The sequence below is a fragment of the Nicotiana tomentosiformis genome, chromosome 8, assembly GCF_000390325.3.
Source record: "Nicotiana tomentosiformis chromosome 8, ASM39032v3, whole genome shotgun sequence".
Lineage (NCBI taxonomy): Eukaryota > Viridiplantae > Streptophyta > Magnoliopsida > Solanales > Solanaceae > Nicotiana > Nicotiana tomentosiformis.
Window position 1 is genome coordinate 59,362,793 of NC_090819.1, and position 72,089 is coordinate 59,434,881.

The 72,089-nt window shown below is 39.7% G+C and overlaps 3 protein-coding genes across 3 annotated transcripts; 1 reads left to right on the forward strand and 2 right to left on the reverse strand.

The window, feature by feature from the left end:
* Positions 1-16,953: 16,953 nt before the first annotated feature.
* LOC138897538 (uncharacterized) lies at positions 16,954-17,685 on the reverse strand. Its single transcript, XM_070183517.1, has 3 exons — positions 17,605-17,685; positions 17,412-17,499; positions 16,954-17,300 (listed from the first exon to the last, which is right to left on the reverse strand). The coding sequence occupies exons 1-3, from the start codon at positions 17,683-17,685 to the stop codon at positions 16,954-16,956; spliced, it is 516 nt and encodes a 171-aa protein (XP_070039618.1).
* Positions 17,686-25,664: 7,979 nt separating this feature from the next.
* Positions 25,665-26,465, reverse strand: LOC138897539 (uncharacterized). The gene is made up of 2 exons (XM_070183518.1): positions 26,336-26,465; positions 25,665-26,221 (listed from the first exon to the last, which is right to left on the reverse strand). The coding sequence occupies exons 1-2, from the start codon at positions 26,463-26,465 to the stop codon at positions 25,665-25,667; spliced, it is 687 nt and encodes a 228-aa protein (XP_070039619.1).
* Positions 26,466-48,193: 21,728 nt separating this feature from the next.
* LOC138897540 (uncharacterized) lies at positions 48,194-49,323 on the forward strand. The gene is made up of 4 exons (XM_070183519.1): positions 48,194-48,256; positions 48,547-48,627; positions 48,772-48,906; positions 49,054-49,323. The coding sequence occupies exons 1-4, from the start codon at positions 48,194-48,196 to the stop codon at positions 49,321-49,323; spliced, it is 549 nt and encodes a 182-aa protein (XP_070039620.1).
* The last annotated feature ends 22,766 nt before the right edge of the window (positions 49,324-72,089 follow it).

Here is a 72,089-nt window from a genome sequence, read left to right on the forward strand (position 1 = left end):
ACATGGCATACAATATAATTCTAGGTAGGCCAAGCACATTAAATGGATGCGGTACCATCGACATTACACAAGGTTATCAAGTTTCCTTCAAAGTAAGGAATAAGGAAAATCAGGGGCACTCAGCGTACAACTCGGGATATAAATTCGGTAGCTATCGCTAATGTCTTGTCTAAAATTGAAGATTATAAATAGAAATTAAGCCTTAAGCTATGAAAGTAAGGGATTCCTCGGCAGTAACGGGATCAGTTACAGAATTGTAACGACCCGATCGGTTGTTTTAGACTTTAGTATCCCGTTTGATGGTTTGAGACTTTAAGAAAATTCAGTTGATGCACTATAACTTGGGTGTTTGGTTGGGTTCAATTTTTGAGAGATTCAGAGTTAATTTGGAAGAATAATTCTTAATTTTTCGAAAGCTTTAAGTTGGAAGAGATTACCAATATTTGACTTTTGAGTAAACGACCTCAGAATTAGGATTTGATAATTTTATTAGGTTCGTATGACAATTTTGGACTTGGATGTGTAATCGGATTTGGATTCAGAGGTTTCTAGAAGGTTTTGGCTCTATTTATCGAAGTTGACAAATTGAAGAATTGGAGAGTTCATAAGTTTGATTGGGAGTTGACTTTGATGCTATTTGACTTTCATTGGTATTTTGGGACTTTAAATAGGTTAATTTGATTGATTGGGACTTGTTTACAAAGTTTGGTTGAGATTCGATATGTCTAAGTGTGATTCGGACTGGTTCGACAAAGTTTGAAAGTTAAGAGAATGACTTGGTCTTAGATTCTTGGTTTTGATATTAGTTATGGTATTTTTGATCATTTGGATAAGTTTGATTTATGTAAATGAACTTTCTAGAATGTTTGGACGGGGGCCTTAGGGGCTCGGGTGAGTTTCGGGGTGGTTTCAGATCATTTTGAACCATTTTGAGGTTGTTGGTTTTCTAATGTTCATGCATGCATCACTATCGCGGGAATGCAGACGCGATCGCAAAGAGTTGTTATTGATCCAGGGATGTTTGTTCATCGCGATCACAATGTGTTGCATGCAATCGCGGAGTAAGATCTTAAGGCGTTAGTTTTTTAGTCTTTGCGTTCGCGGATTTGATGTCGTGATCGCGTTTGGTGGAGGAGTTGGTCTACGCGTTAGCATTAAAGAAGAGGCCAACTGGGGGTTATTGTACACGTCCACGATGGGTATATTGCATTCGCATTTAAGCCAGGTTTGGAGAGCTTCGCTTTCGCGCATTGGAGGACGCAGTCGCGGAGGCTTATTTCTGGGTAGCAGCATCGTGTGCTTTGCGATCGCGTAGCCTTGGACCGCGATTGCGTAGGGTTTCTCTCGGGCAGACTTTTAAGTAATATATTTCGATATTTTACCTTTCTTTTATATTTTGAGCTCTAGCCTTCAAGAGGAAGAGAATTTGAAAAGAAATTTCACTACTACATTGGAGGTAAGCAATTTTCACTTGGATTTGGCTTTATATCTTATTTCCCTTGAAGCGGGTATTGACCGTAGGCCTGGTTTGACTTTTGTTATTTGATTAAAGATTGAAGCTTTATTATTTAAAATTATTTTCTACGTCTTTGTTTGGCATTGTTGAGATGTATTTGACTAGATTCGAGTCGTTTGGTGTTGGATTTGAAGGAAAAATGCTATTGTTGTTGACTAAAGCTTGTCGAGTGGAGGTAAGTCTCTTCTATATCCTTGTAAAAGGGAATCCTTCCCACAAGTTATCTATTTGTTACTTGATTCATGATTTAGGAGCAACGTATATGCGAGGTGACGAGTGTATATGCGTAGCTAGGTCTTGACCATATCCGGTATTATTGACTTAAATTTGTGCTTTATTGGATTATGTGAAGTTATTATTTATGTCCAAATTAATTCTATGACTATGTAATAATTTATATTCATGACTTAGGAGCATGCCTATGTTATGACTTATTGATTTAACATAAATGATTGTTTTTCCATGTTGAGCTTTATTATAAAGCTAGAGTCATACACTTGTCTTATCGCTCCATGTTTTTGGTAGTTTCTATGGCCTAATTGACTTATGATAAATAATATGATTAAGCTAGAAAATGCTAAATAGCTTATTTAGCCGTTGTGATAAATTGAGTTACATAATTTGTCATAGCCATCTTTTAGCTAAATGGGCCTTTTTATCTGCATTCTGATTATCATGTCCGGTATTATTTTTCTATTATATTATTTTATAAACATACACATGAGTTGGAGAGTTGGATATTGTGAAAATATTGAGAAATTTTGCATTAAGGACAATGTGAGCAAATATTGATTATCTATTATTGATGATATTATGATTGGAACGGGTTGTGCGCCGTAATGATTGATTAATGATCATTAAAATATAAAATGATCAAGCTTGGATATGGATCCATCCCTCCAGAGTCAAGTAACTACCCATGTTACCTTGGGCCCCGTGAGCGTATGCACCCGTGATTCTTTTGGTGCTTGTTGGACACGTGACCTGTGTCAGGCACATGTATTTGTGCTGTGAGTTGTTGATATTGGATCAAGAGCATGCATTGGTAGCCTAGACTCATGAATTGGCTCTTATATACATTGCTATTGGATCAAGATGTATCGGTAACTTAGACTCATGCATTGGCTCTTATATACATTGACATTGGATCCCGAGCATGCATATGTACATATTCTTGACTCGTGCAGTGATTTGATATAAATGTTGTTGATATGAATCATGTCTTGGTATGAGGATCAAGGTGTTGATAACTTAATTTCTCTCTTTATCTGTTAAGCATGCCTAAATTCTGTATGAAATGTGCTTCTTTGAGATGTCTTATTCATTTGATGATAGCATGCTTATTTTTGTATATTATTTATGTTTACCTGTTTATTGGATGGTTAGTGAGTGTCGATGTCGATTTACTCGCCACTGCTTCTTCGACACTAGACTTGATACTTACTGAGTACCGTAGTTTTGTACTCAAACTATACTTTTGTATATTCTTGTGCAGGTTCTGTATTGGGCACTATAGTGGGCACCTCGTGAAGAGTTGTTATATTTGATCTGATCCACAACACATGGAGTCCCCTTCCCTACTTATTTATTTTATATTCATGTATTCTTTCTAGGAAGATGTATTTATTCAGTTGACTCTAGTTACTTTTAATAGATGCTCGTGATGTAGTAACATCAGATTTTGGGCATTTGTTAGACAATTATGGTCATATATAGACCTTGTTGCTGAATTACACTTGTGATATTGAATTGACATTTATTTCCATATTTTTATTTATATCACAAACATTTAAATAACTTAATAATTGGATATTGTAATGTTGTTTGGGTGTTGGCTTGTCTAGCGAGTAGGTTAGGCGCTATCACGACTTTTGGTGGGATTTTGTCTACTATTATTGCCATGTGGAGGGATTTTCCATTTACAATAGTCCTGATATTGGTGTTGCCTACAAGTTCAGGGCCTTGTATAGTATATTGTGACGATTCACGCGTGGGTCTTGGTGCGATGTTGGTGCGAAATAGTAGAATGGTTGCCTACCTATTTCGGTAGTTGAAGCCCAGTGACGAGAACTATCTGGTTCATGATTTGGAGTTGGCATTTGTTCCAACAGAGGGGAGGCATTTAAGGCTATAAAAGTTCTGGCCTTAGTTTAAAGATTTTTGATATTGGACATCTTTAAGCATAATAAAGTTCTTACTTGTAGGGTTGCGCAATTGTCCTTGTTTAAGCATATTAAGGATCTTCAGTATAATGGTTTCCATTTGCTTATCCTCAGGGACATAATATAGTGAGGTGGTACTTAGGAGGCGGTCATCGGAGATGATGGTGTATTGCACTTCAGGGATGGATTATGTTCATAGGGTTGATGGTTTGAAGGAGTTGATCCTTGAGGAGGCTCATAGTTTGCAATATTCTATTCATTCGAGTGCATTAGAGATGTATCATGATTTGAGGCGGCATTATGGGTGGCGGAGGATGAAGAAAGATATTATTGGGCATGTCTCGTGGTGTTTGATTGTCAGCAGTTCAAGAATAAACATTAGAGAACGAGTGGTTTACTACAGGAGATGGCTATACATGAGTGGGGGCGGGGGCGGGGGCGTATTATTAGAGATTTTGTGGTGAGGTCACCACAGATCTTGAGGAAGTTTGATGCTATTTGGGTCATTGTGGACCATTGAGGGAATTTTATATTGGTGATGACTTTTTACATTGTGAGAGTTCGAAGTTGACAAGAAGGGTTTGTGTCACGACCCAAACAGCAGGGCCACGACTGGCACCCGGTGCCTTACACAACCGAGTACTAACGTAACATATCTTTCTTATCATACCGTCATAGGTAAGTGGGCCAGAAGGGCCGTCATAAAATAACCAGAATAAAACATAAGGGAATAATAGACGTAGGATGACCCAACATGATATAGAAACTTATACATGTGACATACGGGCCTACAAGGCCGACACGATCATTTATACACTCAAAACATAGGCCGACAAGGCCATACAAGTATCCATATACATGGCATCTATCTACAAGCCTCTAAGAGTACATAAATGTCATAAAGGTCGGGACAGTGCGTCGCCATACCAATCAATACATGTCCAAATCATACTGACCAAATAGGCAACTCCGAAGCAAGTGGAGTGCACCAACACCTTTCACTGAGCTGATAGCCTACTAGGAGGACTGTAGACCTATCTATCGGGACCTGCGGGCATGAGACGTAACATCCCCAGGCAAAAGAAATGTCAGTACAAATAAAGTATCGAGTATGTAAGGCATGAAAGCAGTATATAAAAGACATGAAAGAAACATGGAGTAAAGGACTCAACCTATAAGTCTGAATAGCTCTGTGAATCATGAAATATTTATAATGTCATGCATATGTGTATAAATGTCATATCATGCATAGGTATATGCGTACATAATATCATCATGCATCTGAAGACATCCCATCATATCATCTTGGCCTCTATGGGCGAAATCATCAACGTATACCAGCTGATCAGGTGGTGGTACGTATATAACGCCATAACCTTTCCCCATACCCCATATACATACACTATATGCGTATATAACACCATCTGGTCATGGGTCAGTATACATGTACAAATGGATGCAATGCATAATGAAGTAAGTCAATAAGATCTCTCAGATAAACTTTATCAACTTACGTATTTTTTTAAGACCCATGAACAAAAGATATAATAGTAGGACATATGGGGAATCAAGAACATAGGCAACCTTAGTTCTTCTAAGAATAGAGTCATTTGTGAAAGTTTCGCGTTTGCTCGTTTCGTTTGTATCATATGGATCATGCCAAAAGGAAAGAAGGGATAGCCTTAACATACCTCAAGTTGTCAATGCAACTCAACAACAAGCTTACGACAACTAGCGCGCCAACCCTATAACAAAGAAATACATGTACAACTTAGATGGCGCTAGTATATCACGTATCTCAAACGATAACTCAATCCTAAAATAAAACGGGCAGCATTTCCCCTGATTTTACTGCTCCCTCAAGCCTACTATAGGCGAGATAAAAACACAATACAATCAGAAACTCAAAAACAACCCAACTATAATTCAGGACCTTCAATACAACAAAAACCCCAAATATACCACAACACACCCAATCAACAAGTTATCAATTAACCTGAAATTGCAACGACGAGCGACCAGCCTACTACCCTACCACATGTGGCATTTCTCCACGCCCTTCATCCTTCAAAATTCCATAAATAAGTAACACAATAGGCCAACACGAGTGGACTACAAAACAGTCCACTAAAAGTGAAATAAATCAAACTCACGGCTTCCGATCACCGTCCGGTGAGTTCAAACTATTAGGAAATGAATTTATCAACATTACTTGATATATAAAAGCTTAAATACAGAAAGTATACATTTTTTAACTATGAAGTACCTTCCAAAACTCAAACTACAAAGAAAAAGAGAGGCGATATAGCGATACTTATGTCGTAGGGATCGTTCTAATATTATCGCTACTTGATTCGTACCCAAGATGTTAATCTTCTTTGAAACCCTAGAAGAGATCTTAAGGATATGTTTATGGGTGTTATATGGTCGTGTGCTATGGAAAAAGGAAGATAAAGATGACCTAAGACCTTAATATATCAACTTTTGAAAAGTCAAAGGGGTGCTAGCTTGGCACCCTATCACTGGCCCTTCGTCCGACGCTTATATCTTTTTATCTGGATGTCGTACAAATAAACGGTTAAGAGCATTGGAAACTAAATTACAATACCTTCAATTTGGTATATAATATGTCCCAAAAAGACCTCATAGCATACACGAAAGGTATTGCTCAAAAAGCTTCAGTGACATACCTACTTGTCACCTATGTAGTCTGCGCAGTCTCACGAACGGTTTCCTGAGTTAGAAACTAGACTCGTAGATATTAAATTTGATATGTGGATCATCCCGTAATTCCAAGTATATTGGTAGAAAAGCTCCGCTACATTTGACCTAATATTTAGCACATTTATGGATGTGACTTGTGATGACCTTTTCCAACTTTTATTCCACAACTCGCTTGACTTCAAAATGTAACAAACGACTATCATAAGCCTAAAATAACTCATAACATAACCTTCTTATCACGTTAAGTACCCTATTCTCACCCCAAAGTGCATGTTATAACATTCCAAACTTATCGACTTTCGACGAAACTTATTTTTCGTTTAGCTTCTAAGCTTTCCAACCCTCTTAGTACTTGTTATCCATGATCTTAAAGATTTGTAACCTCCACGGTAATATTATTAACTTACTTTATAGAATTTTCAAAGATGATTTCATTTCTGAGTTTACATCAATTGACTTACGACGTACTCTTACGTACGAAAACATGGGGTGTAACATCATTCCCCCCTTTGGAACATTCGTCCTCAAATGTTGAGTGATGCTCTTATCAGTCTTATAACTCATAGCTCTTACGAATACTTTAATAGTGTCCATTCCATATAGGCAACTACTTCATGAATATATCCAAAGGCCAGGGCATTCCCCCTTCAGGCCTCTTTTTCACACCATGACTTGTTGTCTGAATTCTTCCAACCTCGTAACTGTTGCTGCCTCCTGTCATGCAGCCTGTACTACTTTGTCCTTGTATGTACGCCTATGCGACTCTTCTCTCCTCTAGCTTTTAGCTAATATCTAGGCCTCACTTTGGGAACATATACAGAACTTGACAAGCTGTCCCTCTAGGCATCTATAGGTGTACTGAAGTTCTTCGCTCGGTACTTTGTCGAACTTATGACTATTGCTATATCTTGTTTCATAGCCTCGGTTATCTATGGTTATGGTTTTACTACAACTAGGCATGTCATACTATATAATAACTCTTACTTAAGTTTATTTTTATTGGGGTCTGCTACCCAACTCCAGGTTACTCTCTCACTGCTTATCCTATATGTATAAATCTAAGTCCTTTAGTTCTTCTTCATTACTGTTCATCTTAAGAATGATAGCCTAATCTCATCTCATACTTTGTAACTTTTATCCATCCATTGTTGATTCACCTTAATGTTGATCCATAATCTACCACTGATAACTTGAAACCTCTTACGTAATACATTATCACTAAGGCTCACGTCTCATCGGGGAACATCTGAAGTGATTTGCCTGATCCACCTAGGGAAAATACTATACTTCAATAACCGTATTTTATGGCATCCCAATGTGATTCATCTTATAGGGATATTCTAATCCCATGCAATTTATGAAATCCCTTTTCTTTAAATCATTACTCAATCAAAGGCCTAACCGTCATCCTCTTATCAATCATAATTACACCCTTATTCTACTACCAAGGCAACATTTCATCTCTTCTAAATGCTCATAGTCTTAGACTCCTCTGAGTTCATTCATGCTATACTGAGCTTTCTATAACTTACAAAAACTATCAAATATCTTGTTGGGCTTAATCCCGAGGCGTTACCTATCCTCGTCACCTTCTCACTCACCTTTTCTTATCTGTACTCCTATCTACCTAAACCCTCATCACTCTACCATACTTTAGCTTGCGACCTACACATATCTATTCATACTACTCGCAATCTTCCTTTAAATTGCTAGCATCATAGATTTCCTTTCGTTCCTTTTCAGTTGTCTTTAAACATAAGCAATTATTTTTCATGGTCATTCTGCCACTTGTTGCATGAATACATGGCTTATCTCATTGCCCACAAATACTGGAATTTCCTATAACTCGTATGATCTGAAATATCATCTTTTGATTTTTTTTCTTCTTCTTCCCGTTCATTAGCCACGATAGGTGCCACTTTCTTATGGAGTGCAAACAATATTGTAGTGAAAGTGTTGTTACAAGACCATTTCTTCTTCAATTTACTATGCTTAGGTTGAAACCTTTTTCCTTATTTCCTCAGCTAGTCTTTCGTGGTAATACATAGGGGAGATACTCTGACTCCTGTAAAGCTGCAAGCTTATTACACCGTATACCCGAGGATATTTTTGATGTTCTAACTCGCCTATAATTATGCTTAGTTACATATCTCTACGCTCTTGTGCTGGTAGGGTTGCTTCTGAACTGAAATTTTTGACTGTTTTCTCAGTGGCACCGTCTTTTATTTTTGTAACACTTATACGGTACCTTTAACAACACCAACTACTATCTGAATATTTCTCAAGGATCATGATGCCATCATATTTGCGAGACTGATTCCCTATGTTGGGTTTCACTATGTTTATCTTGCACAATCTGATGATTTGTCTGTATCTTCTTCTCTAGCCATAACTAGACTCTTCGTGAATCAACTACTAACTACTCGTTGGTCTATTCTCATATCTATATTCCGCGTAATCTCCCTTGGGATATGTCCTTTGTTTGAACTTACCTCTCGTATTGGCTCCTTATGTATCAAGTGTTTATTCACACTTATTTATCAATAACATCCCGGGCGGGAACCCTTATTTCCTCTCCCCAGTGTTGTTCTTGCATAATGTTCTAGAGTTGTAACATATATGTGGGATCTGAATAAATGCAATCTCATTCCTTTCGCCTCATCATCTTTGGTGTCTTTTTACATCTTCACTGATATCTTACTCATCTTGCGGTAACCCTTCTGTACCAAGGATAACTGAATTTCTTACGCACGAAGGTGACACCTAGTGTAACTGGCACACTTAGTTCCTTAAGCTTAACTCTGCTCATAGTGCTTTCTTTAGGGAAAAGTCTTCCTAAATGACCTTTAAAGGTTATTCTTCTGTTGTCCATTCTATTATCGCCGGAACGCGATCTCTGAAATTCTTACGATGTCGACTATTATGAAATCCTTCAGTACCGAATTCATGTTCAGTTTATCTTATTCACTAGCCCATACTGATTTCTATTACTCAGGGGGTCTAACTTTTCCTTATGGTAATCACGTTGGAGTCACCGACTCATTTCTCGAAATGGGGATATGACTTTATGGCTTATACTCTTTTATTGTCTCAAGGCATGTAACCTATTATATTTTACTTCACTTGACTATAGACTCTGTAATCCTGTCATAGTTTTATTTACCGTTATCAACCATTTATCATATTTTACTTATAATGCTTCATTTACTCTCTTCTTATTCTCCTGCTAATATTTTTGTCTATCACTTTATTCTGAAAACTTCAAAACATTCTTTCTCTTTTAGCTCCCTTGCTCTATCCATTGGCTCTTCGGGTTGCCTAACATTCTCTCTCCCTTTTGTTTTCTAGGGAAGGGAGTCATACTAAGGTAAATATTTATCCCTTCTAGGATTCCACTTCCTATCTTCTGAAATTTTTGAACATTCTAGTATTCATAACTGACTGTACTATTCTAGAGTGCACCATCTGGGTGTCTCACAAGGAGAACTATTATCATGTTTGTAATATCCTTCAGAAATGTGAGTTAATTATAACAATCCATCCATAATTTTGGGTTACTCTAACCCCAGCTGGATCCTGATATCCCATCCTTCTCTTAAACTATATTTGTTAGCTCCCATAGGGCATAACTGAGATGGGTGTGATCAATTGTATATATCTCTGTTACTGTTGAAAGTAACTCAAAATACTTATATTTCTCTGCTTGAATTGTAAAAACTGATAATCTTCACTAACTGGATACCTCGTACCCTTCTTCACCTTGCTTCTTTTACTTGTTGAAACTTGTATCTACCTTCTGATTCTCTCGTTGCTTTTTACCATAGGGGTGGATAGATATTCATGCCTTAGGACTCCTTATCAAGAAGCTTACACGTCTTAGTACACACATGATTTTCTGAAGCCTTACATTTACTCATCATAAGCATGATGCAAAATCGAGTTCCTCTTACTCAACTCTTCCACTGTCACGCCCCATAACCGAGGAGCGCGACCGATGCTCAACCGAGTGAACCCGTCCGAGCAAGACTATTAGATTTTCTTCTACCCAAACTCATTCATGAATAAATAGAATATATATCTTTTCGTTAATCAACCAATAAAGTGATCATGTCTGCAATACCAATTTCTTACCATCAGTTACTTTATTTTAAAGTCTCAATTCCAAACATATTTTTCATAATCTGAAGTGGAAATAGTAATTCAAGCACAACACACGAGTTTGACTTCCCTAACACCATTATACAAACCACACTATGTCTACGGAGCCTCTATAGATAAAGACGAGTACAATGATAATGCCGGCAACAAGGCCCCGACTATACCTCAAACAAAATACATAAAGAACAAAACATACATGACCCCGGGATGAAGTGAGGCTCACCAAGTCAGCTGGGAAGAAGGTGTACTGCTATCACTGATCAATATCTCCTACTATGGAACCACTTGTATCCATTTACAGATGCAGTGCCCCCGACAAAAGGGACGTTAATACCGTCGAATAGTACTAGTATGAAAACTAAACACCAATTTAAGAATTCAGAAATACAAGATGAATATGATGAACCAGTGCGGCAGTAGAATAATATAGATAACCGATTAAACCAGAGCAAGCTTATTAAGAGCTATCAATAAAATTTATAGGATTTAAGATGAGATCCTATGTAACCATCTTCACACAAAGTGGCCCCACCGCCTCACCCGATGTATGCAGGTGGAGGTGTAAGTACAATACCACAACTCTACTCAAGCGGCCCTGCCGCCTCACCCCAATGTATGCGGGTGGATGTATAACCACAGTACCAAGAACCTACACAAGCGGCTATGCCGCCTCACCCCAATGTTTGTGGGTGAAAATACATCAACGATATCAATACCAACGCAAAGCGGCTAGGCTGCCTCTCCCTAATGTATGCGGGTGAAAATACATCAACAATACCAATTCCAATATAAAGCGACTATCACGACCCAAACCAATGGTCCACGACGGAAGCCCGAGACCTACCGGTCGAACACCCTTAAGCATGCGTCTAAGATATAAACATGATTAGTATACATGAGGGAAACCTGTCCAAAATATATATATACATAAACATGCAGAATATAGTAGGGCGAGCCGGCAAGGCTGCTATAGACAACTATATATCCAAATTTGGAAGCCGGCGAGGCCACATACTATCCAACTATACATACTATCTACAAACTTCTAATAGAATATACAACTGTACAAGGATGATATTTGGCCATGTCATACCCATACATGTATACAAGAATATCATACCAAAATCAAAAGCAGCTCCGGATCAAATGGAGCATGCCAACTCTCATTGACCAAGGATCCTAAGAAGCGGGACCGTCATCTTGCCTACCTGCACCTGCGGGCATGAAACGCAGGCCTCGGGAAATAGGGCATCAATACGAATAATGTACTGAGTATGTAAGGCATAAAAATTGGTACATAAAAGACATAGATGAAATATGGAATAAAGAATTCCACCTGTAAGTCTAAATAACTTTGTAAATCCTGAAACATTTATAATGTCATGCACGTTCGTATAAATGTCATGTCATGCATAGGTATAGGTGTACATAACAACGTCAAGCCTCTGAGGGCATCCCATCATATCATCTCAGCCACTGTGGGCAAAATCATCAACATATACCAACTGATTAGGTGCTGGTGCATATATAACGCCGTAACCTTTTTCCATATCCCATATACATATATTATACATATATACGTGTATATACGCCATCTGGTCATGGGTCAATGTAAATGAATGCAATGCATGATAAGTACGTCAATAAAATCTTTCGAAATGTCATAAGACCATTATGCCTCTGATTAATATAATGAAATAGACTTTATCAACTTACGTATTTTCTGAGATCCATGAATAGATGATAGAATAATAAGACTTATGGAAAAACAAGAATATACGCATCTCTAGCATTTCTACGAATATAGTAATTTATGGAAGTTGTGCATTTGCTCGTTTCATTTGTGTCGTATAGATCATGCCAAAACGAAAGAAGGGATAGCCTTAACATACCTGGAGTAGAGAAAAATCCGTGTGATATTCTTGAGAAGGGTTACACCGTACTTCCTTAAAATTGCAAAATCTCACGTTGCTTAAGATACTATGAAATCTCTATTTAAATATTTGAAGGCCCGTACCCTTCTGCGTTGCTTCAGATTGCCTTCTACGTTGGTATTCTTTTAAATGGTGAAAGATGTGTATCTTTTAATTGCTAAAAGATATGTAGTTGTTTTGAATTACATTGCTTATCTTTGAATTGCCCAAAGATATGTAGCCTTCTTTGATTTAAAAATTCCTTATGCTTGAATTGGTTGCCACCTACCACTAATGACTAAGAGTCATGAATTGGTTGCCACCTACCACTAATGACTAAGAGTCATGAATTGGTTGCCACCTAACCCTAATGACTAAGAGTCATTTATTTTGATAGTGTCTTGCTGCCACGTGGGGGTGGGGGTTTAATCTTATCCCATAACTCATTAGTTAATTAGGTAATATCCCGTTACCCGATAATTAATCAATTACCCACATAATTAAGAATTATCTCAAATTACTTAAAATACCACTTATTTTTAATACACCTTATACATCATACTATCATGGTCATATGGTACCTTGTATGGTACTAGTCCATAAATACCGGGTATTATGGCTCGGATCGTATTATATCCCAAATTGACCACCTTCGACGAAAATCATTTTCTTTAGTTCGTTTATCCTTTATCCTTCACGGTACATACTTATCGCTTGTTATAAATAGAATAAATACGTTAACCTCAAGATAATCTCATCCCCGAGTCTACGTCGATTAACTTACGACAAAACTTTTACGTACGAAAATATGAGATGTAACATCCTTCCCCCCTTAGAAACATTCGTCCTCGAATGTTTACCTCCCTGAGATCTATATAAACTTTCGCAGAGTCGCCTTTGTAACAGTACTACTGTCAACTCTTTCTATAGAAAACTCAATAATTCAATACCACATAGGACCGCAATTGTCACTCATGACAATGGCCTCACACGTCCAATGATAATAACTAATACAAGGATCCATACACGTACCTTAAGTCTGTGATGTCTTAGTCGGATCCTTCTCCGGAAGAGGAAATAAGTAAGGATATCTAGACTTCATGTCTTCTTTGGCTTCCCAAGTCATTTCTTCCGCATTATTGTTTCTCCAAAGCTCTTTCACCGAAGCTACGTCCTTTGTTCTCAATCTCCGAACCTATCTATCTAGTATAGCAATGGGAGTTTCCTCATACGATAGTTGTTCTGTGACCTGAACATCGTCAACTAACAAAACTCTAGAAGAATCCCCGATACATTTACGGAGCATAGACACATGAAAGACTGGGTGAACTGATTCCAAGTCAGAAGGCAAGTCTAACTCATATGCTACCTGGCCTATCTTGCGTATGATCTTTTATGGTCCAATGTACCGAGGGCTAAGTTTTCCTTTCTTTCTGAACCTCATAACGCCTTTCATCGGTGATATCTTTAGGAATACCCAATCGTCAACCTGAAATTCCAAGTCTCATCGTCGATTACCCGCATAAGACTTCTGACGGCTTTGAGCTGCTAATAGCCTTTCCTGTATAAGCTTAATCTTCTCGATTTCCTATTGTACCAATTCTGGTCCCATTAACGTAGTTTCCCCAACATCGAACCACCCTATAGGCGACCTACACTTTTGTCCGTAAAGAGCTTCGTATGGAGCCATCTGAATACTGGAATGGTAGCTATTATTATATGCAAACTCAATAAGCGGCAGATGATCATCCCAGCTACCTTTGAAGTCTATCACACAAGCTAGTAACATATCCTCAAGTGTCTGAATAGTATGCTCAGCATGTCTGTCTGTCTGGGGATGAAATGCTGTACTAAGACTTACTTGAGTCCCCAATCCTTTTTGGAAGGACCTCCAGAAGTTAGCTGTAAATTGAGCTCCTCTATCCGAGATAATGGATACAGGGATACCATGCAGTCGAACTATCTCCTTAATATAAAGCCTTGCATTATCCCATGCGGAATATGTAATCCTAATGGACAAAAAATGGGCTGACTTTGTAAGCCTGTCAACAATCCCCCATATCGAATCGAACTTACGCTGGGTACGAGGTAAGCCTACGATGAAATCCATATTGATTACTTCCTATTTCCAAGTCGGAATCTCCATAGCGTGCAATAATCCACAGGGTTTTTGATGCTCAATCTTAACCTGATGACAGTTAGGACACTGAGCAACAAACTCCGCTATATCCCTTTTCATTCCGTCCCACCAATATACTTCCCTGATATCATAATACATCTTTGTCACTCCTGGATGGATAGACTAATGAGAATAGTGAGCTTCTCCCATAACCTGCCGACGCAGCCCTGCAACATTAGGGACACATAATCATCCTCGATATCTGAGGACCCCATCTTCTGTAATCTCAAATGGTGTCTTCTCCTTTTGAGGGGTGGTATCCCTATATGAACTAACACGGGATCCTCGTACTGGCGTTCCTTCACTTCAATTACTAACGAGGATGCTACCGTATCCTGAATAGTAATTCCAATATCACATGAGTCCAGTAACCGAACTCCAATACTAGCTAGCTAATGAAGCTCATGGGCTATTCCCCTCTTTTCTGGCTGTAAATATGACATGCTACCCATAGATCTACGGCTGAAGGCATCGGCTACCACGTTCGCCTTCCCCGGATGGTATAAAATATCAATGTCATAATCTATAAGTAGCTCCAACCATTTCCTTTGACGTAAATTCAATTCCTTTTGCTTGAAGATATACTGGAGGCTCTTATGATCCGTATAGATATCAACATGAATGCCATACAAGTAGTACCTCCACATCTTTAGTGCATGAATCATCGCGGCTAACTCTAAATCGTGGGTCGGGTAGTTCTTCTCATGCTTTCTTAGTTGTCTAGAAGAATAAGCTACAACATTACCATGCGGCATTAGTATACAACCCAATCCAATGCTCGAAGCGTAACAATAAATAACATTACCATCGGTCCCTTCTAGGAGCGTTAGAACCGGTGCAGAAGTCAATCTGTCCTTCAATGCCTAGAAACTCCATTCGCAAGCATCAGTCCATTGAAACTTTGCTCCCTTCTGAGTCAACTTTGTCAAAGATGCTGAAAGGGAAGAAAATCTCTCTACAAATCTCCTGTAATAACCTGCCAAACCGAGAATGCTACGAACCTCCGTAGGTGTCGTGGGTCTAGGCCAAGTCTTTACTGCCTCAATATTTTGTGTATCAACCCGGATACCTTCACTCGAAATGATATGCCTAAGGAAGGCTACAGAGTTCAACCAAAATTCACATTTAGAGAATTTTGCATACAATTTCCCTTTTTGTAGAACTCTGAGCACAATATGCAAATGATCTGCATGCTCAGCCTATGAACGAGAATAAATCAATATATCATCAATAAATACAATTACAAACAGATCTAAAAAGGGTCTAAACACACGGTTCATAAAATCCATGAATACTATTGGGGCATTGGTCAAACCGAGCGACATAACACGAAACGCAAAGTGCCTATATCTAGTCGTGAATGCTGTCTTCGGAATATCTTTCTCCTTAACCCTTACCTGATGGTACCCAGACCTCAAGTCTATGTTTGAGAAACACTTGGCACCTTGTAACTGATCAAATAAATCATCAATCCTCAGGAGCGGGTACTTATTCTTGATCTTCACCTTATTCAACTGTCTATAATCAATACACATCCATAAGGAACCATCTTTCTTCCTCACAAATAACACAGGTGCTCCCCACGGTGATGTACTAGGTCTGATTAAGCCTTTCTCAAGTAAGTCCTTTTGTTGTTCCTTCAACTCTTTCAGCTCTGTAGGGGCCATTCTATATGGAGGAATAGATATTGGATGAGTATCTGGTAATAGCAAACTCAATTTCTCGCTCTGGCGGAAGACCCGGAAACTCATTGGGAAAAACATCGGGAAACTCATTAACCATAGGGATGGACTGAATGGTTGGTGACTTTACTTCAACATCCCGAACCCGAACTAAGTGATAAATATAGCCCTTTCTGATCATCTTCCTTGCCTTGAGATAGGATATAAATTTACCTCTCGGCGATGCCGTATTACCTTTCCATTCCAAAACAGGCTCCCCTGGAAATTGAAATCGGACTATCTTCGATCTACAATCAACGTTGGCATGACAAGAAGCCAACCAATCCATACCTATTATAACATCAAATTCTACCATATCTAACTCGATTAGGTCCGCTACGATAGATCGACTATGAGCTACTATTATACAATCTCTATATACTCGCTTAGCTATTACTGAGTCCCCAACAGGTGTAGACACCTCAAAAGGTTTAACCAATTCAGGTTTTATTCCAAACTTACTACCAACCAACAGAGTAACATATGATAAGGTGGAACCTGGGTCAATCAGTGTATATACATCATATGAGAAGACTGATAATATACCTGTAATAACATCAGGCGATGACTCCTGATCCTGTCATCCTGCCAATGCATAAATGCAGTTCTGAGGACCGCTCAAGCTAAATGCTTCGCCTCTTCCTCTACCACGACTCATTGGTGCTTGTGAACCTTGCCCAGGGGGGCGTACTGATGATGACGAACCAGCTACAGATCCTACTGGTTGAGCTATGCTTGCATCACCACTTGTCAGACAATCCCTCATAATGTGGCCCGGATAACCACAAGTATAACAAACACCCAATCCTATGCGGCACTGCCCGGCATGCTGCTTACCACACTGAGCACATCGTGGCAAGGGCGGCCTCATATAACTTGACTCACCCCTATACTGAGAACCTGAGGCCTTGGAATTCTGAACAGGACCTGAATATGTGGAACGATCAAATCTCTTACCGCCAAACTGAGGGGGAGCGATAGCCGATGGCTGGGATGGATACCTCGGTTATTGTTGTCTCTAACCACCTCAAAACTCACCAGAAGGACCCGAAGACGTCGCTATCTTATTCTGGGCCCTATCATGCTCACAATCGGCCCTCTGCTTCTGCTTACGCTCCTCTACACCCTAAGCATATGCCTGAATACAAGAAATATCCATGTCTACCAGAAGTGAGACCGACATACAATCGTTAAGCAAGTGTGGCTCTAACCCCATCACGAACTGGTGAACCCGATCCTCCAGCTTAGATACAATAGTAGGAGCATACCTAGCCAACAAATCAAACTGAAGACTGTACTCCCGAACACTCATGTTACCCTGCTGAAGGGTAAAGAACCTATCAACTCTTATGGTAGATAATGACAAAGAAAAGCTTTTGTAAACTCCTGCCATACTGCTGGAGGGGCATCCTCACCTCTGGACAATTCCCAAGACTCGTACCAATTAACTGCAACGTCTTGGAGTCTATAGGAAGCTAGCTCAATTGACTCAGTCGCAGTGGCCTTTATTACCCTTAAAGTCCTCTGCATTCTATCGATAAATACCTGAGGGTCTTCATTTGGATCTGCCCCCGTGAATACCGGAGGGTCTAAATTAATTAAATCATGAACCCTCGCACTGACGGACCTATTTGCATGACCAATACCTACTTCCTGATGCCGAGCCTGTGCGGCTAATAATCGAGTTAATAGCGGAATAACATCTCTCATCTCCTGACTCGGTGCATCTGACTGATGAGCTGAACGTACAGGGGCAGGCGCTAGAGCTGGTGCTCCTTGGAGCCCTTCTAGAGAGGGCGGGGTATGTGAAGTCCGAGATACAATATCACTATGAGACTCTCCCCGATCCCTGGTAACTCGTGGCGCTCGACTAGTAGTCTCACCAACCACGGACTTTCCCTTCTGGGTGGCTGTAATCTTCGGAGGCATCGCTGAAAACGTAACATATCGTTAGGAACATGAATTCTTATATCGAATGATCTAAGATAAGAAGAGAGGATAACATCCTATATGTCCTGTAGCCTCATGTTCATAAGTGTGGTGCACAACATACCCATAAATAAGACTCTACTAGAAACGGTCTGTAGACAACCCTAGGACAGAACTACTCTGATACCACTTTTTTCACGACCCAAACCGATGGGCTGCGATGGATGCCCGAGTCCTACCTGTCGAACACCCTTAAGCATGCATCTAAGATATAAACATGATTAGTGTACGTGAGGGAAACCTGTCTAAAAGACATATATACATAAACATGTGGAATACAGTGGGGCGAGTCGGCAAGGCTGCTATAGACAACTATATATCTAATACTGGAAGCCGGCGAGGCCACATACTATCCAACTATACATACTGTCTACAGACCTCTACTAGAATATACAACTGTACAAGGATGGGATTTGGCCACGTCATACCCATACATGTATACAAGCATATCATACCAAAATCAAAAGCAGCTCCGGATCAAATGGAGCACGTCAACTCTCGCTGACCAAGGATCCTAAGAAGTGGGACCGTCAACTTGCCTACGTGTACCTGCGGGCATGAAACGCAGGCCCCGGGAAATAGGGCGTCAGTACGAATAATGTACTGAGTATGTAAGGCAAAAAAATCGGTACATAAAAGACAGATGAAATATGGAATAAAGAATTCCACCTATAAGTCTAAATAACTTTGTAAATCCTGAAACATTTATAATATCATGCATGTTCGTATAAATGTCGTGTCATACATAGGTATAGGTGTACATAACATCGTCAAGCCTCTGAGGGCATCCCATCATATCATCTCGGCCAATGTGGGAAAAATCATCAACATATACCAACTGATCAGGTGGTGGTGCGTATATAATGCCGTAACTTTTTTCCATATCCCATACATATATATTATACATATATACGCGTATATAATGCCATCTGGTCATGGGTCAATGTAAATGAATGCAATGCATGATAAATACGTCAATAAAATCTCTCGGAGTGTCATTAGACCATTATACCTCTGATTAATATCATGAAATAGACTTTATCAACTTACGTATTTTCTGAGACCCATGAACAAATGATAGAATAATAAGACTTATGGGAAAACAAGAATATACGCTTCTCAAGTATTTCTACAAATAGAGAAATTTATGAAAGTTGTGCATTTGCTCGTTTTGTTTGTGTCGTATAGATCATTCCGAAAAGAAAGAAGGGATAGCCTTAACATACCTGGAGTAGAAAAAAATTCGTGTGATATTCTTGAGAAGGGTTACACCGTACTTCCTTAAAATTGCTAAATCTCACATTGCTTAAGACACTATGAAATCTCTATTTAAATATTTGAAGTTCCGTACCCTTATGCGTTGCTTTAGATTGCCTTCTACGTTGCTATTCTTTTAAATGGTGAAAGATGTATATCTTTTTATTGCTAAAAGATATGTAGCTCCTTTGAATTACAATGCTTATCTTTGAATTGTCCAAAGATATGTAGCCTTCTTTGATTTAAAAATTCCTTATGCATGAATTGGTTGCCACCTACCCCTAATGACTAAGAGTCATGAATTGGTTGCCACCTACCCCTAATGACTATGAGTCATTTGTTTTGATAGTGGCTTGCTGCCACGTGGGGGTGGGGGTGGGGGTTTAATCTTATCCCATAATTCATTAGTTAATTAGGTAATATCCCGTTACTCGATAATTAACCAATTACCCACATAATTAAGAATTATCCCAAATTACTTAAAATACTACTTATTTTTAACACACCTTATACATCATACTATCATGGTCATATGGTACCTTGTATGGTACCAGTCCATAAACACCGGGTATTATGGCTCGGATCGTATTATATCCCAAATTGTCCACCTTCGACGAAACGCATTTTCTTTAATTCATTTACCCTTTATCCTTCACGACACTTACTTATCGCTTGTTATAAATAGCATAAATACGTTAAAATCAAGATAATCTTATCCCCGAGTCTACGTCAATTAACTTACGACGAAACTTATACGTACGAAAACACGAGATGTAACAGCGGCTATGCCGCCTCACCCATTGTATGCGGGTGGAGGTGCAGTCCCACCATACCATAATCCCTACACAAAGCGGTCATGCTGCCTCACCCCAATATATGTGGGTGAAGGTGTATCAAAATCCCAATCTATACACAATTTGACATAATAACTTTCACATAAATCACCATTTGAAATTATGACATGTGGATATACAATCCATAGTTTGAAACACATCCTCAATTCGTAATGCAATATGATAAGAGCATTTGAAACAAAAATTGAACATATATCTGTATCGTAAAACGTATCAGAATACTTGGTTTGTAATCAACATCTTGGAACTTACAAGGATAATGGGAATTCCAATTATTAAAGAAGAGTTTAGCCAACATACCTCCCTTGAACTTCCTTACACTCTAAATGTTCCAGAATTCTTAGCAATGATAAATTAAGTGTGCATTAAGATTCCAAGGTCCTTTTATGGAGAATTCCATCATCCCACAACCCAATCTTTACCATTTTTAGCTCAACAATCTTCCTACATCCTTTTATAACACGTGCATGTAAATAAACAACCCTCATGCCCAGAAATTATCTTGCTAATTATCCAATTCTACACAAAAGTCGAAAGTGAGGGTTAGGGTGTAGAATCTTACCTCTAGGATGAAGACCTAGTGAGTTCCCCTTCTTAATCTTCCAAAACATGGGCAAGAATTGAAGAACAATTATTGAAGAACACCTTCTCACTTTAGGGCACTCTATCTCACTCTAATATATCAGATTATAGCTCAAAAGTGGCCCAAAGAGTGTATTTAATGAAATAGGGTCGGGTTTTAAAAACCCAAAAATGGAGTTCCGGAACAGGTTCTGCGGTCGCATATGCGATCGCATATCGGTCGCATAATTATAGACCAAAACGACCAAAAATCTGTTTGTGTATGCGGTCACTATGCGGTCCGCATAACTGTTATGCGTTTGCATAATGCACCGCATAACAGTTATGCAGTTGCATAGTCGACCACATAATTGCCCTCAGACTGGCCCTATCCTGCCCACATCTGCGGCCATTATGCGGCCCGCAGAGTGGTTCTGCGGTCGCATAATGTACCGTAGAAACGAACTTTTCCGCCAAAACTTTTTCTTTACTTTTCGGTGCATTGTTCAACCCAAAAAGTCCGAGCCGCAGCTCGCTTTTCTTTTGCAAAATTTTACAGGGCCTTACATTCTCCCTCACTTAGGATCATTCGTCCTCGAATGAGGGTAAAAATCTATTATTAGCATCTTATGCAACTCAGTTTTCATACCACACACCAGCAGCCCCAAATTTGACTAACTCCCTAAATTTCCAAAAATTTTGACAGAGTTTCCCTTGTAACTAGGCCTATCCATATGTCAGAGAGCCCCAGAAACACATCCTAACATCACACACATAATCCAACAACGTAACATAATACAAAACAGCACCAACTGTGGCCTCACAAGCAATTATATTACCAGAACGGAACACCCTTAACAACAAATGTACAAATCATACATAATTCATAGAAGGCAACTCTTAAAATCTTTTATTTCATAGATCACAACTTTATAAATACATGGTCATTGAAACAAATAAGGATACTTTTTCTTCATTTCTTCCTCGGCCTCCCAAGTAGCCTCTTCAAACCTGTTGGTTTTGCCATAGCACTTTTATGTATGTAATTTCTTTATTTCTCAACTTTCGGACTTGCCTATCAAGAATGAAAACTAGAATTTCTTCATAAGTCAATTTCTCATTTACCTCAATAGTCTCAACCGGAACAATGAGTGTCGGATCTCCGACTACTTTCTTCAACATAGACACATGACACACCAGGTGTACTAATGACATCTCAGGTGGTAGCTCAAGCTTGTACGCCACCTCACCGATCCTTTGAATGATTTTGTACGGTCTGACATACCTCGGACTCAATTTCCCTGTCTTACCAAATCGCATTACACCCTTCAACGGGGAAACTTTCAAGAATACCCAATCATCTTCTTGGAACTCCAAATCCCTACGACGAACATCCTAATAGGATTTCTGACGACTCTGAGCAGTCTTCAACCGCTCCTTAATGATTTTAATCTTTTCCAAAGCCTGATACACGAGGTCTAGCCCTATCAAATCTGCTTCCCCAATTTTGAACCACCCAATGGGAGATCTACATCTCCTACTATATAAAGCCTCGAACGGTGCCATTTGAATGCTAGGATGATAGCTATTGTTATATGAAAATTCTATGAGTGGTAAATGATCATCCCACCTACCTTTGAAGTCCAGAACACAAGCGCGCAACATATCCTCAAGCGTCTGAATAGTCCGCTCTGCCTGCCCGTCAGTCTGCGGGTGAAAGGCTGTACTAAGATTCACCAGAGTACCCAAACCTTGCTGAAATCTCTTCCAAAAATTAGCAGTGAATTGTGCTCCCCGATCAGAAATGATGGAAACTGGGGTGCCATGCAACCTGAGTATTTCTTTAATATACAACCGAGCATACTGCTCCGCTGTGTCAGTAGACTTAACCGGTAAAAAGTGTGCTGATTTTGTGAGTCGATCCACAATCACCCAAATTGAGTCAAAGTTGCGCAGAGTGCGCGGTAATCCTACCACAAAGTCCATATTAATCCTTTCCCACTTCCATATTGGAATTTCTATGTTCCGTGCCAACCCACCGGGCCTTTGGTGTTCAGCCATCACTTGCTGACAATTTGGACATCTTGCCATAAAATCCGCCACATTCCTCTTCATATTATTCTACCAATAGACTTCTTTAAGATAATGATACATTTTCGTAGAACCTGGGTGCACGGAATACCTAGAAGTGTGAGCTTCAGTTATAATTCTTTCCCGGAGACCATCCACATTCCTGGAGACCATGGTCTTATGTTTATTAATCCCCTCTTTCAACTCCACCAACAATGGATCATTGTATTGCTTCTCTTTGACTTCCACCACAAGCGATGATTCAGCCCTATTTTGTGCTATTACCCCTCCTTCACTAGAGTCCGCAAGATGAACTCCCAAACTAGCCAATCGGTGAACTTCCTTGGCTAATAGCCTTTGATATGCCTCCACGTGAGCCAAACTACCCATAAATTTCTGGCTAAGAGCATCAACCACAACATTGGCCTTTCTCGGATGATATAAAATATCAATGTCGTAGTCCTTGAGTAACTCAAACCATCTTCTCTGCATCAGATTTAATTCCTTCTGCTTGAAAATATATTGAAGGCTCTTATGTTCCGTGAATATATCAACATGGACCCCATATTAATAATGACGCCAAATTTTCAATGCACATACTACTGCCGCAAGTTCTAAATCATATGATGGATAGTTCTTTTCATGATTCTTTAGTTTCTAGAAGCATAAGCTATCACCTTCCCATGTTGCATTAATACACACTCAAGCCCGATTCTTGAAGCATCACAATATACCACAAATCCATCTATACCCTCTAGTAGAGTCAACACCGGCGCCGTATTCAATCTTTCTTTCAATTTTTAGAAACTCTTTTCACAAGCATCTGACCATTGGAACTTAATTTCCTTCTGCGTCAATTTAGTCAATGGAGAGGCAAGAGTAGAAAACCCCTCCACAAACTTTCTGTAATATCCAGCTAAGTCTAAGAAACTGTGAATCTCTGTTGGAGTTATAGGCCTCGGCCAATTCTTCACAGTCGAAATTTTATGAGGGTCAACCTTAATCCCCTCAATAGAGACAACATTACCCAAGAATGTGACAGACTCGAGCCAAAATTCACATTTTGAAAATTTCGCATACAACTGGTGTTGATACAGAGTCTACAACACTACCCTGAGGTGACCGGCATGGTCCTCTCGATTGCATGAATATACAAGAATATCGTCAATAAACACTATCACAAAAGAATCGAGGATTGGCTTGAAAACGCGATTTATAAGATCTATGAAGGCTGCTGGGGCATTTGTTAGCCCAAAAGACATCACTAGAAATTTAAAATGCCCATACCGGGTTCTAAAAGCTGTTTTCGGAATGTCCCGCTCCCTGTTCTTCAATTGGTGATATTCGGATCGTAAATCAAATTTGGAGAAGTACCTAGCACCTTGCAATTGGTCAAACAAGACATCTATCCTTGGAAGTGGGTATTTATTCTTGATTGTTACCTTATTAAGCTGTCGATAGTCAATGCACATTCTGAGTGACCCATCTTTCTTCCTTACAAAAGGACCGGTGCACCCCAAGGCGACACACTTGGCCGGATGAAACCCTTTTCTAACAAATCTCTCAATTGTTCCTTTAGTTCCTTCAATTCTGCCAGTGCCATTCTGTAGGGTGGAATAGATATAGGATGCATGTCTGGCATCACATCAATCCCAAAATCAATCTCCCTGTCTGGTGAGATCCCAGGGAGTTCATCCGAAAAGACTTCCGGAAATTCATTCACGACAGCCACGGACTCAAGTATAGGTGCCTCAGCATCAGTGTCCGTAACTCGGACCAAATGGTAAATACATCCCGTGTTGATCATCTTTTTAGCCTTAAGGTAGGAAATAAACCTACCCTTTGGCACCACATCATCACCCTTCCACTCAATAACTGGCTTATTTGGAAATTCGAACCTAACAGTTCTGGTTCGGCAATCGAGCTTGGAAAAACATGAATAAAGCCAATCCATCCCCATTATCACATCAAAATAGACCATTCTCAATTCAATAAGATCGGCCACGGTGCCCCGATCACGCAACGTGACAACACAATCCTTATAAACCCGCGCGGCCAAAATAGACTCACCAACCGGAGTAGATACAAAGAACGACTCATGAAGCTGTTCTGGTTCTATCCCAAATTCCATAGCAACATAAGGAGTGACATAAGACAAAGTGGAACCGGGATCAATAAGAGTATATACATCATGAGATTGGACAGTCAATATACCTGTGACAACATCTGGAGAAGCCTCTGATTCCCGACGTCTCCGCATAGCATAAAATCTGCTGGGTCCTCCCGAATTCTGTACACCACCCCTAGCTTCATCACGCCCTATGGGTGCTGGGGTGCCTCGAGCTGGAGGTGTTGTGGATGTAGTAGCTACAGAATTAACTGGTTGTGCCGCACCTCTGCCCATATTTCGGCGGGACGAGCGGCAATCTCTCTGAATGTGACCCCACAAACCACACCCATATCATACTAGTAGGTCCATGAAACAGGACCCAAAGTGCATCCTCCCACACTTTGGGCATGGAAGCCTCCGTTGCTGAAACCTTCTGTCGGGCTGACCCTGCTAGTGGGGTCCCCTATTGCCCTGACTGGGTCCAGATGATTGTGCACCCATCGAAGACTGGGCGAATGATTGGGATGGTCCTGATGACGCTCCCCTGAATGCCGACCTACAACCACCACCACTGGAAGAACCACCAAAGTTTCCCGCAGACTGGGCCTTGCTGCTACTCTGACGATCTATTCTATTCTTCAATTTGCGGGTATCTGTGGCTTGAAAAAATGGCACCATCTTACCAAAGTTCATATCGGAATTCAATGTAGCTGTAAAGGCCTCATTGATAACCAAGGGGCTAAGGCCCTGTACAAACCGGCGCACCCTAGCCTCCATAGTGGGCAACATGTGAATAGCATACTTGGACAGGCGCACAAACTCCATATGGTACTCCCACATATTCATACTACCCCGCATCAGGCTTTCAAACTCAGCGGCACGAGCTGCCTTAGTTTCGGCAGGCAAGAAATGATGCATAAAGGCATCTGTGAACTTACCCCACCTTGCTGGAGGGCTTCCCTCCTCACGGGACTCCTCCCACAACTCAAACAAAGAATAGGCCACCCCTTTCAGGCGGTAGGAGGCCAACTCTACTCCTTCCATCTCTGTAGCATGCATAACCCGGAGAGTTTTGTGCATCTCATCAATGAAGTCCTGGGGGTCCTCCTCGGGATCAGTACCCGTAAACACTGGAGGATCTAACTGAAGAAACTTGTTTACCCTGGAACTGGTAGATTCCCCTGGATGACTGGAAGAAGTAGGCCCAACACTCGATCTATGGACCTGAGAAGCCACTATCTGTGCCAACATTTGTATGGCTCCCCTAATATCAAATATCAGACACACCAGAATCGGAAGCTGGAGCTGGAGGTGGAACATGAATAACAGTTGGAGGAACTGTTGTACCTTTTGTAGGTGTAGGGACAGGTGCAGTCTGATCAATTATAGTAGAGTCAGGCAGTAAAGTAACTGGAGGAATATTCTCACTCCTGGAGTGACATTGGCTCTTTGTCCAGTTCTTCCCTTCTTCTTAGGTGCCATGTACTGAAAATTAGAGCAACGCAGGAGTTAAAGGAGGAACAATCTTACAACCAGCCTTATCGCACCATCAAGAACATGAAAGAAGGGTATTATTCCTAAATGTCCATGTGGCATACTAAATATAGATGTGGTCGACAACACACCGATAATAAGGACTCTACTAGACACGGCTCCGAGACATCCTATGACACTTTAAAACCTTAGGCTATGATACCAAGTTTGTCATGCCACAAAACCGAGGAGCGCGACCGGCACTCAACCGAGTGAACCCGGCCGAGCAAGCCTATAAGATTCCCTTCTACCCAATCTCATTCATGAATAAAGAGAATATATATGTTTTCGTTAATAAACCAATAAAGTGATCATGTCTGCAATACCAATTTCTTACCATCAGTTACTTTATTTTAAAGTCTCAATACCAAACATATTTTGCATAATCTGAAGTGGAAATAGTAATTCAAGCACAACACACAAGTTTGACTTCCCTAACACCATTATACAAATCACACTATGTCTACGGAGCCTCTATAGATAAAGACGAGTACAATGATAATGCCGGCAACAAGGCCCCGACTATACCTCAAACAAAATACACAAAGAACAAAACATACATGACCCCGAGATGAAGTGAGGCTCACCAAGTCAGCTGGGAAGAAGGTGTACTGCTATCACTAATCAATATCTCCTACTGTGGAACCACCTGCATCCATTTAAAGATGCAGCACCCCCGGCAAAAGGAACATTAATACCGTCGAATAGTACTTGTATGAAAACTAAACACCAATTTAAGAATTTAGTAATAGATGATGAATATGATGAACTAGTGCGGCAATAGAATAATGATAACCATTTAAACCAGAGCAAGCTTATTAAGAGCTATCAATAACATTTATAGGATTTAAGATGAGATCCTCTGTAACCATCTTCACACAAAGCGGCCCCACCGCCTCACCCGATGTATGCAGGTGGAGGTGTAAGTACAATACCACGACTCTACTCAAGCGGCCCTGCCGCCTCACCCCAATGTATGCAGGTGGATGTATAACCACAATACCAAGAACATACACAAGCGGCTATGCCGCCTCACCCCAATGTTTGCGGGTGGAAATGCATCAACGATACCAATACCAACACAAAGCGGCTAGGCCGCCTCACCCCAACGTATGCGGCTGAAAATACATCAACAATACCAACACCAATATAAAGCGGCTATGCCGCCTTACCTAATGTATGCGGGTGGAGGTGCAGTCCCACAATACCATAATCCCTACATAAAGCGGTCATGCCGTCTCACCCCAATATATGCGGGTGGAGGTGTATTAAAATCCCAATCTCTACACAACTTAGCATAATAACTTTCACATAAATCACGACTTAAAATTATGACATGTGGATACACAATCCATAGTTTGAAACAGATCCTCAATTTGTAATGCAATATGATAAGAGCATTTGAAACACAAATTGAACATATATATTTATCGCAAAACTTATCGAAATACTCATTTGTAATCAACATCTTGGAACTTACAAAGATAATGGGAATTACAATTCTTAAAGAAGAGTTTAGCCAACATACCTCCCTTGAACTTCCTTACACTCTAAATGTTTCGGAATTCTTAGCAACTTCAATCTATTTTAGAAATATGACAAATTGAACCAAAATTAGGAAGATGATCATGGTTCTAGCTCATTTGAGCATTTTATCAAACACTAAGTGTGCATTAATGTTCCAAGGTCCTTTTATGGAGAATTCCATCATCCCACAACCCAATCTCTACCATTTTTAGCTCAACAATTTTCCTACACACTTTTATAACACATGCATGTAAATAAACAACCCTCCTGCCCAGAAATTATCTTGCTAATTATCCAATTCTACAGAAAATTCGAAAGTGAGGGTTAGGGTGTAGAATCTTACCTCTAGGATGAATACCTAGTGAGTTCCCCTTCTTAATCTTCCAAAACATGGGCAAGAATTGAAGAACAATTATTGAAGAACACCTGTCACTCTAGGGCACTCTCTCTCATTCTAAAATTTCAGATTATAGCTCAAAAGTAGACCAAAGAGTGTATTTAACGAAATAGGGTCGGGTTTTAAAAACCCAAAAATGGAGCTTCGGAATAGATTTTGCAGTCGCATATGCGACCGCATAATGGATATGCGGACCGCATATCGGTCACATAATTACATACCAAAATAACCAAAATCTATCTGTGTATGTGGTCACTATGCGGTCTGCATAACTATTATGCGGTCGCATAGTCGACCGCATAATTTCCCCCAGACTGGACCTCTCCTGCCCACTTCTGCGGCCATTATGCGGCCTACAGAGTGGTTCTGCGATCGCATAATGGACCGCAGAAACGCGCTTTTCGGCCAAAAAATTTCCTTTACTTTCCGGTGCATTGTTTACTTTTCGGTTCTTTCCTTTACGTAAGAACCATTCAGCACCACGAAACATTATTTTCTTTTGCAAAATTTTACGGGGCCTTACATTCTCCCCCACTTAAGATCATTCGTCCTCGAATGAGGGTAAAAATTTGTTATTAGCATCTTATGCAACTCAGTTTTCATACCACACACCAGCAACCCCAAATTTGACTAACTCCCAAAATTTCCAAGAATTTCGCCAGAGATTCCCTTGTAACTAGGCCTATCCACCTGTCAGAGAGCCCCAGAAACACATCCTAACAGCACACACATAATCCGACAACGTAACATTATACAAAACAACACCAACTGTGGCCTCACAAGCAATTATATTACCAGAACGGAACACCCTTAACAACAAATGTACAAATCATACATAATTCATAGAAAGCAACTCTTAAAATGTTTTATTTCATAGATCACAACTTTATAAATACATGGTCATTGAAACAAATAAGGATACTTTTTCTTCATTTCTTCCTTGGCCTCCCAAGTAGCCTCTTCAACCTGTTGGTTTTGCCATAGCACTTTTATGTATGTAATTTCTTTATTTCTGAACTTTCGGACTTGCCTATCAAGAATGGAAATTGGAATTTCTTCATAAGTTAATTTCTCATTTACCTCAATAGTCTCAACCGGAACAATTAGTGTCGGATCTCCGACTACTTTCTTCAACATAGACACATGAAACACCGGGTGTACTAATGACATCTCAGGTGGTAGCTCAAGCTTGTACGCCACCTCACCAATCCTATGAATGATTTTGTACGGTCCAACATACCTCGGACTCAATTTCTCTTTCTTACCAAATCGTATTACACCCTTTATGGGGGAAACATTCAAGAATACCCAATCATCTTCTTGGAACTCCAAATCCCTACGATGAATATACGAATAGGATTTATGATGACTCAGAGCAGTCTTCAACCGCTCCTTAATGATTTTAACTTTTTCCATAGCCTGATGCATGAGGTTTGGCCCTATCAAATCTGCTTCCCCAATTTCGAACCACCCAATGGGAGATCTACATCTCCTACCATATTAACCCTCGAACGGTGCCATTTGAATGCATGGTGATATCTATTGTTATATGCAAATTCTATGAGTGATAAATGATCATCCCAACTACCTTTGAAGTCTAGAACACAAGCGCGCAACATATCCTCAAGCGTCTGAATAGTCCGCTCTGCCTGCCTGTTAGTCTGCGGGTGAAAGGTTGTACTAAGATTCACCTGAGTACCAAAACCTTGCTGAAATTTCTTCCAAATATTAGCAGTGAATTGTGCTCCCCGATCAGAAATGACGGAAACAGGGGTGCCATGCAACCTGACTATTTCTTTTTTATACAACTGAGCATACTGCTCCGCTGTGTCGGTAAACTTAACCGGTAAAAAGTGTGCTGATTTCGTGAGTCGATCCACAGTCACCCAAATTGAGTCAAACTTGCGCGGCGTGCGCGGTAATCCTACCACAAAATGCATATTAATCCTTTCCCACTTCCACATTGGAATTTCTATATTCTGTTCCAATCCACTGGGCCTTTGGTGTTCGGCCTTCACTTGCTGATAATTTGGACATCTTACCACAAAATCTGCCACAGTCCTCAACACATAAGAACCATTCGGCACCACGAAACATTATTTTCTTTTGCAAAATTTTACAGGGCCTTACATCCACAACCATATTCAATCTCTTACCAACTGTCTTTCTAGATGTAGGTATCCTTGTATAACGAAAAAAATAGAATTTAGGAGTTTGAATTTTTACAACTGAGCTCTACCACATGATCTAGAGTAAGAAGAAAGAGTGACAATCCTAAATTCCATGTAGCCTCCTGCTTATGAGTCTGGTGCACAACACACCCATAAACAAGACTCTACTAGACACGGCTGGTAGACTCCCTAGGACATAACTGCTCTAATACCACTTTTGTCACGACCCAAACCGCAGGGCCGCGATGGGCACCCGGTGCCATACACAACCGAGTATCAACGTAACATATCTTTCTTATCATACCGTCAAGGGTAAGTGGTCCAGAAGGGCCGTCATAAGATAACCGAAATAAAACATAAAGGAATACTAGATGTAGGACGACCCAACATGAAATAGAAACTTATACATTGACATGCGGGCCTACAAGGCTGATATGATCATTTGTACACTCAAAACATAGGCCAATAAGGCCATACAAGTATCCATATACATGACATCTGTCTATAAGCCTCTAAGAGTACATAAATGTCATAAAGGTTGGGACAGTGCCCCGCCATACCAATCAATACATGTCCAAATCATACTGGCCAAATAGGCAGCTCCGAAGCAAGTGGAGTGCACCAACACCTTCTGCTGAGATGATAGCCTATTAGGAGGACTGCCAACCTGTCTATCGGTACCTACGGGCATGAAATGCAGCATCCCCAGAGAAAAGAAATGTCAGTACAAATAAAGTACCGAGTATGTAAGGCATGCAAGCAGTATATAAAAGACATGAAAGAAACATAGAGTAAAGGACTCAAACTGTAAGTCTGAATAGCTCTGTGAATCATGAAACATTTATAATGTCGTGCATCTGAGTATAAATATAATATCATGCATAGGTATATGTGTACATAACATCATCAAACTTCCGACGCCATCCCATCATATCATCTTTGCCTCTGTGGGCAAAATCATCAACGTATACCAGCTGATCAGGTGGTGGTGCATATATGCGTATATAACACCATCTGGTCACGGGTCAATATACATGTATAAATGGATGCAATGCATAATGAAGTAAATCAATAAGATCTCTTAGTTAAACTTTATCAAGTTACGTATTTTGTTTGAGACCCATGAACAAAAGATATAATAGTAGGACATATGGGGAATCAAGAACATAGGCAACCCTAGTACTTCTAAGAATAGAGTCATTTGTGAAAGTTCCACGTTTGCTCGTTTCGTTTATATCATATGGATTATGCCAAAATAAAAGAAGGGATAGCCTTAACATACCGCAAGTCGTCAATGCAACTCAATAACAAGCATACGACAACTAGCGTGCCAACCCTATAACAAAGAAATATATGTACAACTTAGATGGCGCTAGTATATCACATATCTCAAACGATAACTCGATTCTAAAATAAAACGGGTAGCATTTCCCCTGATTTTACTGCTCCCTCAAGCCTACTATAGGCGAGATACAACCACAATACAATCAGAAACTCAAAAAAAACACAACTACAATTCGGGACCTTCAATACAACAAAAACCCCAAAATATACCATAACACACCTAATCAACATGTTATCAATTAGCCTGAAATTGCAACGACGAGCGACCATCCTACTACCCTACCACATGTGGAATTTCTCCATGCCCTTCATCCTTCCAAACTCCATAAATTAGCAACACAATAGGCCAACACGAGTGGACTACAAAACAGTCCACTGAAAGTGAAATAAATCAAATTCACGGCTTTCGATCACCGTCCCGTGAGTTCAAACTATTAGGAAATGAATTTAGCAACCTTCTTTGATATATAAAATCTTAAATACAGAAACTATACATTTTTGTAACTATGAAGTACCTTCCAAAACTCAAACTACAAGGAAAAAGAGAGGCGATATAGCGATACTTACGTTGCAAGGATCGTTCTAATGTTATTGCTACTTGATTTCGTACCCGGGATGTTAATCTTCTTTGAAACCCTAGAAGAGAGCTTAAGGATATATTTATGGGTGTTTTATGGGTTTGTTCTATGGAAAAAGGAAGATAAATACGACCTAAGACCTTAATATATCAACTTTTGAAAAGTCAAAGGGGTGGTAGCTTGGCACCCTATCACTGGCCCATCTTCCAACACTTATATCTTTTTATCTGGATGTCGTATAATTGAACGGCTAAGAGAGTTGAAAACTATATTCCAATACCTTCAATTAGGTATATAATATTTCCCAAAAATACCTCATATAGCACACGAAATGTATTTCTCAAAAAGCTTCAGCGACACAACTACTTGTCACCTATGCAGTCTGCGCAGTCTCACAAAACTGCAAATATCTCTCTACTCTAATGTCGTATCGACAAACAGTTTAATCAGTTAGAAACTAGACTTGTAGATATTCAATTTCGTATGTGGACATCCTGTAATTCCAAGTATATTGGGAGAAAAGCTCTGCTACATTTGACCTAAGTTTCAGCCCATTTATGAATGTAACTTGTGATGACCTTTGCCAACTTTTGTTTCACAACTCGCTTGAATTCAAAATGTAACAAAAGACCATAATAAGCCTAAAATAACTCATAACATAACCTCCTTATGATGTTAAGAACCTAGTCTCACCCCAAAGTGCATGTTATAACATTCCAAAATTATCGACTTTCGACGAAACTTATTTTTCGTTTAGCTTCTAAGCTTTCCAACCCTCTTGGTACTTGTTATCCATGATCTTAAAGATTTGTAACCTCTACGGTATCATTATTAACTTACTTTATAGAGTTTTCAAAGATGATTTTATTTCTGAGCTTACATCAATTGACTTACGACGTACTCTTACGTGCGAACACATGGGGTAACATTTTGCTTGAGCTATTATAGGATTTTGAATGCTTGATTGTCATCTTAGTGTACTATATGATCTTGCATTTTGGATGTGTTGATGGATCTTTCAGTTATTCATTGGAGGAATAAAATAGATTCTTACAGCCTGTGGACGAGTGTGGACTCGGGAAATTGATTGATTACATAGTGGTTGTATCCATGGCAAGGTCATAGAGGATGTTAATATGAGGTCATATAGGTGGGTTATCTTTTGTGAGCAGGTTGGAGGTCACATAATTTCTTATGAGGTTCCTATGAAGAGTTTTACCTTCTGCCCAATGGGATGTATGTGCTACAACATGGGTCTGGATCGCTTGAGTAAGATGGCATGACCGTCACAAGGGTGAGTACGTATTGTGTTGATAATTAGAGATATGTTATGGTTGGTGCAACATGAGGTTATGAGAAATTCATTTGAGTAACATCGTGGGATCATGGTGGTTAAGGAAGAGTAGTCAATATGTGTGCTCGGATGATGTGATTGTGGCTAAAGCCAAGTAGGGGTGTCTGCCATCGGCGATTGGGTAATCTTGTCATGTGTTGTTATAGATTCTGGACTAAGGGGCTTATGGATTAGTTGTGACTTGAGGAAGATGACTTCGAGAATGATTCGAGCAAGAAATTATTGGGTGTGTGTTGTATTTCACCTTAGTGGTATATGAAGGTTATAGAAGGACTCAGGTTCGATATTCTTCTATGGGGGTTAATCTGAAAGAGAAAGGGCTCGCTCAGTTTTTTATTCTTGAAAGATTCATGTGATAAGGTATCTCTAATCATTCATCATAGTTGGGTATGTTTTTGGGACTAGGACTGAGTGGGTGACTCTCGATAAGGTTCTAATAGATTCAAGATTTAATATGTGGTATCTAAGAATTTTTGAATTTGTGTATGACTAAGGAATTAAGAATTTCATTGGATTGTGAAAGAGATTTGGAGCATCTTTATATCATTATCGGTTTTGCGAGGCAGTGTTTGAAAGATGGAAGAAACCGCTTCAGATTCATGAAAGGTCTCTTAAGAGTACGCATTTTGGTTTGAGGTACTATTGGATGTGTAAGAAGGAATAAAATGGCTTATGAGTCTTAGGACAACGAGATGTCATGTTGGGATAACTTGGGATGGGTTTTTAATTGAGGTCCACAGTGTACTAGGAAGGAGTAATGTTGCCGTGAAGGCGAGTCATGAGTAATCTGAAGAAGTTGGGTCCGTTTAGCACTGGCTAGGATCAGCGTGGTAATAGTGATGATAGGTTCCCTTGGTATAATAAGGCTTTGCAGGTGTTTTGTGGTAACACTTTTGGGTTTGGCAGTCTACGTGACTTGGTTTATTCGATTGCTTGGTTATGCATATGGATTCTGAAGAATTTTTCGATGATTTTGACCACGACTTGCGATTGGTGTCTTCTACAAGCATGGGAAGTTTGTTGCGTGTTGTGATTTCTCCCTGAATTGAGCTACGAGGAAGGCTTATGGTTGGTGGAATGTGTATCTTATTCGTGATTCAGACTTGATAATAAGATTCTCATATCTTCGTATATTAGCATGATAGATGCAATGAGCTATGTGGAATTAGGATGGAATGCAGTTCAATTATGAAAGGAATGTCATGAGTTTTAGATAGCATGGAAGATTTTAGATGTTTAAGAGTATGGCAACGCTATCTATTAACGCCTGGAAGGATGTATTTTGTGGAAGATTCTCTGTGTATTGATCTGCCGATGCTTAGCTAGTACTACAGAAATTGCATGGTTGGTATCCATTGATGTTCAGGTTTTGCTACTTGGTGCGGAAGGTTATGGGAGCATCTCACATGGGGTGATTGTGTTTGCACAATGTGTTAGTCAGTTAAGTAGAAGAGTTAGAGATTAGGTATGGAGATTTTTGTACTCTCGTAGTTTGAAGATTATATTTTTGAGAAGCGGACTATTCCTCTGGTTGCGGATTGTGGAAGTGTGTACAGGATTTAACAGCTGATTGTACATGTCATAGATAGAGTCACTGTGAATTTTTGGAAGGCTATTGACTTATTTTGGAATGATCTAGATCGGTTTGGAGGCCCATTGGCTAATGAGCATAATTCTTCTACACTGGATTGGATTTGCTTGCTCAGAGCATTATTTTCTATGGGTGTGTCATCAGGCTGAATGGATGTTATTCTTGCCCTGATCTGTTTCATGTGTTACACCCTTATGCTACGAGAGGTTGTGAAATGACTTGTTTATTCACGCGTATGTCCTGGCCATGTTTATGCCTTGTGGCGATATATGATCAAGTTGGCTCTTGGGATGTTGATTTTCTTATTGCACCATAGATGTCGTTGCCTTTTTTGTAGCACATTATTCTATCTGTCTCCCCATGGTTATGTTTACGTGATTTACGTGCTTGTTATTGATACACATGTGTTTGGTGAGTATGAGAATTATAGCCCAGTGGTTATTGATGATGTTGTGTGAATCGGGTTGCATGCCGTAATCGTATTATGTGTGGATCAGGTGGCATGCCACCATGGGAATATGTGTGGATCAGGTTGCACACCTCAATAGGGTTATGATGGATACGATTCCTTGAGCTTATTTTGTGTGTTTTTCTTCTCCTTTGTGGGATGAAGAAAGGATTTTCTATCAGAATTGTGTTAATGAGATTATATGGATTGAAGTGATGTGAGATCACTGACGGGTATGTGTATGATGAGTGATACAGTGATTTGGAAACTTTGGAATGACGCTTGGCACATTCAATGACGAAGGTATGTTTAAGTAGGGAAGAATGTAACGACCTGACCAGTTATTTTGAGCTTCAGCATTTCGTTCGGCGGTTTGAGACTTTGAGCAGCTTCACTTGATGTACTATGATTTGCATGTATATTTGGGTTCGATTTTTGGAAGCTTTATATTAGAAGAGTTAATCAAAGTTTGCTTTTGGGTAAATAACCTCGGTATCGAGATTTGCTTGTTTCAATATGTTTGTATGGCAATTTTGGACTTGGATGTGTGATCGGATTTGGATTCGGAGGTTCTTAGAAGATTTTGGCTCTATTTGTTGGAAGTTAGCAAATTGAAGAATTGAAGAGACCGGAGTTGAGTTTGGTGTTATCGTGTTTTGATTGGTGTTCTACGACTTCGGATATGTTCATTTGGTTGGGACTTATGTGCAAAGTTTGGCTGAGATCCGGTATGTCTAAGTGTAATTTGGAAGAGTTCGACAAAGTTTTAATACTTGAAAGTTAAGAGAGTAGTTTGGTCTTTGATTCTTAGTTTTGATGTTATTTATGGTGTTTCTAGCCTTTGGATAAATTTGGTTTATTTATATGGACTTGTTAGCTTGTTTGGACGGGGTCCCGATGGGCTCAGGTGAGTTTCGAGGTGGATCTCGGGTCATTTTGAACCACTTTGAGGCTGCTGGTTTTGAGGTGGATCTCGGTAGTAAAGACACGTTTGCAAAGAGTTGTTGAGATGGGAATGTTTGTTCATCGCCGTCGCGATTTGTTGTATGTGGTCATAGAGTAGGATCTTGAGGCGGTTAGTTTTTTAGTCGTCGCATTCACGGAGTTGATGTCGCGATCATGTTTGGTGGAAGAGTTGGTCTAGGCATTCGTATGTAGCGGTCTGCATTCACATAGAGGAAGAGGCCTGGTGGGGGTAATTGTACACGTCCGCGATGGGTATATCACTTTCGCGTTTGAGGCAATGCTAGAGAGCTTCACGTTGGTGCATTGGAGGACACACTGGTATAGGCTTATTTTTGGGCAACGATAGTGTGCTTCGCGATCGCATAGCGTTGGACCGCGATCGCGAAGTGTTTACCTAGGGTAGAGTTTTTGTAATGACCCAGCCAGTCATTTTGTTTTTGATCCTTGTTCCCCTGTTTGATATTTCCCCAATGCCTGTTTGATGTTTTGTAATTTATGGAGATGGTTCATTCCGGGGGGGGGTTTAAGGGTTGGAGTGAATTGGAACACTTAGTTCCTTTGTTGGAAGCTTAAGTTATAAGAGTTAACCAAGGTTTGGCTTTTGTGTATATGGTCTCGAATTAGGGATTTGAGGGTAGGATTAGACTTGGTTTTAAAATCTAATCACATATTAGGACTCATAGGGTTATGGGTAGTCGAGATCTACCTCTCGACTTGGGTTTTGACCATGTGGCCCCGAGTTGACTTTTGGCGATTTGATTAAAGATTGAAGCTTTATTGTTTGGGGTTGCTTCTTATGGTTTTATTTCACGTTATTGAGTTGTTTTTGGCAAGATTCAGGCCTTCACGTTGGAAGGATTTTTGTAGTATTGACTTGGCTCGTTTGAAGTAAGTATCTTGCCTAACCTTGGATTGAGGGACTAGTTGCTTGAATTGTTGATGTTGGCTACGTGCTAGAGGTGGCGTACCTGCGAGGGGTCGAGCCCATGTGCGTGTACCGAATTTATCCATGCTCGGGGTAGTATTTAGGCTATATTATGCCTTGATTTAAATGTTTGTGATAATTGATATCATACTTTATATGTTGTACGACTACGTGATTTCATGAATCTTGCTAGAGATCATGTCTAGGCTTATTTTTCCCGTTTGAACATGATGCTCGTTGTTGTGTGGCGTATCCGCCTAATTTGAGACGTAGTTGTACACTTCGCACATGTATTAGTCCATGAGTATGTGATTTGATATCTGCTGACTGTATACATGTATTCTTGTATATGCTTTCTGTATTATGGACTAAATTGACAACACATGAGCTGTCCATACGGGTTGAATTGATAGTGGCATGTAAGTTGTTCGTGCAGTTTTTATAGCACATGAGTTGTCCGTACAGCGTGTGGATACAAATCCATACCCCTACGGTCGTCCACTCATATTTCTTCTTGATGATGTACACACGGTTATAGAAAACTATTTAGTGCTGGGTTTTTGTGTATCTTCTCTATATGCAAACTCCTTGGATGTATACATGATTTTACTGCATATCTCCTCTATATGCTTGCTATGTACTTGTATACATGCCTTTTATGCATATCTTCTTTATATGACTGGTATTGTTACTGCATATTCGTACATATTTATGAGTTGTAAAGATTTATCACGTGAGTATCATTGGTGATTCCTGCCACTACCTCTTCGAGGTTAGTCATGATACTTACGAAGGACATGGAGTCGGTTGTACTCATACTACACTTAACACTTAATTATGAAGATCTAGCTGTGGTTCCTAGCTGAGAGTTGCACTTGATCATTGTTGAGTTGCTGAGAGACGAGATAGAGTCGCATCCCAATTGCAGTCCTTGGCGTCTCTTTCCATTTCTATTATTATTGGTGTTGTTGTTGTTGTTGTTGTTCCGACATTATTTTATATTATCAGACTTGTACTTCCGTTTTAGAGCTCATGACTCTATAATACCAGTTCTGGGGGATTTATGTATTGAGGCAATCTTTATTTATGATATTTGACTCTTAGATTTATATATGATGTACCTTGTTATCGTGTTTGATTATTGTTTTATGATTTGGCTTGACTAGCAAGTGGGTTTGACGCAATCACAACCAGTGGGGGGTTTTGGATCATGACAAGTTGGTATCATAGCCTTTGGTTCATACGTTTTATTTGTCATGAGCAAGTTTAGTAGAGCCTTGTGGATAAGTACAAAGATGTCTGTACTTATCTTCGAGAGGCTACCAGACTGTTAGGAAAAACTTCTCTTTCTTTCATTCTCTATCGTGCAAACTTATTTATGCTAAAGTTTGAATCTTTGCTATTCTATTCTCATAGATAATAAGGACACGATCTGCCAGATCAGCTGAGGAGGCACTAGTACCCATTATCAGAGACGCGAGAGGCCGGGGCCGAGGATGAGGCCAAGGTGGAGCACGCCCCCTAGCTAGAGCCGCTACAAGAGCAGCTACTGTGGAGCCACCGGGCACTTCTATTGAAGAGCAGGTTCCAGATTATGTTGAGCCGGTGGGAGAACTCAGGCTCAAGAGGAATCCATTGCTACACCTAGTCTTCAGGAGACTTTGTCTCATATATTGAGCATTTATACGAGTTTTTCCTAGGCGGGTATGATTCTAATTGCAGTAGCTACCTCACAGGCTTGGGGAGGAGCCTAAACTCCCATCACACACACACTAGAGCAGCTAGCTCAAGGTTATCAAACATCGGGGGTTCTACCGGTACAGCTGACCGTTGCAGCTCAAATTGAGATTAATCTATCCTTGACTGCTGAGGAGCAGAAGAGGCTAGAGAGATTTCAAAGACTTCATCCTCCTCATTTCAGTGGTAAGCCTAATGAGGATGCATAGGGTTTTCTTGATCAGTGTCAGCGGATTCCATGCACTTTGGGTCTAATGGACTCAAATGTAGTTGACTTTACTACTTTCCATTTAACAGGGCTAGCATATAGGTGGTGGCAGATCTATGAGTCGGACAGGACAGCTAGCGCAACACCACTTACATGGCATCATTTTACAGTTCTCTTCTTAGAAATGTTTATTCCATAGACTCGTAGAGGTGATTGGCGTAGTGAGTTTGAGCATCCATGCTAATAGGGTATGACTGTGACACAGTACGAGATGAGGTTTTGAACTGGCACGTCATGCAGTGTTCTTGATCCCTACTGAGAGGGAGAGGGTTTAAAGGTTCATTTGGGGCCTCAACTTTGGTATCCGATATGGCATGACCTAGGAGGTTGAGACTGATTCTACTTTCCATCCGGCAGTTGAGATTGCCACGCACTTGGACCATATTCGAAGGTAGGAGAGTGAGGAGCGGGACTCCAAGAGGGCCCATGGTTTAGGTGGTTTTGGTGGTGACTAATTTGGAGGCCAGAACATCACAGTAGTGGCCAGTCCAGTCAACTCAATAGGTGTATCGTGGTTCTTCAGCCAGCCACATTCATATAGTGCTCGCCAAGCCAGTCATCTTTTTGATTAACAGTACAAATTTCACATTGTGCTTTATCCGTTTAGGGTTCTTTGAGCAGGTATTTAGGTTCCTATGGTAGTCACAAAGCTAGTAGCCTCGCCAAATGAGGGTTGCTTTGAGTTGGGTGACTTGGGTCATATCAAGAGGGATTACCCAGACTTCTGAGCAGTGTAGTGCGTTAGGGCACCCTGCCCATAGTTCCTATGCCAGTAGCTACACCACCCGCTCAACCATCTAGGGGTGGGGCCCAATCTGTTCAAGGCCCTCCTAGAGGGGGAGGTCAGTCAAGTGGAGGGCAGGCCCGTTGCTATATATTATCGTCTAGACTGGAGGGAGTTGCTTTAGATGCTGTGATCACAAGTATTGTTTTAGTGTGCCACAGGGATGCTTCAGTATTATTTGACCCTGGTTTTACTTATTTTTATGTGTCATCATATTTTTCATGTTATTTGGATATGCCTCATTATTGTTTGATATTTAAGTTCATGTATCTACACATGTTAGTGATTCTATTATGGTAGATCGTGTGTATCTGTCTTCTGTGGTTACCATTGGGGGATAAGAGACTAGGGTTGATCTTTTATTACTCAATATGGTTGATTTTGAGTTAATTTTGGGTATCGATTGGCTATCTCCATACTATTCTATTCTAGATTGTCACGCTAAGACCGTGAGATTGGCGATGTCGGGGTTGCCAAGGTTGGAATGGAAGTGTTTCATTTGTCACACTCCTAGTAGGGTGATTTCTATTTTGAAGGCACAACGGATGGTTAAGATGGGATGTTTGGCATATCTGGCCTTCGTGAGAGATATTAGTGCTGATACTCCTACTGTCGAGTCAGTTCCTGTAGTGAGGGAGTATCTAGATATATTTCCTGCAGATCTACCGGGTATGCCACCCGATAGGGATATTGACTTTGGTGATTCTGGTGCTAGGCACTCAGCCCATCTCTATCCCACCATATCGCATGACACCAGTGGCTTTGAAGGAATTAAAAGAACAGTTGCATGATCTATTGGGTAAGGGTTTGTCAGACCTAGTGTTTCACCTTGAGGTGCACCTGTACTATTTGTGAAGAAAAAAGATGATTCCATGAGGATATACATTGGCCACAGGAAATTGAACAAGGTTCAATAATAAGTATCCACTGCCACACATTGATGATTTATTTGATCAGCTTCAGGGTGCTAGGGTGTTCTCAAAGATCGGGTTATTATCAGTTGAAGATCACGGCTTTGGCGGTATGAGTCAGTGAGTAGCTTCATTTAATGTATTATGATTTGCTTATTTGTTTTTTTTTTTTTTATGTTTGCAGGATTCAAGATTGATTTGATGGAATGATTCTCAATTTAGAAGCTTTAAGTTGGAAGAGTTAACCAAGATTTGACTGTGATACTTCATGGGTATGAGGGTGGTTTATCTTGCATGCATGTATGATAAAGAGTGTGGGGAAAAAATAAGCTATAACCATGAACGTTTTCCTAATTCTGGGTTCAATTTGTATATTGCTAAAATAGATTGAGGTTGCTAAGGATTCCAGATAATTGTAGAGTCTAAAGAAGCGCAATTGAGGTATGTATGGCTAACTCACTTCTTCCTAGAATCGAACTCCTGGTGTCCGAATAATTGGTGTAAGTTTCGGCTTGATCATACTAGAATTGTTTGCCTTAGTGTGTTGGGTTGGAAGATTCACGTTCCCTAATTGTTTTGGATGTTTACCATTTCATCATGCTACTTGAGAACGTTATTATGATTTTCCAAGTTCCTTCCCTTATATGTGTAATGCCTTATATGATGATACTTATCGACATGAATGAAGAGAAGAGTTTAGCCAACATACCTCACTTGAGCTTCCTTACACTCTAAATGTTTCGAAATTCTTAGAAAGTCACTCTATGTGCCTAAGATTCCCAAATTGCTCATATGTGAATTTAATGTCTTGAATGGGAAGCCTTATTATTGTTGATAATGGAATTGATATTTGAATGTGGAAAAAGGGATCTGGAACTATGAGATACGGCTAAGTGCCAAGAATGACTTTGTAATAGTGATCACTAGTGCTAATGAATCGAAAAGATATGAAAGAAGTATTATGTGAGATGATTGACTAAAAAGGTAACGTCTTGGGTGAGACAGCCTTGAAATTTAGAGCTGGGGTGATTAAGTCTTACCCTTTTGGATGAAGAATTTGGTGCTCTACTTGAATATTTCCAAAGCTTTAAGTGATGATTGAAGATCAATTTGATGAAAACTTAGGCCCTCCCTCTTGAAACCTCTCTCTCTCACTCTAGAAAAATCAGAAAATGAGCTCAAAATAGACCTAAGGGGTGTTTTAACGGATTGGGGGTCAGGTTTTAAATTACGAAAAAGGGTGCCCGACACAGGTCTGCGGTCGCATATGCGACCGTATAACGGTTATGCGGTCTCATAGCTCTCAATAATGAACAAAACAAAATGATAGACACGGGCTATCACTATAGAATCTCCCAACAGGGGTAAACACATAAGCAGAGTACAAAATCACAAAACTCACCCATATGTGAAGCAAGATAGAAGGAATTACCCCGATAAGCAGAACGGGGTCAAAATAAGAATGATGCTCCTCTATAACAATCGAAACCATACCTGTAACGACACCATCTGGTGTAGCAGCCTCAGCCCTACCATAGAAAGCATATCAACAGGTCGTGCCTCCTCTTCTAGGGCACCCTCTACCTGCCTGTCCTCCACCCCTAGCTGGCTGTGTAGGTGGAGTAGCAATAGGAATGGGGCCCGTAGCCTGAGTGCTCTGATGAAATCTGCCCCTCCCGAGTCTGGGACAATCTCTCATGATGTGCCTAGTATCACCACCCTCATAACAACCCCCTTGCGGGTGTGGCTACTAGTACTGAGTCCATGCCGGATAATTGGAATAACCATTGTTGGAACCTCGTGCCGGTGGTGCACTAAAAGATGACTGCCCCACATGAGTACCCTGACTAACTGGAGCATCACGAGTAGTCTGAAATGCGGACTGGGCTGGCCGACTGCCCGAGCCTCCGTCATGATGGGTCATAGCTGAAGAGTAGAATCCACTAAACCCTCCAGAACCTCGAGACTTCTTGGTCTCCTTATCCTCTCTCTCCTCACCCTGAATGCGCTCTAACATCCCGGTAATCTCCACCACCTGCTGAAATGGAGTATCAGTCTACAACTCCCGAGCCATGCAGAATTTATGATCATAATTGAGCTCCTCAATGAATCTGCGAACTCACTCTCTGATTGTAGGGACCAAAGTAGATGCATGACAGGATAACTCACTAAACCTGATGGCATACTCTAACACTGTAATGGTGTATTGACGCAGCGGCTCAAAATCTGCACGCCATGCATCCCGGAGGGTCTAGGGAACAAATTCCCTCAAAAACATCTCTGAAAACTAAGCCCAAATGGGTGGTGCTACATCGGCTGGTCTACCCTCCTCATAAATCTGCCATCGCTGATATGCTGCGCATGAGAACTTGTTCTTGATATGTTGACTTGCTTGAATCATCGGTAGTCATATAGAAATTTCATGAGCACATATCCATAAGATTATTATTAAGTCCTTGTGCATCTTTTATCCATTAGTTCTTGGGAATATGCATATTATATACATTTGGATACTTGATTTGGACTGCAATTATGGCACGAGAGGCAAGGTCATATGGTTGAAATACAGTTATGGCACAGTACATGATGAGCGGATATTTGATTATGAGTGATGCTATTAAGCTCCTCTTTGTGCTTGGATTTGGTACCATTCCTCCGGAGTTAGGTGATTACCCATGTTACTTTTGGCCCTGTGAGCGTGGTCGATACATAGATTGTGTATCTAGTCGATAGACGGATTTTGTATCGGGTTATTGTGATACATGGCTTTTATATCTGGGTACATGGATCTTGTACCGATCATGGCGTTATATAGAGTCTTGAGCATGCAAATACATCCTTGATTCATTTAGAAGCATTCATTTAAATGCTAACTATTTCATGCCATATATATATATATATATATATATATATATATATATATATATATATATATATATGCTTGTTGGGAGCCTCGACTCCGTTGGTTGAAGCATGCCACCTTTACATGCCATACTTGAGTAGAATTCTGATTATCTATTGAGTTGGAAAAGTATGCTTTATGTCTTTCGACTATTTTATATCTTGATACCTATTAATCATGAGGATATTTACTATTTTAGCTCCAGGCTTGTTATTATTTTTGTGTTTTAAGCTGTAATGACCCGGGCGGTCATTTTGTGTATTTTAGCTCTGTTTCCCCTATTTTCCCCGCATGCGTATTTGATGTTTGGTGACTTGCATGGATGGTTGTGATTAGTTTCGGGAAGGTTTTGGAGTGAATTGAGATACTAAATCTTATTTTGGATGGTTAAGTTGTAAGAGTTGACCAAGGTTAGACTTTTGTGTAAACGACCTAGGATTCGTGTTTTGATGGTGCAATATGTTTGTATGGTAATTTTTTACTTAGGTAGGTATATGTGTGGATATGGATTTGGAGGTTCCTAGTTTGATTTGTCTCTAAATGTTGGAAGTTTGAAAGTTGAAGGTTTGGAAGGTTCATTGATTTTATTCGGAGTTGACTTTGCTGCTATCGGGTTTGGAAAGTTTGAAAGTTTAAGGTTCAGAAGGTTCATTTAAGACTTGTGTGAAAATGTTAAGTCATTCTGAGGGTATTAGACGTCGTTCAGAATGGGGTTTGAAAAGTGGAAAGCTGATTAGTTCATTTAGTACGCTTGGATAGGGTCACTAGGGGCTCGGGTAGGTTTGAAACCACCCAGAAGGTGGTTGATCATGGCTAGTTTATGGCAGGTCTGGTGCAATCGCACATGCGAAGAAGAGATATGCAGGTGCGAAGTCGCACCTGCATAAAATGGTGCGCAGAGGCTAAGGAGGAGGCTGGGATTGGTGGTTGCAGGTGCGAGGCATTTGCGAATCTGCAATGGTTGTAGGTTAGAGGGTCTAAGTGCAACCGCGCGTCCGCAGGCACGGAAGGCATCCACAAAAATGGATAGTCAAGGAAGTTAGTGAGCTCGTAGGTGCGGGCCTATTTTCCGCAGGAGCGAGCTCGCAGGTGCGAGCATCTTGGTTTGCAGATGCAGAATAGCTAGGAAGTGGTATTAAATTGAGGGTTTTGTTCATTTTATCATATTTTGACATTGGGAGTTTGGATTGAGGCGATTTTGAGGCTTTTTCACCCACTTGAAATGGGTAAGTGTTCTTAACGCGAATTTGATTTTTATTCATGATATCATCCTTGAATTTGATTAGTGAATATAAGTGAGAAAATTTGGAGGTTTTGGCAAAACTTTTCTAAAGTGAAAAATAGAGATTTGAACCTCGATTTGGAGCCAATTTTGGATGAAACTTATATATTTTGACTCATATTCGAATTGGTAGTCGGGATCTGTGACTTTTTTCGTGTTTCGAGAAGTGGACCCGAGTTAAATTTTTGGTTGACTTTGCGTATTTGTATAAAGATCGAAGCTTTATTGTTTGGGTTTGTTCCTTATCGCCTTATTTGATGTTATTAAGTCATTTTTGGCTAGATGTGAGCCTTTCGGAGGTTGATTTGCACGAGAAGGCATTTTTAGAGTATTGATTTGGCTTATTTGGGGTAAGTATCTTGCCTAGACTTGGTTTGAGGCACTAGTTTCCTGATTATTGATGATGGCCACGTGCCAAGGGTGATGTGCATGTGAGGGCTCGAGCCCATGTGCATGCATCGGGTTTGCCCATACTCTAGGTAGTCTTTAGAAAAATGTTATGCCTTGTTTGAATACTTGTAATTCATGACATCCTATTTTAAATGATGTACGACTGCGTGACTTCGTGAATCATGCTAGAGATCATGTGTATGCTTATTTCTACTATTTGAACATGATGCTCGATGTTGTGTGGCCTAACCGCCTTATTTGAGACATAGTTGTACACTTTGCACACTCTTTATCCGTCCAAAAGTATGAGATTTGATATCTATTGACTATATACATGTATTCTTGTAGATTTGCATCTCTTCTTTATATGCTAGATCAGGAATGTATACACGCCTTGTTGTGCGTATCTTCTCTATGTGATGTTTGGTTCGAATTGTGAGAGCACGGTATATATCTTCTCTATATGTCTACCTGTGCACACGTGACTTAATCATATGTGCATATCTTCTCTATATGCTTAATTATTTACTGTTCTATGATTTGAGCACATTTTCTCTATGTGCACTGATTGGTTATACATGAATTTTATGCTTAGATTTGCTATGTAGAGGTATATTTATAGAATTATGAGCTGAGCAGGTTTTTGGTGAGTATCATTGGTTATTGTTGCTGCAATTACCTCGCCGAGGTTAGACATGATACTTGCAGAGTACATGTGGTCAGTTTTACTAATACACTTAACTGTGTAGATCCAAGAGTTGGCCCTAGCTGAGCTACGTGAGTTGTGTTGATGTTCACATCCGGAGATCGAGGTAGAGCTGTTGTTTGATCGTAGTCCACGGTGTCTCCTTCTATTTGTTGTAGTTACTATTATCTTTATTTCATATAGTATTTTTAGTATTTTAGACTTGTACTCACATTGTAGAGCTCATGACTCTTTATTACCAGTTATGGGGAATTTAATGTATTGGTGCAGTTTATTTATGATATTTGGCTTAAGTGTGGTGTTTCTGAAATTTTGTTATCTTGTTCCATTATTGCTATGCTTGGCTTGCCTAGAAAGTGAGTTAGGCGCCACCACGACCAATGGTAGGTTTTGGTCATGACTTATGTATCTTGATACCTTTAGCTTCGCCACTACTTCTTCGATGTTAGACTTGATACTTATTGGGTACCGACTGTGGTGTATTCATACTATGCATCTACATATTTTTGTGTAGGTTCTGAGACTGGTATTAGGTAACTTTTGAGTAGAGTAGGAGTATGTTATTTCGATCCGCAACATATGGAGTCCCCATCCTTATTTATCTCCTGTCTATCTTCGTTCTCACAGACAATTGTGACTATGTATTTAGACTTGCACTTACTCGGTACTTGCTCGTGTACTTGTGTCACCTAGTTCTTGGAGGTTGTATTGTTTTGGTCGTGTTAAGACCATGTTATACTTGTGTTAGATATTTTACTGTTTGAGATTATTCCTACATTTATTTATGACATGACTATGTTAAATTAAAGGAAATTGGACTATATTTTGTTGATTGTGAGTTGGCTTGCTTAGCAAGTACGGCTAGACGCCATCATGGTATGAGGTGAGATTTTGGGTCGTGACAGATTTCAGGGCTAGTTATGGCCACTATGAGTTCTTAGTAATGTCTTTTGCCTTGACTAATGCCCAAAAGCCCTTATGCATTTGAAGAATAGTTTATTCCAACCTTATTTTGATTCCTTTGTTATTATGTTCATTGATGATATCTTGGTGTGTTCCCATTAGTAGGGAGGAGCACAAGCAGCATTTGAGGATGGTGCTACTGATTTTGAGGGAGAAGAAGTTGTATGATAAGTTCTCCAAGTACGGGTTTTGATTTGATTCTATGGCATTCTTGGTCCATGTGGTATCTAGTGAAGGGATCAAGGTGGATCCGAAGACGATTGAGGTAGTTTAGGGTTGGCCTAGACCTTCTACCGCTACGGAGATTAGGAGTTTCTTAGGTTTGGCCAGTTACTATCGTCGGTTTATGGAAGGGTTTTCTTCTATCGTAGCTCTATTGACTAAATTGACCGAGAAGGGTGCTTTATATAGATGGTTGGATGAGTATGAGTAGAGCTTTCAGAAGTTCAAGACTACTTTGACCACATCTCCAGTTTGGTATTGCCCTTAGAATTGGGGATGTATAATGTTTATTGCGATGCTTTGCATGTTGAACTTGGATGCGTGTTGATGCAGGACGGTGGGGTGATTGCCTATGTGCCACATCAGTTGAATCCCCATGAGAAGAAATATGCAGTCCATGATTTGGAGTTGGCGGTTATTATGCATGCGCTCATGTTTTGGAGGCATTACTTATACGTCGTGTCTTGTAAGGTGTATACGGATCACTAGAGTCTCCAACATCTATTTAAATAGAAAGATTTGAACTTGAGGAAGTGAAGATGGTTTGAATTGTTGAAGAATTATGATATCACCAATCTTTATCATTCGGGGAAGACTAATATGATAGCAGATGCCTTGAGCAGAAAGGCGGAGAGTATGGTTAGTTTAGCATTCATTCTAGCTGTGGAGAGGCATTCAGCTGTGGATGTTCAGGCATTGGCCAATAGGTTGGTGTGATTGGATATTTCAAAATCGAGCATAGTTCTTGCTTGTGTTGTATCTTACTCATCCTTGTTTGAGATCATTAAGGCGCGTCAGTATGTGGATCGCCATTTGCTTTTCTTCAAAGACATGGTGTAGCACGATGGTGCTAAGGAGGTGACTATTGGTCATGATGGTGTATTGCGACTTCAGGGGCGAGTTTTTGTTCCTAATGTTGATGGTTTGAGAGAGTTGATTTTTGAGGAGGCTAGTAGTTTGCAGTATTCTATTCTTGAGGGGAGAGTTGATGGTGCTACGAATATGTATCATGATTTGAAGCAACATTATTGCTGGAGAAAGATTAGGAAGAACATTGTTGGACATATTGCACAATGTTTGAACTGTCATCATGTCAAGTATGAGTACTAGAGACCGGGTGGTTTGCTTCAGAAGAATGATATACCTGAGTGGCAGTGAGAGCATATCACAATGGACTTCATGGTTGGGTTGCCATGGACGTTGAGGAAGTTTGATGCCATTTGGGTCATTGTGGATAGGTTGACAAAATCGGCACATTTCGTTCCGGTTATGATATCCTACACATCTGAGTAGTTGGCTAAAATCTACATCTGGGAGATTGTTTGCTTGCATGGTGTACCTCTTTCTATTATCTCAGATTGTGACACTCAATTTATAGCGCCTTCTGGAAGGCTATTCAATGTGGGTTGGGCACGCAGGTTGAGTTAAGCACGACATTTCATCCTCAGATGGATGGTAATCTGAGTGGACAATTTAGATCTTGGAGGATATGTTGAGGGCCTACATTATTGATTTTGGAGGCCAATGGGATCAATTGCTACCTTTAGCAAAGTTTGCCTACAATAGCAGCTACCAGTCTAGCATCTAGATGGCTCTGTATGAGGAATTATATGGGAGGAGATATCTTTCTTTGGTTGGTTGCTTTGAGCCCGGTGAGACTAGATTATTGGGCACAAATTTAGTTCGAGATGCTTTGGAGAAAGTGAAATTGATTCAGGAGAGGCTTTGCACCGATCAATCTAGGTAGAAGAGTTATGCTAATAGGAAGGTTCGTGATATGGAATTCATGGTGGGTGAGAAGGTTCTACTTAGAGTTTCTCCTATGAAGGTCGTGATGCGGTTTGAGACGAAGGGAAAGTTGAGCCCAAAGTTTATCGGTCCTTTTGAGATGTTAAAGAGAGTTGGCGAGGTTGCCTACAAACTTGCTTTGCCTCTGAGGTTTTCAGGAGTCTATTTGGTGTTTCATGTTATTATGCTTTGAATGTATCATGAAGACAAATCATATGATTTGGATTTCAGCACAATGCTGTTGGATGAGAATTTGGCTTATTCGGAGGAGTCGGAGGCCATTTTGGATAGGCAGGTTCGGAGGCTCAAGACTAAGGAGATATTATTAGTGAAGGTCTAGTGGGCCGATTGAGGAGGCGACTTGGAAGACCGAGCATGATATGTGAAGCATATATCCTCACCTTTTTTGAATTTTAGGTATGACTCTAAACCCATTAGAGGACGAACGTTTGTTCAAGAGAGGGAGAATATAATGACCCGGTTGGTTATTTTGTGTATTTGAGCCCCACTCCCCTATTTGATATTTCCCTATTGTTGTTTGTGATTTATGGGGATGGTTGGTTTGGTTCCGGGGTGGGGGGGTAGAGTTAATTGAAACACTCAGTTTCTTTTGTTGAAAGCTTAAGTTATAGAGTTGACCAAGGTTTGCCTTTTGTGTAAGCGGTCTTAGATTGGTTGTTTGAGGGCTCCAATAGGTTTGTATGGTGATCTTGTACTTCGGCGTATGTTCGAAATTGGATTTGGAGGTTTCTAGGATGTTTTGGCGCTATTTACCGAAAGTTGGCAATTTGAAGATTTGGAGAGTTTCTAAGTTTGACAGGGGTTGACTTTGATGATATTAGATTCAGATTGTTATCCTGGAAGTTGGAATAGGTACATTTGTCATTTGGGACTTATGTGAAAGGTTTGGTTGCAATCCGGATTGGTTAGGTTTGAATCGGCCGCTTGGTTTATAGTTTGGGAGTTCTTGAATTTAAGAGAAGTTCAACTTGTAATTTTGCCTTTGATTCATTTATGTAATGTTATCCTATATATTTGGAGGCTTTGGATAGGTTTGAGGAGTGTTTATGGACTTGTTAGTATGATTGGACAGGGTCCCCAGTTGATCGGGTGAGTTTCCGACCATCTAGAGCATTGTTAGTGTTGCAAAATATTTGTTGGTGTTAGGTCTTCATCGCGATCGTGGAGGCAGAGTTGCAATGGCAGAGTATATGTTTGGAGCTAGGGAGGTTTCTTCTTCGCGTTTGTGATAGGATCGTCGTGTTCGCGATGATGTGTGGGACTTGCTCATCACATATGCGCCAGGAGGGTCGCGTTTGAGAGCGGGGTGTTGGTGGATAGCCTTTGCATTCACGAAGATAAGGATGTGTTCACGTAGGTTGGACAGTTTGGTAATCGCGTTTGTGAGGTTAGTCACGCAAACGTGAAGGATTATTTTTAGGCAGTGATTTTTTGTGATACGCTAATGCGAGGCATATGCCGCGTTTGCAAAGGGTAGCCTTGGGCAGACCATTTAAGAGTTGTATTTCAGGATTTTAGCACATTCTTCCATATTTTGAATCCTAGACTTGGAAAAGCGATTTTGGCTTGAAGATTTTCAAACAATACTTTGGGGTAAGTGATTTCTAAACATTTGTTTTATGTTATTTCAACAATCTACATTGATTATTAACACAAAACATGGGATTTTGAGGGAAATTTGTGTTCTTTTCTACAACTTAAGAGAGTGAAAATTAAAGATTTGAGTGTAGAATTGCACTTGCTTTTAGAATCTAATCACATATTTGGACTCGTGGGGTTATGGGGAGTCGGGATCTACTGCTTGACTCGGATTTTGACTATGTGGGCCCGGGTTAACTTTTGTTAACTTTTGGAAAATTGATTAAAGATTGAAGCTTTATTACTTTGGGTTGCTTCCTATGGTTTTATTTGATGTTATTGAGCTGTTATTTGCTAGATTCGAGCCGTTCGGAGGTCGATTCGCGTGGGAAGGAATTTTTGGAGTATTGACTTGGCTCGTTTGAGGTAAGTATCTTGCCTAACCTTGGCTTGAGGAACTAGTTTCTTGAATTATTGATGTTTGTGACATGCTAGGGGTGGCATACATGTAAGGGGCCGAGTTCATGTGCGTGACCCGAGTTTATCCATGCTCGGGTTAGTCTTTATGCTATATTATGCCTTGATTTGATTGTTTGTGATTCTTGATATCATGCTTTATATATTGTACGACTACATGATTTTGTGAATCATGCTAGAGATCATGTGTAGGCATATGTTTCTCATTTGAACATGATACTCGATGTTGTGTGGCGTATCTTCCTAACTTGAGCCGTAGTTGTACACTTTGCACATGCATACACCATAACATGTTATTTTATCACTCCAGGAGTATGTGGTTTGATATCCATTGACTGTATACATGTATTCTTGTATATGCTTTCTGTATTATGGACTGATTTGATAGCACATGAGTTGTCCATACGGGTTGAGTTGATTGTGGCATGTGAGTTGTCCGTGCAATTGTTATAGCACGTGAGTTATCTATGTAGCGTGTGGATAAGGATCAATTCTCCTAGGGTCATCCGCTCATGTTTCTCCTTGATGACGTACATGCAGCTATGGAAAACAGATCAATGTTGGGTTTTTGCGTATCTTATCTATAGGCAAACTCCTTGGATGTATACGTGATTTTACTGCATATCTCCTCTATTTTCTAGCTCCGTACTTGTATACATGCCTTTACCTTCTCTATATATTATTTCTGTTGATGAAGTGGTACACAATATATATCTTCTCTATGTGTAATTTGACTTGTACATTTACCTCCTCTACATGTTGAACTGTTTTTCTATTTGATGTTCGTGCATATCTTCTCTATGTGCACCTTGAGCGATATCTGCTGTCATGCTTAGATTCTGGTATTGTTACTGCATATTTGTATGTATTTATGAGTTGTACTATAAATAACGTGAATATTATTGGTGATTCTTTCCACTACCTCTCCGAGGTTAGTTATGATGCTTATAAGGTACATGGGATCAGTTGTACTCATACTATACTCTACACTTAATTGTGCATAGCCAAGTGTGGGACCTAGCTGAGAGCTGTACTGGATCATTATTGAGTTGCTGAGAGATGAGGTAGAGATGCACCTCAATTGCAGTCCTTGGCGTCTCTTTCCATTTCTATTAATGTTGTTGTTGTTTTTATTATTATTGTTGTTTGAACAATATTTTATATTATCAAACTTGTACTTGCGCTGTAGATCTCATAACTCTGTGTTACCTGTTATGGGGATTTATATATTGATCCAGTCTTTATTTATGATATGTGACTCTTAGATTTATAGATTCTGTACCTTGTTATCATGTTTGACTATTGGTTTATGATTTGGCTTGCCTAGCAAGTGGGTTGGACGCCATCACGACCAATGGGGGTTTTGGGTCGTGACACTTTTAAGTGATGTATTTCGAGATTTTACTCATTGTTTCATATTTTGAGCCCTACACTTCGAGAAGAGGAGAATTTCAAGAAAATTTTCACTACTACATTGGAGGTAAGAAACATTCACTTGTATTTTGCTTTATATCTTGTTCCCCTTTGATTTTTACACGTAAAACATAGAATATTAAAAAGAAATTTGGGATTTTGGTCTACAACTTAAGAGGGTGTATTTTGGGGATTTGAAGGTTGATTGGACTTGATTTTGGAATCTAATTACATATTTGGACTCGTGGGGTTATGGGTAGTAGGGATCTACCCCTTGACTTGGGTTTTGACCGTGTGAGCCCGGGTTAACTTTTATTGACTTTTGGGGATTTGATTAAAGATCAAAGCTTTATTGTTTGGAATTAATTTCTACAGCTTTATTTGACATTATTGAGTTGTATTTTACTAGATTCGATTCATTTGGTATTGGATTTGACGGAAAAATATGGTCGTTATTGATTAAAGCATGCTGGGTGGAGGTAAGTCTCTTGTCTATCTTTGTAAGAGGGAATTCTCCCCATAGGTGATCTATTTGCTACTTGATTCGTGATTTTGGAGCCATGTATATGCGAGCATACAAGTGTATATGTGTAGCTAGGTCTTGAAGATATCGGTATTGTTGACTTAAATTTATGCTTTGTTGGATATGTGAAGTTACTATTCATTTTCAAATTGAATATATAACTACATTATTATTATTTATATGCATGATCTAGGAGCATGCCTAGGGTTATAACTTATTTATTTAACATAAAGGATTATTTTGCATTATTGAGATTTATTATAAATCTGTATTCATATACTTGTCTTATTGCTTCATGATTTTGGTGGTTTCTATGGCCTAATAGACTCAAGATAAATAATATGCTTAAGCTAGAACATATTAAATAGTTTACTGAGCTGTTGTGATAAATTGAGTTACATAATATTCCATAGCCATCTTTTAACTACCAGTCTAGCATCTAGGTAGCTCCGTATGAGGCATTATATAGGAGGCAATATCGCTTTCTTGTTGGCTAGTTTGATCCCGGAGAGACTAGATTATTGGGCACTAAATTTGTTCAAGATGCTTTGGAGAAAGTGAAGTTGATTCAGGAGACGCTTCCCACCGCTTAATCCAGCTAGAAGAGCTATGCTGATAGAAAGATTCGTGATATGGCATTCATGGTGGGTGAGAAGGTTCTACTTAGAGTTTTGCCTATGAAGGGCTTGATGAGGTTCGGGAACAAGGTCTAGTTGAGCCGGAGGTTTATTGGTCCTTTAGAGGTGTTGGAGAGAGTTAGGGAGGTTGCCTACAGACTTGCTTTGCTTCGAAAGTATCATGAAGACAAGTCATATGTTTTAGATTTTAGGGTAATGTAGTTAATTGAGAATCTAGCTTATGAAGAGGAGCCGGTGGCCATTTTGGATAGGCAAGTTCGGAGGCTCAAGTCTAAGGAGATCACATCACTGAAGGTCCAGTAAGAAGGTCAGCCAGTTTAGGAGGCGACTTGGGAGACCAAGTATGATATGCAGAGTAGATATCCTCACCTTTTTAGCATTTCAGGTATGACTCTAAACTCGTTCAATGAAGAAAGTTTGTTTAAGAGAGGGAGAATATAATAATATAGCCGGATGTTTTGTGTATTTGAGCCTCGTTCCCCTATTTGATGTTTCCCCTACTTATTTGTGACTTGTGGGGATATGTGGTTTGGTTTCGGGGGGGGGGGGAGGATTTGGAGCGAATTAGAACACTTAGTTCCTTTGTTGGAATCTTAAGTTGTAAAGGTTAACCAAGGTTTGAACTTTTTGAGAACGGTTTCGTATTGGTGATTTGAGGATTTCAATAGGTTTTTATGGTGATCTTGGATTTGGGCGTATGTTCAAAGTTGGATTTGGAGGTTCCTAGGATATTTTGGCACTATTTACATAAAGTTGGCAATTTGAAAGTTAGAGTTCCTAAGTTTGACCGGGGGTAGACTTTGATGATATCAGATACGTATTGTTTTTCAGAAGTTGAAATAGGTTTATTTTGTCATTTGGGACTTGTGTACAAAGTTTGGTTGCCAATCGGATTGGTTAGGCTTGAATCAGATGCTTGGTTTGAAGTTTGGGAGTTCTTGAACTTAAGTGACGTTCAACTTGTGTTTTGGCCTTTGATTCATTGATGAAATATTATCTTATGTATTTGAAGGCTTTGGATATGTTTGGGTAGTGTTTATAGACTTTTTGGTATGATTAGACCGGGTGAGTTTTGGACCACCAGGAGCATTGTTAGAGTTGTAAACAATTTGCTGGTGTCAGGTCTTCATCGCAATCGCGGAGGCAGGGTCGCGATCGCGCAGTGTATTTTTGGAGCTGGGCAGGTTTATTTTTTTGCGTTAGTGATAGGATCATCGCGTACATGGTGGCTGGGGGGACTTGCTCATCACGTTCACGCCAAGAGGATCGCGTGGTGGATAGCCTTTGCGTTCGCGAAGATAAGGACGTGTTCGTGTAGGTGGAGGCAGTTTGGTCATCGCGTTCGTGAGGTTGGTCACGTGAACGCGAAGAATTATTTCTAGGAAGTGACTTTTTGTTCATCGTGAACACGAGGCACGTGTCGTATTTTTTGAAGGGTACCCCTTGGTAGACCATTTAAGAGTTGTATTTCGGGATTTTAGCCCATTCTTTCATATTTTGAACCCTAGATTTGGGAGGGGCATTTTTGGCTTAAAGATTTTCATACGAGACTTTGGGTAAGTGATTTCTACATATGTTTTTTATATTATTTCAAGAATCTAATGTATTATTAACACCCAAAATATGGCATTGTGCGGGAAATTTGGGGGGTTTTCCTATAACTTAAGAGAGTGAAAATTGAAGATTTGAAAGTAGAATTGGACTTGGTTTTGGAATCTATTAACATATTTGGACTCTTAGGGTTATCGGTAGTTGGGATCTACACCTTGACTCGGGTTTTGACCATGTAGGCCTGGGTTAACTTTTGTTGACTTTTGGGAATTTGATTAATGATTGTAGCTTTATCATTTGGGGTTGCTTCCTATGGTTTTATTTGACGTTATTGAGTTTTTTTTGGCTAGATTCGAGCCGCTCGGAGGTCGATTCGCGTGGGAAGGCCTTTTTGGAGTATTGAATTGGTTCATTTGAGGTAAGTATCTTGCCTAGCCTTGGCTTGAGAGACTAGTTGCTTGAATTGATGATGTTAGGTATGTGCTAGGGGTGGCGTACATGCGAAAGGTCGAGCCCATGTGCATGCATTGGGTTTATCCATGCTCACGCTAGTCTTTAGTCTATATTATGCCTTGATTTGAATGTTTGTGATTCTTGATATCATGCCTTATATGTTGTACGACTACACGATTTCGTGAATCATGCTAGAGATCACGTGTAGGCTTAATTTTCCCATTTGAATATGATACTCGTTGTTGTGTGGCGTATCCCCCTAATTTGATCCATAGTTGTACACTTTGCATATGTTTACACTATATCATGATTTTTTTATAAATCCAGGAGTATGTGATTTATATCCGTTGATTGTATACATGTATTCTTGTATATGCTTTCTGTATTATGGATGATACCAAGTAAAGACGGAATGAAGTGCAGTATTAAAATTAAAGACAATATAAGAAAAGCCCTTTAAAAACTTACAAGAATTTCATTGATTGAACATAACAACGGAAAATAAGAGAATAGTATAGAGGGGAGAGGTCTTAGAAAATTTGGAGAATTTTCTAATGCCTCTTACAATGGGGAGAAGAAGTCTTAAATAGACTAAAGAAAAGATGCCTTTGATCTTAGGCGTACAAATGAACGGTCTAATTTGGCCGACAGTCTAATGTGGTCGACAAAAGAAAATGGGTGGTCTACTCTTTTTGAAAGCAAACAGTAAAAAGCAGTCTTCTTTTTCAAAAGGTGAATAGTGTAAAGGTAAGATTCCTTTGCTGATGGGGACTCTGTCGGTCCTTGCTGATAGAGACTATGTTGGTGCAGATTCAACTACTCATAATTTGGGTCCATATACGCCAAAGCAATTCCCTTTGGGTCGCACATGGCACCATTACTGCTTTCTCCTGTAGAAGCAGCGTCTTCAATCAATTGCATGATTTGATTTTCTTCATAATCTTCAATATTTTGTAAAGCTTGTTTCAGCTTTTCCTTGAGGGCTGCCTCGGAAGGTAAAGCTTTCTGGAAGCTTTGTTGGATGGGCTTCTGAACGTTGGGGACTTGTTATTTAGGAGTCCACCCCTTGATCTTGACTTCTTTAGACAGATATTTGATTCTATCAAATTCTGCCTTAATAAAATTCCAGCTGACGATAAAGGATATCCTCTTCTGGACAAAGTACTTACACATTTTAATGTGCTCTGGTAGAGTAGAAATGGCCTCCTTGGTCTGAAAATCATCAAACCCGTTGAGAAATTGCTGAGGGAGGATCTCTCTGTTTCCTCCGAATAAGTTCCACCTTTCGTAGAACCATCTAGGAATTATAGCTTTAGTAACATCTAAGCTATACTTGACAAATCAAGTATGTCCTGGTCTAAGATACATAAAATTAAACCATGCTGCTTTGTAATCATGCCAGCAATATGTCTGGGGATGATGTGTCATGGTAAGTGCAACTGGTGTGTGCAGGTGATCTGCGAACCACTCAAATGGTGATAAAATTTTCTTAATAGTAAACCTAGAATAATTAATAAATCCTGGTCTATTTTGATATAAAGTATGTTCTACTTCAATGGAGTCTGTATCGATGAGGATGGCTTCGTAAAATCTCCTCGTTTTGTATGGATTTTCAGTATCTACATAATTGAAATCCGTGTAACATGGTTTGATTAGGTCTTCTAACCTGAGACCTTCATACTCTTTGTCTAGAGCTAGAATAGGTAATACCTGAAGGGTAATGTATTCGAATCTTTCTTCTTTCTGAAGATCTTCTTGGGGCGTCTTCTTAACTGAAGGATTAACTGCTTCTGCAAAAGTCTCTGGGACTTTCATGGCGTAGCTCTCTTTTGTCTGGACAATAGAGCTAGATGCTGGTCTTTTTTCTAAAGGCTTTGGTTGGGGATTTGTAAGTTTCTCCAAGGGAACTGGAATTGGTGCTGGTAATTTCGGGTATTCAGCTAGAGCTGTATACCGGTTTTGAAAAGAAAGTTGTGGCCTTTGAGGGGCTGATGTCTTGGTAGGAGTAATGGGAAGAGGGACAAATGGTCTAGCCATTTGTGGTTTACTGATCTCCTTTCCTTTGGAAGGAGCGTTAGGTCTGAAGGGCCTCATTTTTTCCCTGTAAAAATTCTCTTGTTAGAAAATCAGGTAAAGAGTTTTCTTCTCCTTTGATAAATTCGATTTTAAAATCAAAGCTAGACAGTAGAGCTTGCCATCTAGCAAATATCTGTTTTAAAACAAGATTTTTAACATCTTTTTGTAAAATTTCTTTAGCAGATTTACAATCTACTCTAACCAAAAATTCTTTGTTAATAAGATCGTCTTGAAATTTAGTGATACATAGAACTATAGACAAAATTTCTTTCTTAACAGTAGAATAGTTTTTCTGGGCGGAATTCCAGATTCCTAAAGTAAAACGAACTAATTGTTCAGAAGACTCGATGGAGATTTTTTGTTTAAAGATACCTCCGTAACCAATATCTGAAGCATCTGTTTCAACTATCATAGAAGCTTCTGGGTTAGGGATTCCTAAGCAAGGAAGGTTTTGTACAAGTTTTTTGACTTGGATGACAGACTGTATTTGTTCTTGACTCCACGGGATAGGATTCTTCCTAAGTCTTTTATAAAGAGGTTCACAGACCTGTCTAATGTTGGGGATAAAATCAGCAACGTAATTGAGGCTTCCTAAGAATCTCTGTAATTGAGTTTTATCAGTGATTTCATTAGGGAATTTGGACGAGAACTATATGGCCCTGCAAATTGGCTTATAAGATCCTTGGTAAAGGTCGTGACCTAAGAATCTAATGGAGGTTTGGAAGAGTTTGATCTTTTGGGCACTAACAACCAAACTATTTTTCTTAACAACTTTCAGGAAGGTGTTGAGATGCTTGAAGTGATAATCTATGTTATCAGAAAATATAAGGACATCATCTATATAAACTATAGACATATAACTGTAATCATTAAAGATGGAGTTCATGATATTCTGAAACTCAGATGGGGCATTCTTGAGCCCAAATGGCATAACATTCCATTCGTATTGACCAAAAGGAACATTAAAAGCCGTTTTGTATCTGTCTTTCTCAGCTACTTGAATTTGCCAGAAACCAGATTTCATATCGAACTTACTGTAAATATTGGCTTTGTAAGTTCTCTTCAAGAGATCCCTTTTGTTGGGGATGGGATATCTGATCCATTTAAGGACAGCATTCAATGGTTTATAGTTTATAACTAATCGTGGGGCACCTCTCTCTTTCTTTGCACTCTTGTTAACATAAAATGCAGAACAACTCCAAGGATATTTAGAGGGACGAATAATGTTGTTTTTGAGGAGATTTGAAATCTCATTTTTGCAGATTTCCATCATTTCATGATTCATTTGAATAGGTCTTGCCTTGGTGGAGATGACCTGTTCATTAAATCCTTCAATGTAGGGGAGTTCAACCAAGTGCTTTTTTCTTTCCCAAAAAGCGTTAGGAAAATCAGAGCATATTTCTTGTTCAAAAGTGTTTTGAAGATTAGCTATTTTAGTAACTATCTTCGGGGTTTTTAAAATCTGCTCGATTTTCTAACTTTTATTTCATCCTTTTAAAAGGTGACATGCTGAGACAGTTTGTTTATACGAAAAACAATGTTTTTTTCTAATAAAATCACTTTCGTTTTGTGAAAGGGTTTTAACAAAAGGAAAATATAATTCTTTTCCTAATATTTGAGTAGAAATACCATCTAAGCCAGTAATAAAAGGTTTTATCTAAGTGATAAAAGGAATTCCAAGAATGATATCTTCATTAATATCTTCAGTAATAATAAAATCATTTGTCAGGCAAATACCATTATTGCAGATATGAGCTTTTGAAAGCTTGTAATTAATACGGAGTTGTTCTCCTGTAGCTGAGTATAATTTTGAAGTACTTTTTTCTAAGTACTGAGTTGGAACAATCCCTTTCATGATGCAGTTACGATCTGTACCACTATCCAGCAAAGCGATTTTGTTAATAGCGAAGTGTTTGCTAATAACAATCTTGATAGGAATATGGCAACTTTGAGGTTTGATACTCGTAATGACCGTAAGGCCGGGAGCTTGAGATGATGAAGTCTTATTTTTGGTAAGACGGAGATCAATAGAGTCTTCATTCTCAGAACGACACTCACTTTGACGAGGACTAGGTTCTTCTTCATTTTCTGACTTATATTCATAAGTCTTAACTTGTTTAAGAACCTGCTCTGTTAAGATATCAACCTCGACTTTTCCAAGTCTTGATTTAATATTTTTGATTTCGTCTTTAAGTTCTGAGACTTCATGTCTCAAATCCGAAATCGAAGTTTCAGCTGGTTTATCGAAGCGAGCCATGACTTGCTTCATGTTGAATGGTTCAACAACTGACCTAGGCTTAGGTCTGTCATTTTGATGAGTGAGAATAAGATTCTTAAGTTCAATCAAGTACTTCTTTCTAGACTCATCATCTGTGATGTGTTGGAAAACATCAAACAGAGCTTCTTTGGAGCTATCTGATAGTACTTTGATAGAAGCCTGGGTTTTATCACAAGTACAGAAAGCTTCAGAATAATGGCATTCACTGCCAGATTGGCTTGAGTCAGAGTTATAGGCGATGTTGATATCATCTTCATCGCTATATTCATCTGAGGAATAGTTAGGAGAAGAATCTGAATTGGGTTCTTCTAAGATAGAGAAGAGTTCCTTTTTGGTGTCTTCACTGATCTCTAGAAGATTAATCTTCTTCTTCTTTCTATCTGATTTGCACTGATTGGCCCTGTGACCGGTTTTACCACAGTTCCAACAGACATCTTTAGTTTTGGAAGACTTCAAAGGTCTCCGGAATTTGGATTTCTTTCTAGGAGGATCATCAAAATTTCTCCTAGATTTTTGGCGACGGGTCCTTTTAGAAGACCTATAGGCCTTGTCCTTCTTGGAAGAATGAGTAGAAGTAGCGACGATATTTGTATAACCGAAGTCTTGACAGAAACTTCCTAATTCTCTTCTAGAAGAGTGTTGCTCTTTTTTGAGCTAATTTTTAAGCTTGATATCTATGCAGAGTTCGAGCCCTACAACGTTGATGATGCTAACAATGTCACCATAGGTCATCTGATGGTAGGGAATTTTACCTTCACAACGAACTTGGATTTTGGTTCGGACTTTGCTAGCAAATAAAGGAGGAAGACCACTGAAGAAGCGTTCTTTCCAAAAATCTAGATGACAGTCAGGTCTAATCATAACCTTGCTGATGAATTGGTTTTTATACTAGATAAAGTCATCTAAAGATGGACAAGATAGATTATTCAGAATTTGTAAACTCCTGTCTTAGAAGAGTTTTGGCTCTCCGATGAAGTGTTTTGCTATGTGGTAGAGAAGGGTAGCACATGCATCTTCTCTAGTTATTTGTGAGGTTGCTTCCATAGGAGTAACTGTCCCACCTATAACCATAGCAGAGGAGGAGGTTCCTTCTGATTTGACTACGGTTTCAACAGCCATAGCAGAATAGATAGCTTGTCTAATATCATCAGTGAAATAATTATCCCACCAATGTTTCAACATGCCCGTAAATCCAGCTACAATCATAGAGGCGGCTTCCTTATCAGAAGATCCTCTTATCTTGTAAGCTGTAATACAAACTCCCATTTCATGGAGTTTATGGTATATTTGGTGCTCAGCAAGAGCATCAATGTTCCATTCGATAATGCTTCTTCCTTCGTGAAAAGTAGAGGCAAGAAAATGATTTTCCTCATATTGAATATCTGGAAACGAGGGACGCTTATGATAATTTTTGTAATTATGAAAGCGTTCATTTGTAAGTCTATGGAGGAGATCTTCCTTTTGACTTGGATGACAGACTGTGTTTGTTAGCAGAGGAGGAGGTTCCTTCTGATTTGACTACGGTTTCAACAGCCGTAGCAGAATAGATAGCTTGTCTAATATCATCAGTGAAATAATTATCTCACCAATGTTTCAACATGCCCGTAAATCCAGCTACAATCATAGAGGCGGCTTCCTTGTCAGAAGATCCTCTTATCTTGTAAGCTGTAATACAAACTCCCATTTCATGGAGTTTATGGTATATTTGGTGCTCAGCAAGAGCATCAATGTTCCATTCGATAATGCTTCTTCCTTCGTGAGAAGTAGAGGCAAGAAAATGATTTTCCTCGTATTGAATATCTGAAAACGAGGGACGCTTATGATAATTTTTGTAATTATGAAAGCGTTCATTTGTAAGTCTATGGAGGAGATCTTCCTTTTGACTTGGATGACAGACTGTGTTTGTTAGCAGAGGAGGAGGTTCCTTCTGATTTGACTACGGTTTCAACAGCCGTAGCAGAATAGATAGCTTGTCTAATATCATCAGTGAAATAATTATCCCACAATGTTTCAACATGCCCGTAAATCCAGCTACAATCATAGAGGCGGCTTCCTTGTCAGAAGATCCTCTTATCTTGTAAGCTGTAATACAAACTCCCATTTCATGGAGTTTATGGTATATTTGGTGCTCAGCAAGAGCATCAATGTTTCATTCGATAATGCTTCTTCCTTCGTGAGAAGTAGAGGCAAGAAAATGATTTTCCTCGTATTGAATATCTAGAAACGAGGGACGCTTATGATAATTTTTGTAATTATGAAAGCGTTCATTTGTAAGTCTATGGAGGAGATCTTCCTTTTGACTTGGATGACAGACTGTGTTTGTTAGCAGAGAAGGAGGTTCCTTCTGATTTGACTATGGTTTCAACAGCCGTAGCAGAATAGATAGCTTGTCTAATATCATCAGTGAAATAATTATCCCACCAATGTTTCAACATGCCTGTAAATCCAGCTACAATCATAGAGGCAGCTTCCTTGTCAGAAGATCCTCTTATCTTGTAAGCTGTAATACAAACTCCCATTTCATGGAGTTTATGGTATATTTGGTGCTCAGCAAGAGCATCAATGTTCCATTCGATAATGCTTCTTCCTTCGTGAGAAGTAGAGGCAAGAAAATGATTTTCCTCGTATTGGATATCTGGAAACGAGGGACACTTATGATAATTTTTGTAATGATGAAAGCGATACAGTACCTCAATCTCTTAGATCTAATGGCTTCTCAATAAGGTCTTCTTGGTTTTACATCCTTTTCTCTAAAGTCATCTTAGCGACGAGAACACCTAGCAAGGTCTAAACGCCTACCTCGGCAACAATGACCTATCTCAATCAGGCTTGCCAACGTCTGAACCGGATATTAATCGGTGACTTCATACTTATAGAGAAAATAACCACCTCATACTGGAACTTTGAAGCAAATTAAAACCAGAGATAAAAGAACTGTATACAAGACATACATAGATATAGTTTAAATATTACATAATGAAAGTAATTTTGCCATGCCCTAGACAATATATGTACTTAGCTGCTCATACTAAGTACGCTTACTGCCAACATGGCTCTGATACCAAGTAATTGTTTTGTTCAACAACTCGATCGAGATCAGAACAAGTAATTATATTCGTTGGCTTTTCGCTTTTGATTTTGAAGGGGGAAGCGGATATAACAATGTTTGACACTGGGATTTTTATTCCTTCTAGAGGAGGAGTGACAGATTCAACAACTTTGTTGTTGGCTGTATACCATTTGTTAATGAGGACTTGCAAGCAGTCCTTTTGATGTTCGTATTTGCCAGATATTTCAAACCATTTAAAGAAATCGATTTCGCATCTCATTCTTTTCATGTCCGATATCCAGCAATCTCTGAAGTCTTTTCTCTGTTCAAGAGAATAATTAGCAACATACCATTTTCTTTTAGGTATGTTATCAGGATGAGACCATTGTTGGTCGATCTTTTTCTGATCTAGGATATATGGATCACCAAATCTGATCATTTTGATATATTCAGGGACTTCTTCCTGAGAAGGATACATATCGCTAGGGGTTGGACTAGCGGGATGATTTTGGTAATAAACTTTTGGGACTGTATGAGAGAAATCTACTCCCGTAACTTTCCCTTTGTTGTTACCAGTAGTTGGAACGGAGGTTGCGACATTTTCAGTTACGTCTTCCTCTGGGGGTTTAGAAGAACAAGGTACGGAAGGAACAATAGTCCTTCTTCTAAAGGAACTAGTTCTGCTCGAGAGATTAGAACTTGATCCTAGGAATTTTAGATCAATAGATCCATCAGGAAATTGAATCACATGTTCAATTTGAGAACTTTCAAGATTCGAAGTAGAAGGTTGAGTTATGGCATCGAAGTGCCATTCATCACTTGTGAGTATATCATTCCAATTAAGGAGTCTAGGAACAAATACCGTACTATGGTCAGTATTTGCTTCCATAAGCATGGTGACTCCCTTGACACTTTCAACTCGAGCTCTGGGTGCAAGAGTAGTGTCCATGAGTCTATAATATGTTACAACCCAAATTCGCATATCATAGATCACGCCGTAAGGTAGTCGACGTAAATCCAAGAAGAGATTATCTTTGAGATGATAATAAGTTAATCCTATTGGTCTTAAACGATACAAGGGTGTATAAGAGTGGTTAACAAGTATTTGAAGTTAAACGAATCAAGGATGTTGTAACCCGTATTTTCGGATAACACTAGAGGTGATTAATTGTCCCAAGAGGTAATGTTTTAATGTATTTAAATCATATAATATCCGTATCATAAGTCTTGAAGTCAAGCGAGTTATGAAACAAAAGTTGATAAAAGTTGTCGCAACTTAGGTTTATAATTTTACTTAAACTTTAGGTCAAATGTTATTGCATTTTTCTCCCAATGTGCTTGGAATTATGGGGTGATCTACCTATCAAATTGAAGATCTATGAGTCTAGTTTCCAACGCATTAAACCGTTCGTCGATACGATCTCGGAATAGAGAGATATTCGCGTTTTCGCGAGAGTGCGCCAAGCTGCTCTCTATGGGGCCCACAAAGGCGGTTTAAGACATTTGGACATATATAAGATAACTCAACCCCGTTTTAAGTCATTATTTTTCAGTATATTCAGACCTTATAACCCTAAAAACATTCTCTCAAGGTTCTCTCATGATCCAAGACCCAAACAAAGGGCAAACAACACAAATCAAATATCGGGAATCCCGTGGTGCTAGTAAGTTTCTTGTTTTTCTTGTTGTTGCTGATTTTTGTGTTGTTCCAGCTCGTGTGGGAGGTTGTTTTAAGTGATTTATTTTCTGTAAATACACCTTCAAGTTTTTAATATCAATCCTAGGTGATTTCAAGTCTTCTAAAGTAATTCTAGTGCCGAAAAACCCGAATTAATTGCTAGTTTCGCTTCCTTGTTCTTGTGGCAGAATTGAAGGGATATTTCGTGGAAAATTAAGGTCAAATTGGAGTTGTTCTTTCTGTTTAAAGGTAAGGAACCTCTTACTCTATATATATTTAAGATTATCCAAGTTGCAGCTAAGTCGTTGAAGCTAGAACTTGTGAAATATATATCGAAAGGCTTGGTAGTAATGTTGTTGGTTGGTGGACTGTTTTGGAGGCTCAATATGATTATTAATGATGTTGTTTGGGCTGTTTGGTGATTGTATTGACTTGTGGGAAGTCATATAAATAGGGGAGGTGCTGTCCGTTTCATCGTAAAATAGGTTGTGGTCGATACATAATAGTTACGACGCTTAAACGATAATGATAGTGTCATTTCTCTTATTGTAGACTAAGGAGTCGTGACATTTGTATAGCTTGAGGTTGGGCAGTATATACAAGGTATGTGAGGCTATCCCCTTCATTCTTTTGCACGACTCCAATTGTACATAATGTAATGAACGAGCTCCCAAAGATACTCTACTCTTAGAAGCTAGCAGTACTTACATTGCTGCCCTTCTTATGAAACGATTGATATTGATGTTACTTCTCTTATTCTTATATTATCAATGTTGTTAGTAGTTCCTGATTCTTATAAGATTCTTGATGAAGAGTTAATCCTAATAACGTGTACGAAGGATACCGACCTTACGTCACTCCGAAAGGTTCAAAATATGATTCCAACGAGTCCAGCATGCATCATATATATGTATCTATTTTACTCTACCGAGCCGCGCTATAGTCGGCCGGGTATGGCACCTATTGTGCAACCACTGATCAGTTGGGTTTTACCGAGCTCCACGTGGCCGGGTACGATTCTACCGAGCCCTATGATGGCCGGGTACGTTTTACCGAGCCTATTATGGCCGGGTACGATATGATGATGATGATGCCCACAAAGGCATATGTTTTAAACGTTTATGTATATATATATGTATGTATCATGTATTTCATGTCAGTAGCCCTCAGAGGTACCCAGATGTCACAGGTTGTATATTCTCTATCCGTGTTTACATTACTGTTCTTACTTATGCTTTCTTGCCTCACATACTCAGTACTTTATTCGTACTGACGTCCTTTTTATTTGTGGACGATGCATGTCGTGCTGCAGGTCCTGATAGACAGGTAGACGTAGCTCCCCCACCACAGTAGGCTGTCCAGTTCAGCGGTTATTGGCGAGATCCCTTCTCCGGACTTGCCGTGGTCTTGGTATGCATTTTTGTTATAGACCTTATGGGTATGTCGGGGCCCTGTTCCGGCAATGTTGTAGCACTTATGTTCTTTTAGAGGCTCATAGACAGGTGTCGACTCATGGTAGCTCGTACCTTATATATAGTTTCTTGACAGTCTTGTCGTCCCATGTTATGTATGTTCATGACATTATCTTTCATTGTTGGATGTTCATGATCCATGTCTACCATTTATATTGATCTTGTCGGCCCTTAAAGATAATAAGGAAGGTTAGATAAAATGTACGTTGGTGCTCGACAAGTATGGCCCGGGTGCTAGTCATGACCCTCCAGTTGGGTCGTGACATAATAGACTCTGTGAATGATAGCTACCTCGCGAGTATTGATTTTGCTATTCATGTTCTTGGTTTTGACGTTTAAAGTCAAAGTATCCATTACGTTAGGGTCATTGATATCTACCGAGAAATTAGGATAGCAGTTAAAGTATACCGGGCCATTGGCTAGGTTACTTTGAAGAACTCCTAAGAGAGAGTCGTCGAAGTTCAAGAGACGAGCATCTCTTAGAAGGACGCAGATGGGTACGTCTAAACCTATTCTGAAGAGAGGTTTGACAGCAATTTGTACTAAACCAATATGGAAGTAATTGAATTAACGTCTATATCTATTCAAATCTTGCTCAGAAAGTAGTTTAATAATTTCTAAAGAATTATTAATAGCAATAGTGGACTCACAGGTCTTAATGTTATGTTTCTTAATGAAACTGAAATTTCCTAATTCATAAATCTTTTTAAAAGGTTCATTGGGGATGTTCCAATTTTGTAAATCAGTTTCTAGTTTAGCAATCTTAGTTGCTGCAGAAGACAAATTAACACTATTCAAAACATGCTGGTTTGAATTCATGATATGAAAATACTGTCTTAGGCGCTTATAGGGCTAAAATAACTATTCAATACGTATAAGTAAACAGTAAATATGTATAGCAGGATACAGTACCTTAATCTCTTAGATCTAATGGCTTCTCAGTAAGGTCTTCTTGGTTTTACATCCTTTTCTCTAAAGCCATCTTAGCGACAGGAACACCTAGCAAGGTCTAAACGCCTACCTCGGCAACAACGACCTATCTCAATCAGGCTTGCCAACGTCTGAACCGGATATTAATCGGTGACTTCATACTTATAGAAAAAATAACCACCTCATACTGGAACTTTGAAGCAAATTAAAACCAGAGATAAAAGAACTGTATACAAGACATACATAAATATAGTTTAAATATTACATAATGAAAGAAATTTTGCCATGCCCTAGACAGTATATGTACTTAGCTGCTCATACTAAATACGCTTACTGCCAACATGGCTCTGATATCAAGTAAAGACGGTAAAATATCCACCATCCAAGAAAAGGAAGATCTCCTCCATAGACTTACAAATGAACGCTTTCATAATTACAAAAATTATCATAAGCGTTCCTCATTTCCAGATATCCAATACGAGGAAAATCATTTTCTTGCCTCTACTTCTCACGAAGGAAGAAGCATTATCGAATGGAACATTGATGCTCTGGCTGAGCACCAAATATACCATAAACTCCATGAAATGGGAGTTTGTATTACAGCTTACAAGATAAGAGGATCTTCTGATAAGGAAGCCGCCTCTATGATTGTAGCTGGATTTACGGGCATGTTGAAACATTAGTGGGATAATTATTTCACTGATGATATTAGACAAGCTATCTATTCTGCTACGGCTATTGAAACCGTAGTCAAATCAGAAGGAACCTCCTCCTCTGCTATGGTTATAGGTGGGACAGTTACTCCTATGGAAGCTATCTCACAAATAACTAGAGAAGATGCATGTGCTACCCTTCTCTACCACATAGCAAAACACTTCATCGGAGAGCCAAAACTCTTCCAAGACAGGAGTTTACAAATTCTGAATAATCTATCTTGTCCATCTTTAGATGACTTAATCTGGTATAAAAACCAATTCATCAGCAAGGTTAAGATTAGACCTGACTGTCATCTAGATTTTTGGAAAGAACGCTTCATCAGCGGTCTTCCTCCTTTATTTGCTAGCAAAGTCCGAACCAAAATCCAAGATCGTTGTGAAGGTAAAATTCCCTACCATCAGATGACCTATGGTGACATTGTTAGCATCATCAGCGTTGTAGGGCTCGAACTCTGCACAGATATCAAGCTTAAAAATCAGCTCAAAAAAGAGCAACACTCTTCTAGAAGAGAATTAGGAATTTTTTGTCAAGACTTCGGTTATACAAATATCGTCGCTCCTTCTACTCATTCTTCCAAGAAGAATAAGGCCTACAGGTCTTCCAAAAGGACCCGTCGCCAAAAATCTAGGAGAAATTTTGATGATCCTCCTAGAAAGAAATCCAAATTCCGGAGACCTTCGAAGTCTTTCAAAACCAAAGATGTCTGTTGGAACTGTGGTAAAACCGGTCACAGGGCAAATCAGTGCAAATCAGATAGAAAGAAGAAGAAGATTAATCTTCTAGAGATCAGTGAAGACACCAAAAAGGAACTTTTCTCTATCTTAGAAGAACCCAATTCAGATTCTTCTCCTAACTATTCCTCAGATGAATATAGCGATGAAGATGATATCAACATCGCCTATAACTCTGCCTCTGTGAATTTAACCACTGGTTGGCCATTCAAATACACTACTCGTCGCAGTGGAATGGGTTGAATTGAAGCTGCAGTAGTAGCCATCACTGGAGGATTTAAAGAATTTGGTTTCAAAATCTTAGAGTAATCTAGAGGGGTTGGGTTGGCGTTAGTTGTTTTATGTTGTTGTGCAACGCTGGGGGAGGGCAGATCAGCCGAAAAATCCAGCTGGTCGAGGGCCATTGTTGCCATTGAAGCTTAAAGCTCCAGCTTTTCTGCGATGAACAGTGACGAAGTCACTGTTCACGGTACTGTTTGGCACTGTTCACTGCTACAGTGACGGCGGAAATTTTTAGGTCTGTCTATGTTCTTTTTAAGAGGGTCGCCCGCACTTACTTGGGATCGGTTTTTGCAGCTATTTCTAGAGAAGTTCATTTCGGTCACTCTGAGAGAGGAGTAAGGCAGGTAGTATGAGCGTCTTCAGTAGGATAGTATGAGACTCGATTTGTGGACCTAGCTCACCATGCCATTATCTTGCTTCCTACTGATAGGGAGAGAGTGAGGATATTTATTGATAGGCTTACTTTCACTATCAGGCTATAGATTGCCAAGGAGACCGGAAGTTATATTTCTTTCCACACGGCCGTAGATGTTTCTAGACGGATCGAGATAGTTCGTGCTCAGGAGAGGGGGCAGTGTCTGATAAGAGGCCTCGTCATTCCGGTAGTTTTAGTGGTGCCTCATCTAGAGGAAGGGGTACTTTTGGTAGGGGCCATCCTCCCGAGCCATTTCAGTCAGTGCTTCAGTCATCTCATAGTGCCTCAGGGAGTCATGATCCTTATGTGCCTCGCTCAAGGTAGCCAGCCTAAAATGCACCCTTAGCTCCTTTTAGTGTGCCTCCGACCCATAGCTATCACCATGGTTACCCGGCCCGTTCGGGTCAGCTTCAGCAGCCACCACAGTAGAATGGGTGTTTTAAGTATAAAGGTACTGGTCACATCAGGAGGTTTTGTCCAAGATTGTTGGGCGGCATGCCACAATAGAGTTCTCGTGCCATGGTTCTAGCACCAGTTGCTCCACCGCTTGCTCAGCCATCTAAAGGCAGGGGTCAGACAGCCATAGTTGGATGTCAGGCCATTAGAGGTGGAGGTCAGGTTGTTAGAGGTAGAGGCCAGTCAGCTATAGGCCATCCCTGAGACGTAGTTCAGAGTGGTAGGGCCCAGCCCCGATGTTATGCTTTCCCAGCTAGGCCTGAGGTCGAGTCATCTGACACTGTTATCATATGTATTGTTCCAGTTTGCCATAGAAATGCTTCAATTCTATTTGATTTGGGGTCTACTTATTCCTACGTGTCATCCTATTTTGCTTTATATCTAGTTGTGCTTTGTGATTCTTTGAGTGCTCCTGTGTATGTGTCCACGCCTGTGGAAGATTCTATTATTGTAGATCGCATCTATCACTCGTGTATGATTACTATTGCGAGTCTTGAGATTAGCATAGATCTCCTACTTCTTGATATGATAGACTTCGATGTTATCTTGGGTATGTATTAGCTATCACCTTATCATGCTATATTGGACTACCATGCCAAGACGGTGACCTTAGCCATGTCGAGGTTGCCTCGATTAGAGTGGATAGGGAATTTTGTCCATTCTATATGTAGTGTTATTTCCTATGTGAAGGCTCAACGAATGGTCGAGAAAGGAGGTCAAACTTATTTAGCCTATGTTCGTGATTCGAGTGCGGAGGTTTCTTCCATGGATTCAGTACCAGTTGTGCGTGAGTTTCCAGAGGTGTTTCCTACAGATCTTTCGGGGATGCCACCTGATAGAGATAATGACTTTTGTATTGATTTTACTCCGGGTACTCAGCCCATTTCTATTCCACCATACCATATGGCCTCGCTGGAGTTGAAGGAATTGAATGAGCAGTTGTAAGATTTACTTGATAAGGGCTTCATTAGACCTAGTGTCTCTCCCTGGGGCGCGCCCGTGTTGTTCGTGAAGAAGAAAGATGGATCGATGAGGATGTGTATAGATTATCGGCAGTTGAACAAGGTCACTATCAAGAACAAGTATCTGTTACCGAGGACTGATGACTTATTTGATCAGCTTCAGGGTGCCAATGTGTTTTCGAAGATTTATTTGAGGTCTGCCTACCATCAGTTGAAGATTAGAGCATCCGATGTCACTAAGACGGCTTTTCGGACTCGGTATGGGCATAATGAGTTCCTAGTGATGTCATTTGGGTTGACAAACTCCCGAGCAACATTCATGGATTTGATGAACCGGGTGTTCAAGCCCTATTTGGATTCTTTTGTGATTGTATTCATTGATGAGAGG

What these genes read in the sequence shown, in the direction of transcription:
- LOC138897538 (XM_070183517.1), bottom strand. Translation starts at nt 17,685, where the DNA reads ATGAGTGTTCGGGAGTACAGTCTTCAGTTTGATTTGTTGGCTAGGTAT. An exon ending in TATCTAAGCTGGAGGATCGG is followed by an intron (nt 17,500 to 17,604) that starts GTTCACCAGTTC and finishes GCATATGCTTAG; the next exon opens with GGTGTAGAGGAGCGTAAGCA. An exon ending in GACGTCTTCGGGTCCTTCTG is followed by an intron (nt 17,301 to 17,411) that starts GTGAGTTTTGAG and finishes CCACATATTCAG; the next exon opens with GTCCTGTTCAGAATTCCAAG.
- LOC138897539 (XM_070183518.1), bottom strand. Translation starts at nt 26,465, where the DNA reads ATGTTGGCACAGATAGTGGCTTCTCAGGTCCATAGATCGAGTGTTGGG. An exon ending in AGATCCTCCAGTGTTTACGG is followed by an intron (nt 26,222 to 26,335) that starts GTACTGATCCCG and finishes ACCGCCTGAAAG; the next exon opens with GGGTGGCCTATTCTTTGTTT.
- LOC138897540 (XM_070183519.1), top strand. Translation starts at nt 48,194, where the DNA reads ATGGCATTCTTGGTCCATGTGGTATCTAGTGAAGGGATCAAGGTGGAT. An exon ending in TGGATCCGAAGACGATTGAG is followed by an intron (nt 48,257 to 48,546) that starts GTAGTTTAGGGT and finishes GTGTTGATGCAG; the next exon opens with GACGGTGGGGTGATTGCCTA. An exon ending in TCCATGATTTGGAGTTGGCG is followed by an intron (nt 48,628 to 48,771) that starts GTTATTATGCAT and finishes GAATTGTTGAAG; the next exon opens with AATTATGATATCACCAATCT.